The sequence below is a fragment of the Macrotis lagotis genome, chromosome 1 (genome assembly GCF_037893015.1).
Source record: "Macrotis lagotis isolate mMagLag1 chromosome 1, bilby.v1.9.chrom.fasta, whole genome shotgun sequence".
Classification (NCBI taxonomy): domain Eukaryota; kingdom Metazoa; phylum Chordata; class Mammalia; order Peramelemorphia; family Peramelidae; genus Macrotis; species Macrotis lagotis.
The window spans coordinates 270509533-270571938 of record NC_133658.1 but is presented as its reverse complement, the minus strand read 5'-3'; the positions used below and the strand labels follow the sequence as shown (position 1 = coordinate 270571938).

General features: G+C 37.5%; 2 protein-coding genes across 3 annotated transcripts; one reads left to right on the top strand and one right to left on the bottom strand.

Moving 5' to 3' along the window:
- Positions 1–2922: 2922 nt before the first annotated feature.
- Positions 2923–44300, top strand: CABLES2 (Cdk5 and Abl enzyme substrate 2). 2 transcript variants are annotated; one of them, XM_074210418.1, is made up of 10 exons: positions 2923–3563; positions 25528–25599; positions 25780–25872; positions 31630–31707; positions 33582–33690; positions 34442–34607; positions 38049–38152; positions 39867–39973; positions 40131–40335; positions 41212–44300. In XM_074210418.1, exons 1-10 carry the CDS (start codon positions 2923–2925, stop codon positions 41350–41352), a joined length of 1716 nt encoding a protein of 571 aa, XP_074066519.1. In that variant the 3' UTR covers positions 41353–44300. The 2 variants fall into 2 exon arrangements, with proteins under 2 accessions (XP_074066519.1, XP_074066518.1); XM_074210417.1 differs by lacking the exon at positions 25528–25599 and having other exon boundaries at positions 41212–44299.
- Positions 44301–44408: 108 nt separating this feature from the next.
- On the bottom strand, positions 44409–46549 carry RPS21 (ribosomal protein S21). The gene is made up of 6 exons (XM_074210419.1): positions 46456–46549; positions 46214–46280; positions 46024–46087; positions 45359–45430; positions 44608–44663; positions 44409–44513 (listed from the first exon to the last, which is right to left on the bottom strand). The coding sequence occupies exons 2-6, from the start codon at positions 46261–46263 to the stop codon at positions 44504–44506; spliced, it is 252 nt and encodes an 83-aa protein (XP_074066520.1). The 5' UTR covers positions 46264–46280; positions 46456–46549; the 3' UTR covers positions 44409–44503.
- Between the last annotated feature and the right edge of the window lie 15857 nt (positions 46550–62406).

The following is a 62406-nucleotide window of genomic DNA, read 5'->3' as shown; positions in this document are numbered from 1 at the left end:
CAAACTCTTCTATTTGACATTTAAAGCCCATCACAACCTGATTCCAAACTACTTTTGTAGTCTTATTACACATTATTTTGCTTTCTCCATAAAATAATCTGCTGCTAGTGTCCTTCCTTGTCTCAAATTAACGTAACTATTCATAGTGTATTTTGTATATTTCTATACATGTACATGTTGTTTCCTGAATAGATTGTATTTTCCTCAAGGACGAGTTCCTTTTCTCCTTGTGTTCTCAATGACTGGCATATATTATATGAGACATCTAAATGATTCAATGGATAGATTCCAGTGAGTTAGAATCAATAAGAACTGAGTTCAGATTTAACCTCAGACATTTACTAGCTGTGTGACTTAGGCAAGTCATTCAAATCTCTGTCTGCCTCACTTTTTCTCAACTATGAAGGGGATAATAATAGGACTTATCTTCCAGGGTTGTTGTGAGGATAAAATGAGATATTTGTAAAGCTCTTTGAAGATGTTACAGAACTATATAAATGCTAGGTATTACTAATAAATATCTGTAGATGGATTGAAGCTGAGCACATATAATATGTATGCCTATCTATTTATATACACTAGTATGTGCAAATAGTTATGAAGGACTTTGTTTAAATTAACTGGGGGAGGAAATCAAGAAGGAGAAGGGAAAGTAGGGAGCATTTATGCAAAGAAAGGACAATTCTGATCACTCACAAGCCAAGTCAACAGTATTTGACCCTGGGGCAAGGGAGGAGTATATGAGATGGCAAATTGTAATCTTCCTATTATTTTTTACTCTCAATTATCTAGTAACTTGCCTCTGGCCTAAACCCCAATCAGATATGTTCCCATTCTTCCCCCCAAACCATTAGGGTTTCTGAATGGCACATAATTACACATTAGTATGCATTCCAAATACAATTACAATCACAAATGAGTTTTTAATTTCTGACTGAAATTATCTGTCAGTCCCTCTGGTCTCAAATACGGTGAACTCACAGAAGAGAAAGAAAGAGGAGACAGAGACAGACAGAGACAGAGAGAGAGAGAGACAGAAGAAAGAAAGAAAGAAACAAACAAACAAACAAACAAACAAACAAACAAAGAAACAAAGAAACAAAGAAAGAAAATACCTAAGGAGTGAGGGATGATCAAGTAGAAAGAGTGACTGAGACCTGGAACCCCAGCTTTCTTATAGACAGGATACATGAATTGAGGCAAATTACATATCCTAAGGAAGCTTCAGTTTCCTCCTCTATAAAATGAAAGGGCTATAAGGTACCCTCCAGCATTTGTATCCTTTGGTTTCAAAACCCTGGTGAACTGCTAATGAAATGTATTCAAATAGTCACTTTCCCTGTTCCCTCAGGGGAGTCCGAATCCCATTTGTCTCGGTCTGGACAGTCTGAGGTCCGCACCTTGAAGTCTACTGAACCACAAGAGATGGGAGACTTCAGAACAGTAAAGTCAGGACAACTGCAAGAAGATTCCCTTTACTTGCTGGAAATAAAGCATTTCAGAACTTGGAAACTAAATGTTACATAATAATAATTGCTCTGGAACCTAGAGATACTTCTAGGGCCACCGCGAGCCCCTCAGCATAGCTTCCTGGTGAGGACCCTCTATTACTTCCATAAGTAAAATGAGGAGGAATAAGAGTTCAAAGCGACTTATGACAAAAGATAGTAATGGGGCATAACGGACTCATAGTCCAAGAGATGAGTTTTGGTCCAAACTAGATGTATGAAGGAGAAATATAATTCTTCAATTTTACAAATATACACACGTATCTATTTAAAATCATATTCTGTGTGAGCTCCCTTCCTCTTCATGCAACTAGTTTACATATATATATATATATATATATATATATATATCTCAAGATATCAAATATGTGGAGTGAACCATCTCTGTGCTTTCTTGTCCCTTCACATACGCGGTGCACATGCATGTGCGTGCATGCATCTGCACGGCTCCCTCTGGCAGGGGGACTTGTCCGTCCGGGGGTGCTGAGCGGCAGCACTGCCCCCGGGCCCTGGCGCGGCTGCCCGCGGCATTCAGCTCCGAGTACGTGTGCACGCACATGGAGGTGCGGGAGGCGCGCCTCCCGCCTACAAAGCCGCATCCCTGAGCCTCGCCGCCGGTCCTGCCGGCTACGCTCCCGCGTGCGGCCGGGCTGGCGGGCCCCGCCGGGGTGACTGCGGCCGGGTCCTTGACCTTGGAGCGCGTCGCCCTCCTCTACTCTCGGGAGGCAGGGCTCGGAGCCAGGGGCTGTGCCGTTCGGTGATGTCCGGGGAACGGCGCTGTAGTTCCAGGGCTCCCCGTTCTCCCTCCGGGCGGCGGCGGCCTGAAGAGAGCCCGGTCTCAGCAGGGTGCGCGGCGGCTCCTTTGTCTCCCGTCCACAAACGAGGAAGTGCGGGGCCGCTCCAGCTTCGCGAGGGCCGCTGCGGGCGGAGAGAGGAAGCAGGCGGGAGATGAGGCGGCGCGGCGCCCGCCCGCAGCCACAAAGGGCCATCCCACCCGCAGCCGCCCGAGCGACCGAGGGCTCCAGCCCTCCCGCGCGCGCGGAACTCCGGCAACGTCTCCCGTGCCCGCTCCCCTCCCCAGCTCCAATTCAAACGCGCTACGCGGGAGGCGCAGGCCGTCTTGGCGCCGTCCCAACCCGCCCAGCCGGTTGGCCGCCGCTCCACGTCCCCCGGAGGGGGCACCGGCGGGCGGCCCGGCCGCTCCCTCCAGACCCCGTCCCCATTGCCTCTAGGACCCAGAGGAGCGTTCCCTGGAGAAAGGCTTGGCCCGCCCCCCGGGCCAGAGCACCCAATCGAATGCCTCGGAATCTCCTCTCATTTGCATGCCCGCGCGCCGCGGCCAATGGGCGCCGGGCGTGCGCGTTCCCGACCGGGCCACTCCGGCCGGCTGGGGCCGCTGCGGCTCATTTAGAGAATGGCTGCGGCCGCGGCGGGCGGCTCCTCGTCAGCCGCCTCCGCCTCCGCCTCCGCGGCCGCCGCCGGCGGCACCGGCTCGTCCTCCAAGCCGCCGCCGACCCCGCCGACCCCGCGGGAGCACCCGGCGCCCCGCCACCCGCCGCAGCTGAGGAAGCGGGGCGACTCCCGGCGCCGCCAGGCCGCCCTCTTCTTCCTCAACAACATCTCGTTGGACGGCCGGCCCCCGAGCCTCTTCCCCGGCGGCGAGAAGCCCCCGCCTCAGACTCCGGATGAGAGCGCGCCCGGGCCGGCGGCCGCGGCCGGCGAGTCCCCGGCCGGACCCCCGCTGCCTCCCTCCGCCGGCGGGCCTCCCCCGGCCCCGGCCCTGCTCTTGCAGCTGCCCAAGGACAGCCCCCTGCCGCCGGCCCGCGGCGAGGCCGAGCCCCCGGGCGCCCGAGGCGGCGGCTTCCTGCCGCAGCTGCTGCTGCTCGGGGGCCAGCTGGGCTCGCCCGCCCCGCTCGGCGCGCCCCCCGCCGCCGCCGCCGCCGCCGCCGCGGCCGTGTCCGGGCTGGGGGGCAAGGGCGGCCCCTCCACCCCGCAGGGGCTCCTCAGCCCCACCCAGACCGGCGCCGGCTTCACCTTGGAGGTCCAGCGGCAAAGGTGAGAGCGCTGCGGGCAGGTGGAGGAGGGGAGCGGCGCCCCGAGGACCGGGGTGGGCTCCGGGGGATGCTGCGGGAGGTGGCGGCCCCCGAGCCCGGGCTGCCGCTGCCAGGGGCTCCCCCGGCACCTAACTTCCTTACCGCGCTTGTGAGTTCCCTTCCGTCCCAGGAGATACACACGGCAGCGGTACACCACTTTTTTTGCAGCGTTTCCAAGCTTCTGCTTTTTCTTTTTTCCCCTCTTCCCCTCACGTCGCCCCGATGCTGCTGCTTCACCTGCCCGTCTCCACTTTGTGGCAGCATCTCCAGACCCTCGTGTCACGTCAGCAGGGGAGGATGATGAGACCTCTGACTGGAGAAGCTGCGTTTGCACTTAGGGTCCTGTTGCTCGGATTGGTTTGGGGTTCTTGAAAGTAGACCAGCCGTGAGCATTTTTGCTTGAATCGTTTTCATGACCTTGGTGGCTGTTTTGTCTTCAGAAGATAGCCTATATTTGAAGTAGTACTTAACTTGCAAGTTCTTTCCCTAAGCGATAAACATGAATTCAAATCCCACTTAGATGATCAGTTAAGACTCCCCAAAAATGCTTCCTTGCAAGCAAATTAATTTCCATTTTCTTAGAGCCTTCAACTTGTAAATTTTAATCTGTTAGGTTAAATCCCAAATGTATATTAAATAGAAAGTCTTAAGTTTTTTTAAGCAGATAGATCTAAGTATTTACATATTTTGTTTGAAAAATATTATATATGTGTGAGTTTTTTAATTCTAGTGGAAAATTAAGTTGAGCTGGCTCTTCATCCTAAGTGAAATTCTTTAATATTGCAAAAGATGACCTTGGTTATATCTAACATGTAGCTAGCTCTACCCAGTATTACTTACAGAGAACCTTATGAAAGCTGTCACTTAATACTTGGTAATAGTAAAGAAATCTCTATGTCACATCAGTCCAACAATGACTATAGCGCCTACCATGTATGAGTAGAACTGGGGATACAAAGAAAAACAAAGCAAAAAAGTCCCTGTTCTCAAGGAACCCAGGCTAATAGGGACCACATGCAAATAACTAAGTACAAACAAGATATAAATTGCACAGGATAAATTGGAAAAAGTCAGAGGGAAGATACCAAGACTCTTGAGGACTAGGAAAAGCCTTGCAGAAGTGGGTCTTGAGCTTTGAACCTGCGGCCAATAAACTAACTGATCCTTTTTACACTAGCATTTTCTAAATGTTAGTGACTTTCTTTAAAAGGGATAGGGAGAGACAAAGTTCTTTAGCTAATAGATGATTATAAGATGTGGGATTTATGTCACTGAGCTGTCTGATGCCGTTTTTTTTTTAAAACAAAACTAAAAGAAAAATCTTTTTTGATTGTAAAATTTTAAGTTTCTTAACCAGAATAAAATAAAACAAGTTAGTCCAAAGTATAATTCCAGCTCCCTGGTGATTTTCCTGGGCCTATCAAGCAAAGACATCCAGCATAAAAGTGCTTGCTCAATTGATCTTAGTAGATTTCAGTGTTTATGATGTAGTCTAGGAAAGTAATCTCCAGAAAAAGATCTTTTCTAGCTAGATTGACAAGGGTCTTAAGAAAGTTTGAATTTTAATGTTGTTATGTGTTCAGATCACTATCCAATTTCACATATAAAATCACTGATAGCCCTTGTGTGCATTAGCAGAGTGTGAAGCAGCAGGAAATTTCATTGTATCTGTTAATCACCTGTGTTTTTAGGGTCATTTTTGTAGCATGCAAGATTTTTGATCTTCAGAGAAAAATGATGCTTTATGTATAGAAAAATTATGTGGGGACTTAAAATTGTAGTCAATTTGTAATGTATTCTGAAAGGTTATGCATTAGTTAAATCTTTTATTCTGAGAGGGTACTAGAGAAATCCAAAGTCAGGATAATCAGGGCCTAACTTACTTTTTATACATTTGGATTTTTCTTATTATGATTTTCTCAAAGTGAAACATGGCACATATGGATAAATACTGTAAGAGCTTCAAATTTTGACTATCATTCCTCCAAGTTTTCTTTTTAGTTGTTTTCAAAATAGGAAAATAGGGAGTGAATTGAAGCTATTATAAAAAGTAAGCCAGGCATTGGATATAACTTATTATTTGGTGCTTGACTTTTTGGTCTGGAATTGATCATTGTGGTTATGTCATTGAGTAAAAGAATGAATCATCTAAATTCTTATTCTCCTAACAAATTTTTATCTCCTAGATAAAGATTTCATTTATGCCAAAATGCTTTTAAAATAACTAATAAGGTGGATCTTACAGGTTTCTTCATTTTCTTTGAAATAAGGATTTTTTCAAAATTTCTTTTTTGTGTATTTGTCTTTGATACTTTGTCATACTTCTTTGGAAGAACTAAATTTTGAAGAGTATTAAAAATTTTAGAGGGTAAAATCTAGGAGGAATGAATTGCAAATGTGGACAGCCTATTCAAAAGCATAGAAACAGGGGTGTGATGTGAAGAGCTGCAAGAAAGCACATTCAGTTGAATTGTTGAGAATTAAAGGGAGAATAATATATAAAGCTTGAAAGGCAGGTTAGAGTCATACATATTATGAGGGACTTTAAAGCCAAAGGAGTTTGTACATTTTTGATTCTAGAAATAGTCACTGGAACTTGAGAAGTGAAGTGAGGTGGCCAAACTTGAACTGTAGGAAAATGACTTTGGCCCCAATTTAGAAGATGATTGGAAAGGAAGAGACCTGGGGCAGCCGGGTGGTACAGTGGATAGAGCAGTCCTAGAGTCAGGAGGACCTGAGTTCAAATCCAAACTCAGTTCAAATCTGACTTCAGACACTTAGTAATTACCTAGCTATATGACCTTGGGATAGTCATTTAACCCTTGCAAAAATAAAAAGACATGCTACTGGGGGTGGGGTGCAACTAGATGGCTCAGTGGATGGAGGACCTGAATTCAAATCCTGGTCGCTCTTAACCTCATTACCTTAAATAAATAAAAATTTTAAAAAAGAAAGGAAGGGGGAAGCTAGGTGGAACGGTGGATAGAGCACTGATCCTGGAGTCAGGAGAACCTGAGTTCAAATACAGCCTCAGACACTTAATGATTACCTAGCTGTGTGACCTTGGATAAGTCACTTAACCCCACTGCCTTGCAAAAATCATAAAAGGAAGGAAGGAAGAGATTTGAAGCAAAAAGATCATGTAGAAAGCTTTTATAGTACTCCAATCAGGAGGTGATTGAAAACCTGAACTGAAATAGTGGCCATGCTAAAGAGAGAAGGGGATTGATTCAAAAGCTGTCAGGAAAGTAGAGTAGGGGAAACCTGCAACTGATTGGATATTTGGGGTAAGGGAGAATGAGGGGCTGAGAATGACTCCAAAGTTGTGAGTCTGTGTTGATGCCTTTGACAAAAACAGTAAAGTTAAGAAAGGAATATTTGTGGAAGAAAGATAATAAATTGTGTCTTTGACGTGTCAAATTTGAAGTTCATCCTGCTGAAAATGTTCAGTGGGAAATTGGTGATGTAGGATCATGGGATCATTTATCTGGAATTGGAAGGGACCTCAGAGACCTATCTTCTGATTTTTTTTTCAGATGAGAAAACTGAGGCCCAGGAAAGTCAAGTGACTTGCCAAAGGCCATACAAGTTTTACTAAATATTAAAGGTAGGTTTTGAACCCAGGTCTTATGACTCTAGAGCCAGTGCCTTTTCAATTTCTATTAATTCAGGAGAGAGACCAGACTAGATGTTTAGATCTGGAAGTCTTCTGCACAAATGCCAATTAAACTCATAAGAGCAGATGAGGTCACTGAAAGAGTATTAAAAAGAGAAGAGGAAACATCAGCGAGCCCTGAGGTATAAATATACCTTCAGTTAGGGGGCAGAATAAGGAATATTATTCAGCATAGAAGACTGACAGGGAGGGAAAACTAAGAAAAAGTAAAGTCATTAAAAAACCTGAGAACGGAGGGTAGTATGAAATTCTGCATAGAGGTCAGGAAGGATAAGGAATCTAGCAATTAAAAAATCATTGGCAACTTGAGAGCACTCTCATTTGATTGAAGTCAGAAGCTACAAAAGTTGAAAAGTGGAGGAAATGGCAGCAAAGAGAGAGGAAAGCTTTTTCAAAGAGTGTGGTTATAAAAGAGTGAGGGACCTTAATAGTCATCAAGTCCATCCTCCCTCCATTATGTTACAGATGAGGAAACTGAGATCCAAAGAGGTTAAATGACTTCCGCAGTGTCATGCTGCTATTAACTGTCTAAGACAGAATTTGATGCCATATCTTCCAGACTCTTAGGTATAGCACTCTCTCCACTCTACCCACAAGAGGAATAATATAGCATAAGAAGATTGTAGGGTCAGGTATGGGGTTTTAAAGGATGGTAGAAACCTGCATCTGTTTGTAGGGAGCAGGAGAAGAACCAGTAGATAGAGATTAAAGATAAAAAACTGGGTGGGGGGGCTGAGAAGGGATTATTACAAGAATTGCCTTAGCAAGAAGACTCACCTTTTCATCAAAGATTGAAATTAAAAAAAAGGAAAGAATGGGGGAATGATGTCAAGCAATTTTTCAAGATAGGGATAAGAAGGTGACATCTTAAACAAGTCCATTGGCTTTTATCATGGGTAATGGTCTGCTCTCATCAATTAAATTTGCAAAGTTTTGTTAAACAAAAATAAATTATTATTTTTAAAGCATTTTTCTTGCCTTAAGAATCTTCTGTATAAGCAATCAGTGGAAGTATCTCCCAGATCATAGGTTCAAGGAGAAGAAAACCTTAATCCCACTGTCTCATTTTACTCATGAAGAAACCAAGGCCCAGGGAAGTAAAATGACTTGCCTAAAATCAGACAGATAGGAAGTTTCAGAGACAGGCTTGGAACCCAAGTCCTCTGACTCCAGAGACCATTCTATTTTTCTCCCAGATTTTGGGAAAGTCAAATGACTTTAAAATACAGCCTCAGACACTTAATAATAATTATTATTAGAGCATTATTATATATGCCTTGGGGTATGTATAGATACATAGATATAGATATATATAAAACAAAATACTTATTCATTTGGAGTTAATCTAAATATAGATAGCTTTGTAGTATGTAATTATATATGAATGTCTCCTCTTAGTTTCTAGAACTATATTTCTAATAACTAGAAAAAATCACAGAAAACATTATAAAAAAAATTCAAGAGAAGTTCTCAAAATAAAACATCAATTTAATTAGTACCTGGTAAAAATCCTATGTAATGACCAGATAACCTTAATGGAACCAACTCAGGGGAGAATGAGAAGCTTCTTAAAATGGATTGTTGTGTGCTTATTTATTGCTTTCTTCATAACTTAACCCATTTTAGAATCTTGAAGACTTAAAATTTTAGCTAAAGCCATTTCTGCCTAATTATGGGCAAAAGTAAAACTGAAGCTTCTAATTTCAATCCAATTTTAACATAAAACAGTATTATAAAACTGGATTGCAAAAATATTTAAAACTGTTCCCTCTTAGAGGGATAAAGCTATGTTCATGGAACTTTTCTGCATAAATCAAACTTCAGCCATTCACTATTTCTCAATTGCTCCATACTACCTATAGTAAGAGCAGGTGGGTGATATCTTTCTGTTAAAGATTTCAATGTATATGTTGTACAGCTATCTAGAATCAAACTATTAGGCTCAAGAGCTAATCAGATTCCAAATTTTGAGCTCTAAATAAGAATAATAATATTTTTTAAATATATGAGCCTTTCAAAAGATGTCTCTTTAGGGGTGGCTAGGCGGCACAGTGGATAGAGCACCGGCCCTGGAGTCAGGAGTACCTGGGTTCAAATCCGGTCTCAGACAGTTAATAATTACCTAGCTGTGTGGCCTTGGGCAAGCCACTTAACTCCATTTGCCTTGCAAAAACCTTAAAAAAAAAAAGTCTCTTTAGAATTCCAACATGCAAAATCATAGAGTCTTAGAACAGGAAAAGGCTAGAAATCATCTAATCCAACCCCCCCCCCCAACAGAGAAACCTTATATAAAATGAACAAGAAACATGCTCAGAAGATGAGCAATTTATCAAGAACTAATATAATTCTCCTTTTGAAAATACTTGCTCTTCAGAGGTTCCTTTGTATCAAACTTCTTAAAATGTCCACAGTGAAAGAAGCATAAACCTTAGGTTTCTAAATGCCTGTGATGTTGCCAAATGATTTGTGTAGGATTAGTGACTGATTGTAAAAGAATTTTAGAAAAAGCAAGTTTAACATTGATAAAAAAAAAGAATTTTATTATGATAAATTACATAACATTCTAGAAATCTTTTTTCATATACAATCTAAAAATTCAAGTACTAACATTATACATTTTCAATAAAGTTTCATAACTACAGTGACAAAAGAGAAAGAAAAATGTTGCTACTTCTGTCATTAAAATTCTTGGCTGAAAGAAGAGCATTGTATGTTAATTGACACTGTTTCATAGGTGTGCCCTTATTCAGTTCTTCATTTCAAGATCACTTAACAGACAAATTGTGTATATGTGTAAAATCTGTCTATGTTCCCTGTTCTTTTGGTCATGTTTTTTTTCTGGAACTACATGTGTTAGGTTTTTATAGTTATAAAAGTTATATTGTTTCTAATTCTAAATTCTTACAAAGAAATGGATATGCAACTTTCTTAGCCATTTAAATCAATTTTAAATAATAGAGTCAACTCTCTGGATAATAGATCTGCTGCAGCCAGGAGGCACTAAGAATTCGAATAACTCAAAAATGACTCATACAAGTATTTAGCTTAGAAATGTATATTTATATTTTTTTATATATGAATGAGGGACAATATGGCTTAGTGGATAAAGAACCTATCTTGAGCTAGGAAGACCTCAATTCATTTCATATATATATATATATATATATATATACATATATATATATACATATATATATATACTCCGCTTCAAACAACTCTAAAACTTTAAATTGCAGAATATGTGATGATCTTCTTTAGCAAAAGGAGCTTCTTCATGAATACCTAGAAAAAAATTAAGTTTTTTTCAAACTTTGAAGGAAAGAATTGGAAGAATAAAGAGAAAATAGTGAATAATGAAATGTACTCCCTGAAAAGTATAATAGACCATGCAGAATTCAGTTGTCAAATCAGATATCAAAAAAAGAATTCACCAGGAAAATAAGGAAAGATAATTTAAGAATCATTAGACTCTCTAAAAACAACAATTTGTTTTTTTAAAGCCTGGGCTCTAGATTTCAAGAAATCACATGAAAAAAATTATCCATATAACGGGGTAGAGTGAAATTAGAATCTACTGAAAGGAACTCCAAAAGGAAAAGTTCTAGGATTTTCAGAGCAAAATCCCAGAGCTTCAGGGGCGGCTAGGTGGTGCAGTGGATAGAGCACAGGCCCTGGAGTCAGGAGTACCTGAGTTCAAATCTGGCCTCAGACACTTAATAACCTAGCTGTGTGGCCTTGGGCAAGCCGCTTAACCCCATTTGCGTTGCAAAAAATAAATAAATAAAGACGGAGCTTCTATATCAAAGAAAAAAATATGCCAAGCCACCAGAAAGAAGCCAGTCAGGGTCAAGGGATAAGGATCTAGAGTCAGGATTGCACAGATCTGTTTGAAGATTGAAGATTTTAGAATACAACAGACCAAAAGACAAAAGAAGGAGGCTTACAACCAAATTTACCTTATACTGAAGAACTGAATATATGAATGTAGAGAGTGGGGGATCAGGCATAGGGTGGACTGTATGGATAGGTTTTTAATGAAGCGGAAAACTTTAAATTATTTCTGTTGAAAAGACGATCTGAATAAGGACTTTGAAATATAAGTAGAAGAATACAGAGAAATAGAAAAGTAATGAACAATCAGAAGAAGCTTTATGATGACATGGTGCTCACATTCTAATAGGGGAAAAGAAACTAGCGGCCTTCAGAACCTTAATGTTAGCAAAATGTGTTAAAGGAGTTAAGAAAGAAGGCAGAAATCCTGAGAGTAGATTGATTTTGTTCTGAGATTCTGAAGGAGGGAAGGTAAAAGAGATACATTAGTATAGAAATGGAAGGAAGAGGGCGGCTAGGTGGCACAGTAGATAAAGCACCAGCCCTGGAGTCAGGAGTACCTGGGTTCAAATCCGGTCTCAGACACTTAATAATAACCTAGCTGTGTGGCCTTGGGCAAGCTACTTAACCCCATTTGCCTTGCAAAAAACAAAAAAAAAAATGAAAGGAAGGAGATGGGCCGTATTATTTCTAATATTTGGAGTATGTGAGAAGAGCATACATCAGGTGAACTTTCTTGTCTGAAACTGGCAAATCTGAAACACACAGAATGGTAGTAATACTTCATATTCAACAGGGAAACATGAAGAACAAGGAATTAAAAGGGAAGATAATATCAAGGGGAAATAATCAAAATCAAAAGAAACTTCCCAATCTTGAAGGGAATATGAGTATAAGGGATAGAGAGGGAAAGAAAAACAAAGAACTAGAATCAGGCACATTGAGCAATGTTGAATCTATGAATTTGTCAAGCCATTCTGGAAAGCAATTTGGAAATATGCCCAAAAAATTACTAAACTGGGCATACTCTTTGACCCAAAAGTATTAATAGTAGGTCTTTGCCCCCAAAGAAATCAAAGAAAGAGGAAAAGGACCAGAAAACCCTCTTATTTATAGCAGTTCTTTTATGGTGTCAAAGAACCAGAAACTAAAAAGATATCAATTAATTAGGTAATGACTGCACAAATTATAATATATGCATGCAATGAAATACTGTTGTGGTGTAAAGAAAAATAACTTGAGATAGTTTCAGAGAAACCCAGTCTTGAAGAGAAAGTTTTTCAAAGAAAGACTTGTATGAACTAATGAAGAATGAAGTGAGCAGAATCAGAACGAGATACACAATTATAACATTTTAAAGCCAAACAGCTTTGAAAGATGGAAAAATTCTGATCATTGAACACCATCCATGATTCTGATAATGATATAGGCTATCCCCTATCTGTCAGAGGTGATAGATTTAGGGTACAGAAAGAGGTTTTTTTTTAAAGTAATGTTTTAAAATCTAAATGATATCCCAGTGGTTTTTAAGGAGGAAACTAGAAGGAGGATAACAAAAAAAAAAAAGATAAAAGTTGAAAGAGATTTTCCAATTTTTTTCCATATTGAAGAGGATCTGTTTTTTCTGAACTATATCACAATCTTGAATTTGCTTAAAAATGAGGAGAAATAACACTAAAGAAAACAAGATGGAGAAAGCAGCCAGTGTAAGCTAAGTGTACCTGAGGTAACACAGCTATGAGGATCCAGTTGTAAATGTTTGTCAAAGGATTAATTCATGGAATATCAGGAGGAAGGGGAAAATTCCAAAAATGTGGGGAGGAGGGGATATCATTTATTTCCTAAAGAGTCAACCAAGAAAACACCCAGAAATATTAACCTATATGCCTACCTTTGCTATCAGCATAAAAGCTTTGGAACTGATATACATATTTTTGATCTGATTGGGAAGGCTCTTGCAAGTGATACTTCACAATAGACTACATCTTTACTGTCACACAGTTGATTTAAAGATGTAAAGAATTTAAGATCTCATTAACAATTGTATTTTTCGCTGGCGCAGTGGATAAATCACCGGCCCTGGAGTCAGGAGTACCTGGGTTCAAATCTGGTTTCAGACACCTAATAATTACCTAGCTGTGTGGCCTTGGGCAAACCACTTAACCCCATTTGCCTTGCAAAAACCTAAAAAAAAAAAAAATTATTTTTTTCATTTTAAAAATTGATAGTTTCCAGCAGGACACTATGGAGCAAGATGCTACCTTAATTCTCTCTTCCAACAGCTCTCCTAGTCATACATCAGAATTACTTAAGATTGCTTGAAAAATATAAAAACAGAGAATCTGGTTCACTGCCAGGTATGACAGGCAGAAATGTTCACCGGAGGTATTTGCCACTGTCAAAATTTAAGAGTGATTCCCTAGAGATGATGAAATCCTCCAAAAGCTTCAGTTTGTAGATGACATTTGTAGATGACATTGTGTTTATGGCTTCAAGCCCAAAATACTGTTGAATCTCCTTTCTTTGCAAATTTTCCTGATAAGGATCACATTTCCAAGTTATATAAGGAACCAATTAAAGTTTTTAAGAATAATAATAGCTATTCTTCCATTGATAGTCTAAATATATGAATAGGCAATTTTCTAATGAAGAAATCCATTATCAATAAAATATAAAGTATTCCAGATCACTAATAATTATAAGAAATGTGGGGCAGCTAGGTGGCGCAGTGGATAAACCACCGGCCCTGGAGTCAGGAGTATCTGGGTTCAAATCCAGTCTCAGACATTTAATGATTACCTAGCTGTGTGGCCTTGGGCAAGCCACTTAACCCAATTTACCTTGCAAAAACCTAAAAAAAATAAAAATAAATAATTTAAGAAAATCTCTGAACTAAGGAAGAGTAAAGTAAGCAGAACCAAGAGACCAAGCTATCCAACAACTATTATAAAAACAAAATTTTGAAAGACCAGCTTACTGATAATGATGAAACATGCTACCTAGCACCTGACAGAGAGGTGATGGACCCAGAATGCAGAATGAGACTTTAACTTGATCTCTTCAAGAATTTGTTTTGCTTGATTATGCCCTTTTTTATTACAAGGATTTTTGTATTTCGTTATTCTTCCTACCTGAAAAAAGTAAAATTTACTAAATATAATTTTCAATGAAAATGCCTATTGTCTATAATATGACATGATGAGTAATTACCTTTAGAGAGTATCCATTAGTATTTGCCTACATAAATACGCAAAAGATGGAGCAGAATGGGCTAGAATACCCTTGGAAAATTTTAAAGTTCCTTTAATGATTCTGCATTTCTCCCAGGGGAAAAAAAGTATCTTTTTTAATATTAACATATTTAATGTATTTTAATGTAATTTAATATATTTAATAATTATTATTTCCTAAATAATTGAAAATTAGTATCACTCATAGGGTAGTATAGAAGCTCGTGGTAGATGTGAGCAAGAACCAAAGGAAAGGATGTCACCAAAGAAATGTATAAGAATGAAAAAATTTGAGCTGTCATGTAGCAAGAATGAGGAATAACAAATAGATAACCCTTTGTTCCATTGGTATCCCTGAAATGTCAGAAGAAAATAAGAAAAGGACCCAGTCCCTTGGGCAGGCTCCTTGTATCAAACATAGGTGCTCAGGGACAGAAGTAGCCCAGCTTGGGTGGGCAGGGTTATATTGCACTCTTCATAATTGGAGGGAATATCTTATATCCATGAAAGCAGAGTCACCTAAGTAGTTCTGCTTGAAAAAAAAATAAATCCATAAATTTGCATATAAATTGCACAAATTTGCAATAAATTCTCTTCCCATCTTACCTCTGTCCTCTTCCTTGACTCCTGACCCTTTGTTCTTAAAAAGTGGGGAGTATAAACCTCTATCAGCAATAAATATTCCCTGCCCTCCTAAAAAAGTACAAATTCGTATTGATGATACCTGATTAGATCAGACCTCTTTTCCCAGAAGGAGTAGGGGAATCATGTAAAAATCATCTAAAATTACTAATAAGTCCATGGGTATAATTTCTGATGCTAAAAGTATTCTAGCAACTCTTGTATTTATCCTTATCTCATGTACTAATAACACATTCTGTTTCTCTTAGTCTCCCCTAAACTATGCTGGTCTTTGTAATTCTATTTCTTACTTAACTATTTCTCAGTGCATCATTGGACAATATGTTTCTTTGATCTGTCATTGCCAGGAATATTGTGGCTTTGTAATTATAAGCCTTTATTAGGCTGGCTTATTAGCTATTGTCTAAAATTGTCGTTCCTAGATCTCACTGAAGGGTGCTTCTTGAACAAGAGAGTCATATAAAAGGGAGTGGAGGGGTAGTAATTTGTGTCGTTCCGAACTATGACAAATTACTGTAGTTCTGAATCAAAATGGAAAACTTGTCATGCGCTAGAAACTATAAAATATTCATTGAGGATTAAATCCTATTATTTAACAGTTGACTAAAATTACTAGAAGTACATACAGTTTAACATAAGATGCCTCTCCTGTGCCAAGCAAGAACTAGATAATTATATATATAATTACTGTATATGTTGTACAAGAATAAATATACTTGGAGCAGCTAGGTAGTGCAATGGATAGAGCACCAGCTGTGGAGTCAGGAGTACCTGAGTTCAAATCTGGCCTCAGACACTTAATAATTACCTAGCTGTGTGGCCTTGGGCAAGCCACTTAACCCCATTTGCCTTGCAAAAACTAAAAAAACAAAAAAAACAAAAATAAATATACTCCATATATTTGCTTTTGAAATTTGGGGGAGGAAGACTATAACTAGTATCTATACTATATCTAGTACACTATACTGTACTATACTACACTATACTGTCTATAACAGTATCTAATGAGACAATGGTTATGATTTGGGGAAAGGAGTCCTAGACAAGTAGTTGTAAGAGCTCTGACTCTACCACCAATTAGCTTTCTAGGCTTGAGCAAGTTAACCTCATCTCCCCAAGCCTTAATTTCCTATTTGTTGAAGGAAAGGAAAGAGCTCTAAGCAGGGAAGGTTGATAGATCTTTGTCCCTGGATGCCAGTTTTAGAGAGTTTTGACAGCAGTTGTAATTCCTCGAAAAATAGAACCCACCTAATTAACATGGAAAATAAGAAAATAAAATTAATAATAAAATATGCAATTAAGTAATTGATGTTTCTATGTCTCAAAAGAAAATTTATGGTATCCCAGAGCTGCCACTGCAGTTCCCCTTATTCTGGGTATATCTCATGCTTCTTGTCCCAAAACTTTCTGGTAAAAATTCTGGGAAGGAGTTTAAATAATTGATTTGTAAAGGTCATAACATTCTTTTATTCCATAATTCTAGAATACATGAGAATGGTTGGTTTCCTCTTAACTTAAAAAGTCATCAGGGCAGCTAGATGGCGCAGTGGATAGAGCACCAGTCCTGGAGTCAGCAGGATCTGAGTTCAAATTCAGCCTCAGACACATAACAGTTGCTTAGCTGCATGACCTTGGGCTAGTCACTTAATCCGATTGTCCTAAATAAAATTTTTTTAAAAAACTCATCTAAAAATCCATTCTTCACATTATTTATTCTTTGCTTTAAGAAAGATAAATTAGTAGAATGGTCTGAAGAAAATTGAAGCTTAAATGAGGGTTTGATTTTAAGTTATCAATAGGAGTAAGCAGCATGGTGCATTAGAAGGAGCCCAGGTCCTAGAATCTAAGGACTATGATCTTAGGCAAGTCACCTAACTTCTCTAGCCTTCATTTTCTCATCTGTGAAAAAAAGAGGTTTGGATCAAGTGACCATTAAGGTCCCTTCCTGCTCTAAATACATGACCCTGCTAACTTGTGAACTTATTAATAGACTGGATAAAGCTTTGGAAAGAGAAAAACGACTTAATCTCTTTTAGCCAGTTTTCTCTGCAAAATAGGGATAATGATAGCTCCTACCTGACAGCTTTGTGAGGATCAGATGAAATAATGGATGTGTAAAGATGTGATTTAAATCACTTCATCTGATGCTGAGATATTTACCAAATAAGACTGTTTCTCCATTAGTCAAACACCTTTGACTTATGTGCAGAAATTCTTTGAAGGTCATTTGATGAGCTGAAGAAACATTGTACTGGAAGTCTGTCCAGTCAGGTGAGACCCGGTCAGAGGCTTGTACAGAGGCCACCAGAGCACTTGCTGGTTTTCTGTCTTTGTCCTAGAAGCTTCCCCAAATACCTGGCTCATAGCATCTGCATTGGAATCAAGGGCAGGCTGTCTACACACTCAAAGTTGTACAAAGAGCCCAGGGGAAAAAAGTTGCACTAGCCAAAGAGGAGAACCAAGGACTCTACCACAAGGATGAAAGAGCTCAGAGTTTGCCACATAGGTTCTAACTGGAACCCAATATCCTCAGGCACTTTTGTGTACTTGTGGAAAAGTATGAAACAGCCTGAGTTGGGGAAGAAGATGTCTAACTATACCAATGATTCATGCCACTGTAGTAAGATACCCATTTCTATAAGTTAATTAAGTCTGGCCAACTGACAAATCAACTCATAATAGTAACAGATAAGTGCTTTGATAGGGACTAACACTAGATAGTATTAGAAAGAAAACTCAGAACCATAAGGAAAAGACTTAGTCACAGTAGAGGCATTTGACTGACTTTCTCCTTAATGCAAGAGTTGGAAGAGTAGCTACAGAGCACATGCTCTACATACTTAAAGCAATTTGCCAGTCATAAAGTACTCTATAAATGTTAGCAACAATTTTTATTCATGATACTATTCATCATTATTGATTACAATAATTATAAGATTTTCAGAGTTTCTTAAAGAGAATTCATTATTCCCCTTAGGACTAAATATATAGAAATTGTAAATTATAAAATCATCTCTAATGAAAAAACTTTCTCCCAAATACTTGTAAATATCAAAAACTGCTTAAGGGTCACTTTGTTTTGTTTTCTCCCACCTCACTTTCAGAGTAAGATGTGAGAGATAGTTGGAAGTTTTCTTCAGTACCTCCTGAAGCATATAAGAATGTAGCCTTTTGGGCGGCTAGGTGGTTACAGTGGATAGAGCACTGGCCCTGGAGTCAGGAGTACCTGAGTTCAAATCCAGTTTCAGACACTTAATAATTACCTAGCTGTGTGGCCTTGGGCAAGCCACTTAACCCCATTGCCTAGCAAAATAAATAAATAAATAAATAAATGTTTTTAAAATGTAGCCTTTTATGATCAATTGACCTTTCAAAACAAAATTTACTTAGAAACCCCAAAACACACTGTAGTCCTTCCTGCCTTTAATAAATATCAAATGAGTTTAATTTTTTCCATAGAATGTCTATGAAGATATTTATTTCCTAGATAGATAACAAGACAGTGACATATAACTATCAACTTATATTTAGCCAGAAGGATGTGGAGAATAAGTTTGGGAACTGTAACTTAAGTAGTGGGTTCCCCTTTACAATAGTCCCTATCTTGTTTCCATTCTACCAAAAAGACTAGGGCCTATCCAGTAATTGTTTGGTTATAGTTATCCTCTCTGTTGTATCTAAATTGAAAGAACTTGGGATATTTAGACTAGAGAAAAGATTTTAGAGAAAACATGATAGCTGTCTTCAATTTGAAGAATTGTCACTTATAAGAGCTATTAAATTTACTTGTTTCCAAAGAGAAAAGAGTTTAAAATTCCAGAGTCTAAAATTCAGTTTACAGTGACAGATTTTAGCTTGTTATAAGAAAATGCTTCTGATAATCTTCTGTCTAAAAGTAGAATGGACTATTCCTGAATATAAGACTTTCCACCTTACTGGAAGTGATCAAGCAGAAATTGGATGGCCATAAGTCAATGAATTTGTGGAAGATTGTTGTTCAGGTCTAGTGAAGACTAAATTATCTTTATAATCCCTTACTTAAAGCTATAATTAGGTAAAACAAAATATGCCTATGATGCACCTACAGTATAGGGTCACTTTACAGACTCCCAAGAACAAATTTACCTCATATACAGAGAAGGAAAGGACTTGAAATTGCCACATCCTCCCAGTTTCAAAAACTCCATTTTATTTGTCAGCTACTAGACAGAATTCCACGTTGTTTATTATGCTTGCTCCTTAAACATTTACTCCTGGAACTTTTTAAGAACAGTGATGTTAAAGTGTCACTTTCCCTTGAGACATTCAAAATACTTTATAACTTTCTTGCCACTCTAAGCAGCAATTCTCATAACATTCTTCTGAGGTTAGTATTAAATGATATAGTTCCTTTTATATTAATGTTTAAAATGCCTATATGACTAAAGAAGGTTTCCTCCCATCTGAAATCTATTGCTAGATATCATATTACTAAGAGATAAGTTCTTGTATGTCATGGCATCACCTCCCTGATAGCATGATCTTCTTTGAGAATGAAAGACAAGCAACAACAAAAAACACAAGTGGTAGAATTTCTTCTTACCCCTGAGGATCTTTAATATAGTATTCCAAAAGTCTTAGTACAGTTAGACACTATCAAACCTTATGCCCATCATAAAATTATTAAAGTGTCTAACTGCACTAAGATTTTTGAAGTACTCTATTCTGATATGCAATATATTGCTCTTTCTAACTACTGAACTAAAATTACTTGACTGCTAATTTTTTTGTCTCTAATCAGATGGGGCCAGGTTTGACTTCAATCATACTTTCTAGTAAAGAGACTCAGTCTTTTTTTCCTCATTTTAGTTGACTTGGTGATTGATTTTTATCCTTCAACACATTGCAATTTGAGTTTCCAAGTCTGAGCTTTGAGGGATTATTGAATCTATAAATAACTTGAGTTTTCAGTTATATCATGTGTCTATTAACAGAAGGATTAATATAAACTATTTGGACAAGAATATTCTCCACAACTTAAATAATGTAAGTATAGAGTATTTTATAAACCTTAAATATCAGCTTTCATTATTGTTGCTTCCTGTGAGGATGTACATTTTTATCATTCCAGACTTTAGAATGTCATTTCTATGTTGATTTTTAAATCATTACTCCCTATTTTCATCAAAAAAAAATTTGTTAGGTCAGTGACAAAATTTCTTATTTGAAAAAGGTCATGTAATTTGATCTGTACCTAAACAGTAATCCCTTCTGCAGCATTCCTGACAAGTAATTATCCAGACTCTAATAATTAAAGACCTGCAGGAAGGGAGGACCCTACTGTCTACAAAAGTATAGTCTAATTTTTTAGGAAATGTTTCTATATATCACATCTAACTCTCCCTCCATATTTAAATCTCCCTTCATTACAACTTTTATTCCTTTTATTCATTTTTTTCTATTCAACAGTCATAACTTTATTTTGTTTTTGTGAAGCAATGGGGTTAAGAGATTTGTCTGAGGTCACATAGCTAGAAGGTATTGAGTGTCTGAGGCCAGATATGAACTCAGATCCTCCTGATGCCAGGGCCAGTGCTCCATCTTCTGCATCACCTAGCTTGCCCCTTCTATTCAAGAGTCTTAATGAGAACAGGGCAGGCAGTAAGATTTAGAAGGGGTTGATAGCATTCCTTGACGGCTAATAACAAAAATAATTAGTTAATATAGGAAGTTAATGAAGCTTTTCCTTTCAAGCCTGTGGATACTTGCCAAAGTAGCAGCCTCCCTGTGTTCTGCCGAGGCCTTGTATCCCAGGGTTTCTCCTCCACTCTCTTTTTTGCCCCCAACTGGATTTTTTACAATTGACTTAGAACACACTTTGTGAAACTACTTTCTCATTACAAGTGGGCAGAACTAGAAAAGTATCTAGTCCTTCTTCCATAAGACAGATCTTTTTTTTTTTCATCATTATTTTAACTTAAAGGTTTTAATTTACTTTAAAGTGGTTTCTGGTCTATTTTCTTATTCTTCTGACAGATTCTAGTTCCAGATGCTCCTTAAACCAAAGATTCACTCCTCATTATTGAATCCTGTTTTCCTCCTGAAATTACTGCATGTTTTCTTCTGTCTCTCCTTTCTCTTAAAAAAACTGTATTTTCTACTTCTGATCCTATCCAGACTGTGCTCTCACATTCTGTGTGGCGTCATGAGACTGATCTTTAATACCAGACAGTTAATTCTCCTCTTTTTTCAGAATTAACCTTTCTGTTTTCTTCATCTGATCCTCATAAACACAATCATCACCATCCTGGCCACATTTCTCTAGATTTGCCCCATGGTGCCCAGAATTGGACACCATAATTCTACTTAGGCAGCTGTGAGTATAGTGGTTTAGAATACCTGGAGCTAGAATCAAGAAAACACAAGTTTCAAATCCTTCCTCAGACAATTACTAGCTATTTGACCCTGAACAAGTCATTTAACTTCTGTCTGCCTCAGTTTCCTCATCTGTAAAATGGAGGTAATAATGTTATCTCCCTCCCAGGGTTATTATAAAGGAAAATGTTTTTGGAAAACACTTGGCAAACTTTACAGTGCTATATAAATGGAAACATTTATTTTTATTATCATCAATATCATATCCCAGGCATAGTCTGACCAGAGCACAGTTCATAAGTATTATCACCTTATCATTTCTTCCTTCATTCTGCCCATTATGTTTTCTCTTAAGTTTTTGATCTGTCTTCCCCATTGTCTTATCTTTTTATCTCTCGTATTGCAAAGTGATAGGCTGGAGTTAGGAAGATCTACATTCAAATGCAATCTCCCATTTCTACCCATGGGACCCTATGGAAATCACTTAATTTTGTTTGCCTCATTTTCTTCACTTGTAAAATGAAAATGATAATAGCACCCTCTTCTTAGGGTTAGGAGAATAAAATAAAATAATTTTGTAAAGTGCTTTGCAAACCTTAAAGTGATTTGTCAATGCCAACTATTAATATTATTGCCAACATAGCTCCCTTGTTGAAAGATTATTTTATTTATATAAAGTCTATACATTCAATATATATTTATGAATTCTGTTTAAGTCCTTTTTTCCCTCTTCATAGCTGCAATTTAAAGCATAATAAATGACATAAAACACACATTACTTAAGTCCAGATTCTGACACATTCATCTTTTGTTGTCAAACCTAAATCTAGTTGAGTCCCTTGCACAGTAGGGTCATAAGAATATTATGCTGCAGCATAAAATCTTAACTCCTAACTTATAAACAGTGAACTCTGCCTAAGCTAACAAGAGTGTACCAGTGTCTTGAGGAAAAACAATCAATCACTTAAGCAGAAATTGAAATATAGATAATTTTGGTCAGGCAAAATTACTAGAAAATTTCCCAAATCTGAGAGAATGCAGTAGCAGCAAATCTAATAATTATTATGTATTGACTTCTTATACATCAAATTGCTGTACCATAAGGAATAGCATTATCAGTTGCATAGTCTGGTTTTCAGTGAACCAGTTTTTTCATTAATGTCATTTTTTAAAACAGTTCACTTATGAAAGCATGGTTCAGTCATATAGTTTTATTGAAGCCATGATATATGGTATAGATAAATCTCCAAATTTTCTGGATCACACACACCTATGAGTAAAAATAAATAAATAATATATTTATTTATTGCATACATGTACTATTATGCCATATTGAATATATTGAATACATCTAGGAACAAAACAAAAAAACCTTAAAATATGAGATAAAAGTAAAGTAAATTTAAATGATAAAAAAAATTTTCTCACTAAATATTCAATTTTTAGCGAGCAAGGTTATTAAACTTATTTAATTTTTTTTAATTCTTTAACATTTTGCAATATAGCAAAGTTCATGTACTAAAAGTTCAGTTTATTTCAGTTTATTCAGTTGATTTTTATGACTATCATAGCTGAAATAGATACCTCACAAACATACAAAGTCAGTCACATGTAGAGAAGTAAATCATTGGCTGTGCTTACTGTAAATCATGATACTTATTTTTTAATCCTATCTTTTTAATCCTATCTTTAATCTTCAGGTATTTGTTGACATTCACTTGGTAAATTTCCAACTTCCCTGATGTCAAGCAAAAGTCCATGACATTTTCATCTGTGATATTTTTAACCAGGTTAAAAAATTGTTGTTTTTTTTTTTAAGTATGCAGATAAGAGACTTTCAGAAGTGGCACAGTTTTGACAACAAAAACTTAGTTTTAGAGGGCAGGTAGGTGGTACAGCGGTTAGAGCACCAGCCCTGAAGTCAAGAGGACCTGAGTTCAAATCTAACCTCACGTAATAATTACCTAGCTGTTTGGCCTTGGGCAAATCACTTAACCCCATTGCCTTACCAAAAAAAAAAAAAGTCTACAAAACAAAACCAAAAGAAAACTTAGTTTTTAAGTGTGTTACTAGTCAGATGTTAAGCATTAACTGTAGGGAATATAATCTATTTTTCTTGGTAATTTTTCAATTTGAGTGTGCTTTCTATTAGATATGATTAGACTGTCATTGCTTTACCTTGTAATATGACTGAAAGAGGTCCTCCTAGGAGTAAAAATGTTAGCTCTACCATTTTCTTTTTTTTTTTTAAGGGTGTTTTGCAAGTCAAACGGGGTTAAGTGGCTTGCCCAAGGCCACACAGCTAGCTAATTATTAAGTGTCTGAGTCCGGATTTGAACCCAGGTACTCCTGACTCCAGGACCGGTGCTTTATCCACTGCGCCACCTAGCTGTCCCCTTTACCATTTTCTTATTGTTCATTTGTATGCATTATTAGCATTCTCGGTCCAGTTTGTGTACAAGAATCTTTTTTAGGTAACATGTCCCTTTTCTGAGGGTTAATTTAATTAAAACTGAATGATATCCCTAAATCCACTTAATCAGGCACACTAAAATATAATGCATAGACACAGAAAAGTGAACTAATAGATCAGATACACTCTTATCTCTTCTGTGCCTGGTGAATTCCCACTCTTCCTTAAAGATGCCTCAAATACTATACTCTATGTAAAACTTATTGTCTAACTCATTTTTTTTAGATAATAAGAAATAGAAGATAGAATATTTTATTCCCACACTCAATGGCACATGTGTATGCTGGTAGGTTACTGACATAATGAGATATGTAATGTATTTAGTAAGATTTAAAAGTACTTACCCCATTTTTAGCATAGGATATTTGTTTTTGTGTAATATGAGTTTTCTTATTTTCCCAGCATCCCTGCTGGTATTCCTTAATTTTGGTGTTGTTGTTATTTATATGTTCCACAGAAATTGCTAGAAACAGTTTCTATAGAAAAGGAAATGGGATTTTTTTTATTTCTATCTTTTCTTACAGAATTGCTCACCAGTTATTCTACCCTTTAGCATCCTATGAATATTTTTACACCATTTCCTTAACTTGGTGTGTCCTTCCCTCATTATTGCCTCCATTTCCAGCCATTGAACTTAAACCAGTACTTCAAAAACCTAGCTGAAATGCCTCTTTTTCCATTAAGCCTTTCTTGACATGTCTGTGAAGTTAGAAATTATCTTTTGGACCTCTTCTAGGCAGAATAATTTCTATATTTATGTATGTGTGTGTATATATATATACATACATATATATATATATATACACACACATCCCATATGCCATTGTATGATCCAAAACAAATAAATTCAAAATATATTTATTTCTGTACAATAATTCCTTAAAATAGAAAAAATAATGTTTACAAAAATAAGACTTATAGGATTTTCCTGTTAAATAATTTTCTCCCAGAAATTTGCACAAAATAACTAACTTACAGTATAATAAGTAAATATTAAATATTTTAAGAAAGATGAGTTTTCTCCATACTGATTTATTTCTCACATGGTTATTAACATCCAGAAACATTAGTCCTCAAAATCAGAAGAGCAGCTTTTTCAGATTTCTTTAATGCATTTCTTTGAAAAGATCTGCTTTTCTAGATGCATCAGTTATTTCATGGTCTGCAAGAGCTGGCATAATAGATTTCATTGAAGAAATAAATTTGTGATTTGAAAAGGAAGTGAGATAGCCCTTTGACAAGAGCAAATGGTAACAAATGGACCAAGACAATGCTTCCATTGTACTGTGAAATGTAAAAAGACCTTGAGAAAGCACAGTAATACCAAGGGGAGTATGGAAAGTAGGGGAGGAGGATAAAAAGTGTGATGTTAGGAAAAAACGTAGATAAGGTACCCAAAAATGAAAGAACGTAGATGGGTTGCTTGCCACTAATGGAGGGAGGGACTTACCCATAATGGTGCCCCTTTAAGCATAAGGTCTTCTAGTTAAAATGGATCATAAAAATTTTCTTGATTCAGTTCACTCTTTTAAGCAGAATTATGCTACTAATAAGTTTCTTTTTTCCTGAAATTTTAAATAATGATTGTTGAGAGGGTTTATTTTTTTGTTTTTACTTTTTTGATCAATTTTTAAGGGATCCTTCACAGACTTTTAATTTCTATTCACTACAACTTCCAATTAATATTGTTCACTCTTCATGTTGGTGTACATTTTTGCAGAAGGCGTTTTATCTCCCAGCGCTGTTCTCTAGAATTTTTAGAAGACATAGTGGAATATGCCACTGTACAAAGGTACTCTTTCAAAGCAGCATTAATCTTGTTGCATGCATTCCTTTTCCCCCCTGCTACCCTTGTCCGAGAAAAGTGACGGAGGTCCTGCATGCTGGTGCTGCCATCTGATCATACAAGCCCTAATGAAGAGTCTAGGAGGTGGGGAGTAATTTATTTATTTTTTTTCCTTTTCAATTACAGAACCAAACACATATCTGGATCACCAAGACATAAAGGCTTGAAGAAGACTCATTTTATTAAGAATATGAGACAGTATGACACAAAAAATAGCAGGTAACCTTTAGCTGTTTTTATTATTTTAACATAGGACCATAATATTCTCTATATGGTCTGTGTTTCTTTTATTATTATATATACACAGATGGAATACCTGTCTGCTCATAATCACAAAACTAATAAAACAGGTTAATATATGGAGATTTTCAAAATACTGAATGTGTGGTTTGGGGCAGGAGGCTTCATTTATAATAGTAGAATCTTATAATTTTAGAAATTACTCAAATTGACTTGTAACTCATATCTTCAAGTGACATTCCTAAAATACCATCCAGATTTAAGAAGCACATCCTATTACTTGTAGGATCTAAATATAAGAATCTGTTTGAAATTTAAAGACTTTCATAGCCTGGCTTTAACCTCCTTTTTAATTATTGTTGTTCACTTGTTTCAAGTGGTGTCTAATTTCTGATCTCATTTGGGGTTTTCTTGGCAAAGATTCTGGAGTGGTTTGCTGTTTCCTTCTCCAGTTCATTTTCCAGATGGAAACTGTAGCAAATGCTTAAGTGACTTGCCCAGAGTCCCACAACTAGTAAGTATCTGAGATAGATTTGAACTCAGGTCTTCCTGACTCCAACGTTTTATCTATTGGAAAACCTAACTGTCCTCTTAGCCTCCTTATTTCACACTACTTCTATTCATGCATTTTGTGGTCCAGCCAAACTTTTCTTCTTACTGTCCTGACACACAACCATCTATCTGTTATCTCTGTGTCTGAATGAATGAATCAATCGGTTGCTTAATCAATAAACATTAATTAAGTTACAGATACTGTGTGTTAGGCCCTTGGGATACAGACACCAATAACATACCATCTCTTCCCTCAAGGATCTCATTCCATCAGAATGAGCAGCACACATACATCTAGGTAGCATAGTGAAATGTGTTGGACTTAAAATCAGAAGGATCTGAGTTCAGACACTTAATAGCTGTTCAGATATGGGCAAGTTATTTAACTTTTCTGCACCTCAGTTTCCACATCTGTAATTGGGAGGTCACACCCATCAGAGTGGCAAAGATAACCAAAAAAGGGCAATGAGAAATGAGAGGGGCTGTGAGAAAACAAGAATTATACCTGACAAGTTGCTAAAGAGTATATTTTTCCCTTTGAAGCTATTGCAGCACTAATCTTATACCCAAAAGAGATCAAAGCAAGAGGAAAAGGTCCAATATATACAAATAGATTTAAAATATCTCTCTTTGTGGTGGGAAAAAATCAAGTAAATTAAAAGGATGTCCAACAGTTAAGAAACTGTAGAATAAGTTGTATCATATTAATGTGATAGGTTAATATTATGCTGTTATTGGAAATAGATGATTACAAAAAGTATTGGAAAGACCTCCATAAAATGATGCAGAATGAAATGAGCAAACAAAACATTTATACTAAAATATTAATTTTTATAAAAATGAATAATTTTAGCACATTTATAAACTAATGAATAAAATTAGGAGATTCAAGAAAACAATTTATACAACAATGTGAAAAGAAATAACTTTGAAAGCTATAAACTGAGCAATGTAATAATAATCATTTATGATTTCAGAAGACAGATGATGAAATATGCTTTTAATTACAACAAAGTGATGGATTGTTGCTTAACTATAGATATGTGTTATAAGAAATTTGCTTTTTTTTTCTTTTTTGGTGGAGTATGGGCATGGGAGAGGGGAAAAAAGATTTCTGTCCTTTTAAAAAAAAGTAAGAGAAATGGAGGCAGGAAGGTGGGTTCTAGCAAGCAACTATGTGGCAGAGTAACAGTTCTGAAAGTCAGGAAGACTCATCTTCCTGAGAGTAAATCTGGCCTCATGCACTTAATAGCTATGAGACCCTAGCAAGTCACTTAACTCTCTCTCTGCCTCAGCTTCCTCATAGGAAAGAGCAAACCACTCCAATATCTTTGCCAAGAAAACCCCAAATGGGAATACAAAGAGTTGGACATGACTAAAAAATGACTGAAGAGGAGGGTACTACTGATGTGAAATATTACATGAACTTTCAATAAGTTTACTGTATTAGTAATTTTATTTAACTGTTATACTTCATTATAAGACATTTCTCATGAAATAATCTATAAATGTAATAATAAAAACAAAACATCAAGAAAACAGATAAAGATGGGCAATAATTAACACCCACCTCACTGAGTTATGAGAATCAAATGAAAAAACATATAAAATGCTTTGTAAACTTAAAGAATATATAAACACTAGCTGTTGTTGTCCTGAATTGGTACAAAATATATACAAAATAATTCCAAAGGAAAGACCTTATTTGCCTAAGGCAGCAGGAAAGGAAGGCTTCATGTGAAATGAATAAGTTCTGTGCAGACAGAACAGATATAATTTGACTGCATCTTTTAAAAATACATCTATTCAGAAATACTCATTCTTTGCTGGGTCAACTTTTTTTCCCCTTTCCTCCCCATATTATTACTAATATTTTGCATACATACATGCACACACACACACACACACACACACACACACACACAGAAGTGCTCATTTTAAAACATTTACATGTCATTCCCTAGAATTTTTGGTGATAATTTAGAAAATTTGATAACAATATTTTAGTAAACATTTAAAAGAGAAGTTAAAATAAAAATAGAGTATATATATATATATATATATATATATATATATGTTAGTACTTGAAACAGATTTTTTTAGAATGTAAAACTTGCAGAACTCTGAGAAGAAGAGATTATTCATGTCAAATATTTCATATTCAGTGTGTTAGTTTTTTGTTTATTTTAATATTTGTTACAAAAGGCAGTGGGTGAGATTTTTTCAAAATTGATATAAAAATAAAAGACATCAGTAGAACTTCAAAAAAGAAATGCTGGCTTAGTTTTAATTAGAAATTAGAATTTATGATAAAGAAAAGATGAAATTAATTTTACTAGTTTCCCAGATAAATTAATTCTGACTCTTTTCACTTATTCTGAATTATTTGTGATATGGTTCATATTCACATATTATGTACCAAGTTGGATTTTTAAAAATAATTTTTTTCAGTTTTCACACATCCCACTCTCTGCCACATGCCTTAAGAAAAGGGAAGAGCCCAGGTATCATATATACATAATCAAACAAAACAAATTGACCTCATCCGAAAACACATTTCTCATTCTGCGTGTTAATCCATCTGTTTTATTAATGGGACCACTGAGTCAAAGAGCAGTAATTTTGGAGGGGGCATAATTCCAAACTGTTTAGAATGGTTTGGGCCAGTTCACAGTTCCAACAGCCCCTCCAATATGTCATTTTCTTTTTTTGTCTATTTTGCCAGTCCAATTGGTTAGAAGTGGAATTCAGAATCGCTTTAATTTGTGTTTCTTTAATAATTAATGATTTGGAACAATTTTTTTCATATCACTATAGATAACCTAGGAACTTGAAAACTTCATAATCTTTAGAACATTTATCAATTGAAGACTGGATTATTCTTATAATTTTATTTTCCACCAAGATGAATGAAGTGCTGATTCACATTTGCTTAATCCTTCAAGATCCGAGATTCAGAGCTAGAAAAGATCTTAAGAATCATAGTCTTGGGGGATTTTTTTGATAAGGCAGTGGGGTTAAGTGACTTGCCCAAGGCCACACAGCTAGGTAATTAAGTGTCTGTGGCCGGATTTGAACTCAGGTCCTACTGACTCCAGGGCTGGTGCTCTATCCACTGTGCCACCTAGATGCCCCTAAGAATCATAGAAGCTTAACCTCTTAATTTAACGATGAGGAAACTAAAGCCCGGGGTTGATGACCCCAGTATGACTGGTCAGTAGTCAGTGACATAGCTGGCTTTGAACTTAATTCCAAATTCAGTCCTCCTACTACATTGCCAGTTTGCTTTATGTGACCAAGGAACTGTTCTTGTGAGGCTGAAAGTATAAAGTGGATCTCACTACTTTAGGCCTCCAGAGGAAAAAGTTTTTTGGGTTTTTTTAAAGTGATATTTTGGGGCAATTAGGTGGTACAGTGGATAGAGCACCGGTCCTGGAGTCAGGTGTACCTGAATTCAAATGCGACCTCAGACACTTAATAATTACCTAGCCGTGTGGCCTTTGGGCAAGCCACTTAATCCCATTGACTTGCAAAAACTAAAAAAAAAAAAAAAGTAATATTTTTATTCAGAAATCTTTTGTTAACCAGTTACTGTCTATCATGTACCTTCTTCAGTTTCACTAATAGTGAGGATAGGAAGGGAGGGAGGGAGGGGGTATTAAAAACCTGGGTCACAGGAAGAAAATTTTAGCCTTAGGATCTTGTGACTCTTGCCATTAAGGATTTTACTCCATTAATTAGATTATTAGCCTATCTAGTCTTGCTTTTTGTTTTGGACAAGAACTAACTTTTCATGAACAAAAATCAAAATAAGCAGGAAAACATTTTTAAACCTTTCTCTGGAGATTTACTTACAAAAAGTAGAGACAGTCTCAGCACTCATGGAGCTTACATTCTAAGGGCAGAGGCAACACAAAAAGGGAAGTGAGATTCTAGAGGAATAGCAGGGTTAATTTGATCTTGGTTCCAGAATGGGGAGGGGGAAAAGAAAGAATAATTTTGAGGAAGAAGACTATAGATCATGGAGATGACCAGAGTTGGAGAGTAAATTTAGCATGACTCGAGTTTTTCCTCAAATTAGGAGTCACCAATGGAAACAGTTACCATCTGGAGAGCAAGATTCCAGGGCAAAATTGTCTCCAGGAAAGGAAGGTTGCTGGCAAAGCTATGGAGATGGTCAAAGTCAAGAATAACCTTATCTAGCTATCTTTTCAATATGAACATGGAGACTTTTCCCAGAATCCACTTGCTACTTAGCCATACATGTTGCAGCATGTGTAATTCAGTCATCCGAGATCAGTCCAGTGGATTAGATACTGACATAATTATCACCATTATAATGTAATTTGTTGTGGGTAGAGAAAGGGAGACACTTAGCACTGGTTGTTCAATTCCCCACCAATGATCTTAAGCCTTCAATAAACAAAAGAAATTCACTACTTGAAGAAAAACCTCTAAGTTTTCAACAGGTTCCCAACTTCAGACCTTATGCTTGAGGTAGTTCACAGTATTACCACTGATAATAACTTTTTCGGTTCACTGACTTGAGTTTCTCATTGAGGGAAGACTGAGAAAGTTTTCCATCTTCTGAATTTCTTAAGAATTAAATATATGCTTGATTCTTTAGATAAAAGGAAATATTTAAGCCAATGCCTAAGCACATAGTATGTAATTGAGAGGAAGTATGGTATAGTAGAAAAAATACTGATATAGTAGAAAGAGCAGCCTAGTTTAAAAGGCTTCTGATACTTATTAACTATGTGATCTTGGGCATATGTGATTTCTCTTAACTTCAATAGTTATTATGAGGACCAAAGAGATAATGTATTGTTTTTTTACAAACATCAAAGTATTTTATATATGTGTGTATGTGTGTGTATATAAAATCAGTAGTTTTATTAATATATTTGTTGAGATGATTTGAAACAAACAAGTAAATTGAATTATGTACAATATTTATGAGTATGGGGGCGGCTAGGTGGTGCAGTAGATAAAGCACCAGCCCTGGAGTCAGGAGTACCTGGGTTCAAATCTGGTCTCAGACACTTAATAATTACCTAGCTGTGTGGCCTTGGACAAGCCACTTAACCCCGTTTGCCTTGCAAAAACCTAAAAAAATATATATTTATGAGTATGTTTAGCTTGTTTCTAATATTATCATTTGTTTTCCCCATCGCATTTCAGGATAGTTCTGATTTGTGCTAAAAGGTCCTTGTGTGCAGCATTTTCTATTTTGCCTTATGGAGAAAGCCTTCGGATCAAGTAAGTAGTGATCTTAATTGTATAAATCCAACAAGTTTCCCCACAAACATAGTATGTAATTTATAATTTGCTTAACTTTACTTCAGAATATTGGGGAAGCTAGGTAGTATGGTGGATAGAACAAAGGGCCTGGAGTCAGAAAGACTCTTGAGTTCAAATCTGGTTTCAGACATTCACAAGCTGTGTGACCCTAGGCAAGTCACTTAACACCATTTGCCAGTTTTTTCATCTTTAAAATGAGCTCGAAAAGGAAATGGCAAAACCACTGCTATACCTTTGCCATGAAAACCCCAAATGGGGCATGAAGAGTCAACCACAATTGAACAAAAATGTGTACTGTGTACTCTTCCATATCATTTAAGTGAGACAGCAAAGTGGTGCCATGGATAGAGCACTGGCCTTGGAGTCTGGAGGACAGAAGTTCAAATCAGCCTCAGACACCTGATTCTTACTGTGTGACCTTGGGCCAGTCACATAATCCTGATTGCCTCTCCTCCAGGGCATCTCCAGTTGTCCTGTTTCATATCTGGCCATTGAACCCCAGATGACTCTGGAAGAGAAAGTGAAGCTTGTAACTTAGCTCCCCACTCAAATCCAAATCATGTGCTTGACATGGCCTTACCTCCCTGATGTCATGGTCTTCTTCGAGAATGAAAGACAAAACATCATCACCATTTAAGTTTCTGTTTTTTCTTTTTTTGGTGTTTGCAAGGCAAACGGGGTTAAGTGGCTTGCCCAAAGCCACACAGCTAGGTAATTATTAAGTGTCTGAGACCGGATTTGAACCCAGGTACTCCTGATTCCAGGGCTGGTGCTCTATCCATTACGCCACCTAGCTGCCCCTACCATTTAAGTTTGAGAATAAGACTGCATTGTACAAGGTGCTGAATGTGAAATTTAAAAACTATCTAGGACAATACAACCCAGTGGAAGTGTATTTCTTAAGAATAGAAAAACAAAGCTCACCTCTCAAACTCACACTTGTTATTATTAATAAAAATTGAACCCCAAAAAGCATTCAGAATTCAGTGAAAGTTCAATCTGATTCAACTTCCTATGAATTAAAATTATTCATGTTTTGCTGGCATTTTGAGTTAATTTTGTGTTGCTTTTTTTTTAACTTTATTTTGGGAATCTTTCATTCATATATATATATATCTTTTATTGTTCCTTCATTTTATGTGGAATACAATTGTGCTCTTTCACATCCTGTTCACTTGATTGTCTTGTACATAATTTATGGAAGGAAACACATGTTTAACAGTAGAAATAGTATTGTGTGCAAATATACTATAAAAATAGCCAATAATAGAAAACCAGTCTTGCCCTAGTGTGGGAAAGCACCAGTTACAGCGGCAGTTTCTAAAGCTTATTGGCTGTGTATTGCTACAACTTGATTTTACCTACAAATTTGCCTATGAAATGTGTACGTTCCTTCAAACAAAGGTAGGTAAAGGTGCTCACTAGATGTTCATTGGTCAGCACATTTTATTTTGAATTATAGAAAATAGTATTTTATAACAGATTGATAGCCATCATGAAAAAAATCAATATTAAATGTTAGGGAATTAACTAAGTATTTGATACTATTTAATCTTTTAAATAGTTTTAACCCAGTTTTATTCTTATAAATATTCAGATTCTACTTCTTTGTATTTTCAATAGTTTATTGATATATAACTGATTTTTTATGGAGAAAGATTAAACAATCTAAACATCTTCATCAGTAATGTTGTTTAAAAAAATGTCACTCCTTTCTCCTCTTCCCTTCTCTCCCAAACCCCCTCCCCTACCTCAATAGTTCATTTACTATAGAAGGAAGGAACTTCGTCTTTTTAGAATATACCATCTTTGATCTAAAAATACTTTTACAGTGACATAAAGATAGAAAGCCAAAAACAGAGGCATCCATCTGGTGGGGTTTCAGTGTCTTCTGAGATGGTCTTTGTGTTGGAAGGAGTTGAACTTGGTGCTGATGGAAAGGTAAGAGAATAGTCTTCAGATTTTCACATTAACTAAAGCTAATTAATATCTAAGTATTTTTAAAGTCAGAATTTTTAAGAATGCTGAAGGAGCTAAACATGTAAACTTGTATTTAAAAAATATATTTTTGAGTATATAAATTTAAATTAATTGAAAGGTAAATAGAAAAAGCTTATGGAAAATAGATTTTATATATTATGTTACCATTTATACTTCTGATTTTATTTTTCTAAATTAGCTGAAATTTAAGCTAGCTACTTTAACATAAATGAAAATGGCATATTAGCATATTGTCTCTTATTTGAAAAAATGTGTCTTAAATCTCTTATATTACACAGCACTAATCCTTTTCAGTTTGATTATATTATATGATGCCTTCAAGGAGGATAGTTGAAGGCATGAATGTTGAAAAGATAGTTCAGTGGGCAAGATAGAATATTGCAGATTATCAAAATAGTGGTATCCTATATAAACACATACTCTTAGGATGAAGGAATGAACTTTATTCATATGCTGATTTTAGGATCAATCTAGCCTACTAATGGGAGTAAAAGGAAATAAATTTAGAGTTGAAAAGAGTCTATGAACATGATTCTTTCTCATTCTGAATAAGCAGTTGGGAAGGGGTTCGTTTTTGTATTCAATATTTAGTAAAGCCTCCAGAATCTTGGCTTGGGGGAGCTGTTTGTTTTTGGTCTAATTCAGCCAAAGGAAGAAAAGTAATATTGAACAATGTGGACTTGTTTTTCAGGTAGTATCTTATGCAAAATTTTTGTATCCTACAAATGCCCTTGTCACACATAAGAGTGAAACTCACACTGCAGCATCTCAGCCTCGATCCAGTGTTCCTCGGACTTTGCCCGGGTCAAGATACAAATCTGCACCAACTAAATCTGTGCCATCGGGTGCAGAATTAGGTGAGAAGTTTTATATCATAAGATTTTCTTTAATCTTAATCTTTAATTCTTTTCTTAATCTTTAATTTTCTTAATTAATGTACAAGGACTCACTTAAGAACTTATGTGTCCAGAACTGAGATAACAAAAACAAAAGCAATATCTGCTCTCAGAGCATTTACATTCTATCAGGAGAAATACGTATACACTCAAATTGATATATAGGAAATAATTTCTGACAGGGAGGAAATAACAGTTGGAAGGAATAAGGAAAAGTCTCATAGTGGCACTTCAGTTGAGCTTTGAAAGAATCAAGAGTTCTAAGGGAGAAGTGAGCAGCCTGGGCAAAGGTACCAAGGAGGGAAACAGGATCATGTTTGAGGGATAGCAAGAAAAGCCCATTTAGCCAAATTCTTGAATGGAAAAAGGAAGGCACTGTGTAATAAACATGGAAAGGAAGGCTGTGACTCCATTGTGAAGGACTTTAAATGGAAAACAGAAGAGCTTGTGTTTGATCCTAGAAGCTACAAGAGTACCCCTAGAGCTTTTTGAGCATGACACGGTCATCAGATCTATACTTTCAGAATATCATTTTAGCACATGGATTGAAGAGGAAAAAGACTGAAAAAAGTAAAGGGAATCTAATAGAGTATATTTTCTACTTAGATTTAGCAGGCCAGCAATAATGACCCAACTAGTAGCTAAAATTAAGCCAATTTAAAACTAGTGTTAATATGCAGGGACACAGACTCAGAAAGAATACTGGAAGAAATGGAGAAAGCAGATTCATAAAGGCTTAAGAGAAACTAAAGTTGGCCAAGAATAAATTTTTTTAAATCAAATGTGGGATAATTATCTTAGAATTTTTAGTAAACTTGCAGGTACACAACAACACATTTATTGTTTTTAGTATTTGAATTTAGGACTAAATTTACCTCAGAGTATTTCATTCCATCTTAAATCTCACAAAAGGACAACCCACTTTAAAAATTACCCATTTGTTGAGAGTGCTGCTTCACCAAGTAGCTTCAGTGACATAATGCATTTTATAGTTGTATAGTTTTGTTAACACTCATTTTTGACAAAATTTAACTTCTATCAACAAAAAGAAAAATAGAATAAGCAAAAACAAAACTGAAAGCTAATAAAAAATATTCAAAAAGGAAATGTGAATGTTTTATGTGTATGTTCATATACTGATTCTCCAATTTGCATTAATTATCATCTTAAGTGCAGCATTTATTGTAACAAATGTTTGAGAATTTCATTAGTAGAAACTATGGCTGCCATTTTTACTTTACAGGGAAAAAATGTGCAAATTCAATTTTAGGTAGAAAAACAATTTCCATCCCAAACTAACACACATATGCATTTATGTCCACCTGCTGGAAACACACATCCCATTTCAGAGGGATGAAGTTCTAGTTGACAATGAAAGAGCCCAAACAACTATGTTCAATAAAAGCTTGATAGAGGATAAATTGGAAATAAAACTCCACAGAGAAAAGCACTGGAATTAAGAGAGATCAGGAAAAGATTTCTACAAAGCATTAAATTTTAACTGGGACTTTTTGGAAGCTTTGAAACAATAGTAAAGAAGGGGAGCATATTTGGTGCATGGAGAACAGCCAGTGAAAATGCAAGGGTTCAGGAGATGGAATGTTTTATTTAAGAAACAACAGCTTCAAGAAAGCCAGTGCTACTAGGTCAAAGAGTAGGGAAGGAGTGGAGAATTGGGAAAATGTAAAAAATTGCCAGAGCATTTTGTATTTGATCCTGGAGAAGATAGAGAGCCACTGGAGTATGAGTGTAGAGGGATGATGGCAGGAGCAAACTTCACTTTAGAAAGATCCCTTATGCCATAAAGACCAACTAGCAGGCTGTTAGGGTAGTCTCAGGTCTGAGGTCATGAGGATCTGAGCCAGAGGAGAGACAGTGTCAGAGGAGAAAAAGGGATAAATGGGCAATATGGTACAAAGAGATGACAGGCCTTAGCAACACATAGAATAACTAAGAGAAAGTAAAGGAAGGAATTCTGACACCTAGAGTGAAAGCTTAAGGTGAATGGAAGGATGACAGTATCCTCAACATTAGAAGAATTTGAGGGTAGAGATAATGACTTTTTTATACATGTTAAGGTCAGCAGAGAATTTAAAGCTGGATAGATTTAAGAATTATCAGCACAGAAATGGTCATTGAATCCATGAGAGGAGATGAAATCACCAAATCAAATAGTATAAAGGGAGAAGAGAAGAGAGCCCATAAGAGAGCCCTGCAGACACCCATTTGCAAGCAAGTGTTTCTTGGAAGAAGATTTGGCAAAGAAGACTGAGGAGTGGTCAGATAAACAGTATGCAAAGCAGGAGAGAATGATGTCATGAAAACCTAGAGAGAATGTGGTATTAAGGAAAAGCAAGTGATTGACAATGGAAAAGACTGTAGAGAGGTCAGGAAACATGAAGATTGAGAAAAGGCTATGAGATTTGACAATTAAGATGATTAATATTAATGTAGATATTATTAATAGATGTAAAGAAAGCAGTTTTGGTTAAATAATGAGATCAGAAGCTAGACTGTATAAAGTTAAGAAAAGTATAAGAGGAAAGGTAGTGGAGGCCCCAATTGTAAATGGCATCAAGAAGTTTAATCATAGAAGGAAGAAGAGATATGGGACAATAACTGATGGGGATAGATGGAACAAGGGAGGATTTTTGAGGGAGAGACATTAGCAAATTTGTAGGCAGTAGGGAAGCAGCCAGTAGACAGGAAGAGAGTGAAGATAAGTGAAAGAATAGGTATGACAGAGGAGGCAATCTGTTGACAAGATGGAACAGAGTATCACTTGTACAGGTTAGCCTTGGCAGAGACAAGGCTTTAAAGGAAGGGATGATAGTAAAACATATCTGAGTGATGTGAGATGAGAAGGAAATAAGATGAAATTCTCAAGTGAATGGCCTCAGTAGATACACTTTTGCTTTTCCTGTCCTCAGTAGAAGTAGGAACCAGTAAATCTGATATCCTTTCCTGTTCCTTATAAACAACTTTTCTTTTATCATCATATTAATATTGTTATTATTATCATTAGTATGACTTATATAGCAACTTAAGGTTTACAAATCCTTTCACATTATCTTATGTGATCTTAAAAACAACCTGTGAGGTAGCATATTTTGTAAATGAGAAACTGAACAGACAGAAGTTGAGATTTATCCAAGGTCACCCAGATGCTAAGTATCTAAAGCAGTATTTCAACTTAGGTCTTCCTTATTTCAAGTCTAGTACTCTATCCACTTGTATGTACTATCTTGTTAGAGATGTGTAAAGGGCAACAAAACACTGAAACTGAAGTCAGTGATTTGGGGGCCAAAAAATAAAATAAAATAAACATTTGCTGGGTGCTTTTTATCTGAGAACAATTTCTGACTAAAATCATATACCTCATGCTATTGTTTGTCTTTCTAGGGAGTGAGACAGGTGATTCAATAGAATATAATCCTAATCTCCTTGATGATCCTCAATGGCCCTGTGGGAAACACAAGCGTGTTCTTATCTTTGCATCATATATGGTAAGAAAACAACAAAGCATACAAAAATTGAATAGGAATACTTTTTCTTTGTCTAACATTTACTAAAGAATTGATTCAGTGGCAGATTGTGTAATCAATCAAGATGCTAGGATGTTCATTTTATTTTTTTAAAAAGTTGCTTAATTTAATTTTGACTGAAAACAACATACAACACTACAGAATGAGATTAGTAAAAAACTTTTGAGCATCTGTGTTTAGGAATATTAGTGGGACATAGATTATGTTACAAAAGACATTTGACAGCAGTGGATTCTAATAGGTCTATATATGAAGAAAAGAATACATTACTCTTTAAAATTGGAAGCAATATTAAGGTTAAATGGTTCATTCTTCTAGGATTAGATCTCTATTACTATTGAGGCCACCACCACCTTCCCAATCATTTAAGTTTCCACATAGGTGTCATCCTTGACTCCTTACTCATCCCTTATATCCACTCATTTGCCAGGGCCTGTCAATTTTACCATGGTAATGTCTCTCATTCTAGACCCTCTTCTCTTCTGACACTGTTATCACCCAGGCCTTCTGTAACCTTATACCTGGATTATTGAAATAACCTGCTGGTCCATCTCCCAGTCTCAAGTGTCTCTCCTCACCCTAGTCCATTCTTCACTCTATTGTCAAATTGATCTTCCTAAATGCAAGTCTGACCTTGTTACACTTCTAACCTCCCCCGCCTATTTGAACAGATATATAATCCTGTTTGATATTCAAAGCCCTTCATAATTTGGCCCCCTCCTACTTTTCCAGGCTTTCCTTTCTTACCTTCACTGTTCTCCACATACACCCTAATGAATAGTCCAGTAATACTGGGCCTCTTTGCTATTCCTTGAACATGACCTCTCCCCACTCCTTGCATTTTCACTGGCCTGTAACCATGATTAAAATTCTTTCCTTCATCCCTGGCTTTCTGGCTTAAATTCCACCTTCTACAAGGCTTTCTCAATCCTCCTTAATGCTTCTGCTTTCTCTGATCTTCATTCATCTTTTTATATCTTGTTTGTACATAGTTGTTTACATATTGTCTCTGTCAGTAGGCTCCTTGAGAACAGGGACTTCTTGTTGTTTTGTTTTTTCCTTTCTTTGAATCCTTAGTGTTCAGAACAGTTTCTGGTACCTTGTAAGCATTCAATAAATGCTTATTGACTAATGGCCACAGATGTTTAAGTTGTATTCATTTTGGATAAATGATTCCTATTTAAAACCTCAGATTAATAGCTTAGCAACTAGAAAAATGCTAAGAAGCTTGTTTCAGAGAAAACAAGATTGATTTTAAGTAACAAAAATTAGTGGAATCCTTGTGCCTTTTCAGCAGTCTGGAAACAGCTAGTCAACCTTTTTTTATTCAATTATGTAACCCCTAAGCAACACAAAACTCGTACATAATTCTATATTCTGTACCCTGCTTCAGTACTTTATTATAAGGTTTTATTCATTTTGTTAAATCTCCCAAAACTGTTTTCTATAAAGAATTTTAAGGTATTGAAAATGGTCCAGATTTATTTGCATAAACCTGGCTGTTAACAAGTATTGGCATTGAAAACAACTCACCAGTGAAATATTTCATTTTGACACTGAAGGCTGAATCTATAATCGTTTTAGCAGGAGGTACCAAAATGGGGTTTGAGGGTAAACTGGTTTTGAAGTAGTGTAATGCTCAAATATGAAAGTGCCTAACACTTTTCTATTTCAGACCACCGTGATAGAATATGTGAAGCCTTCAGACCTTAAAAAGGACATGAATGAAACTTTTAAAGAGAAGTTTCCTCACATCAAGCTTACGTTGAGTAAAATTAGAAGGTAAGAAAAGCATGAGTAAAGCTGGGCAAGCAGTCATCTGAATTTGTGGGAAGGTAATTATCTCCCACTTGTTTCTAAAACTGCTTAGTCTGTAAGACTATTAGGATCCAGGTTGCCTTATGACTAAGAACATGATTTGGTTTTTGTTTACTCACAGCCTAAAACGGGAAATGAGGAATCTCTCTGAAGAATGCAACCTCGAACCAGTTACCGTGTCAATGGCTTATGTTTACTTTGAGAAGCTTGTCTTACAAGGCAAGCTAAACAAACAGAACCGAAAACTGTGTGCTGGTGCTTGTGTGCTCCTTGCAGCAAAGATCAGCAGCGACCTCAGGAAAAATGAAGTCAAGCAACTTATTGATGTAAGTATAAAAGAATTCTGCTTTTTTCATAGAATAGTGTGAAGTATACCAAGACTGTTGACAGTTCCAGCTTTCACTCCTTGTAGTCAGATCATATTGAATGCTTTTTTTTTTTAGGGTTTTTGCAAGGCAAACAGGGTTAAGTGGCTTGCCCAAGGCCACACAGCTAGGTAATTATTAAGTGTCTGAAACCGGATTTGAACCCAGGTACTCCTGATTCCAGGGCCGGTGCTTTATCCACTATACCACCTAGCCGCCCCTATATTGAATGCCTTCTACAAACTTCCTAAACTTCACCTATACCTTCTTGTAACATATTGAGTAGGGTGTAATTTCTAATCTGCACTGCTACAGAAAGATGAGAGGCCATTCAAGATTCACATATAAGGATATAGAATTGTAGGATTCAGAACTAAGGATCAAATATAAACAAAAACTGATTCTATTTTTCCCCATGAAGGAAACTAGACCATGGTCTCACTTAAGCTAACAGATCTTTTTCCTCTTCAACATAAATTAAGGAAGGTGATGATTTGTGCATTGACTAATTGTTCTTCCCAGAATTTGGAAATGTTTGTTATTAATAGAAATATAAAAATACCTTTACATTTAGACATAAAGGCTGAGCTCAATGTATGCTGTGGAAACAATGTAAAGACTAACAGACTGCCTTCTGTGGGGGGTGGGGAAAGGGAATTAAGAATAGGAGAAAAATTTTAAAACTCAGTGAATAAAATCTCTTAGATTTAGACATAAAGGCAATTTTAAAATTTTTGTTTTTGCTTCATACTGAAAAAAAGTGAGTTATAATTGAGCAGTGATAGGGAAAAAATGGATATAACACTCTACCTTATAAATTTTCCTTCTTCAATACAGAAGTTAGAAGAACGATTCCGATTCAATCGAAGAGATCTAATTGGATTTGAATTTACAGTGCTTGTGGCTCTGGAACTAGCCCTTTACCTTCCTGAAAACCAAGTTTTACCTCATTATAGACGGCTCACCCAGCAGTCCTAGCCAAAGCTGTGTTCTCCCAGTTGGCAAGATTTACAGAATGCTTTGCTGCTAGATACTTCCACTTCTCACTGATCTTTTCTGTGCCCTTATTAACATCAAAACTTTCAGTTAGTTAAGATGTGCATTCTTATAGTGGCACAGTTGATTATTTGATGAGTGAAAGGAAAACAGGTTTGTTGGCACAGAAAGGATTATTTCCTTTAGACACTAAAGCACAAGCAATTCGCAATGTAGTTGTCACTGTGGCTGTTCATTCTTGCCTTCAGAAGATGTTATGCTATTGTTCCTTTGAAAGATATTTAACTTTTTTTACTTGTTCATTATTACTTCCATTCCAACATGTCATTCTTCAAATGGTATTTGAAATTTTTCCTGCTTTTTTTTTTATATGAACAAAATGCACACTTTTTTTTTTTAATGTGCCTGAAACTGGTCTGGTACCAGAATCTTTTTTGTTGCATAAGTTATAAATTCTGAGATTATATAGTGTTTTATCCTTACCTGCATTTGCCTTGCATTCAGAAAAGAATTCCATGACTGTGTTAGCATTAACAATGGGATCTGGATTTCTAGAGCTAGAACAACTGGTTCATACATGATGAAATAACTATTTAATCATTAATACACAGATAAAGGGATAGTTGAGATTTTATGTTAAATTTTAGGAAATATCTCATGCAGTCATACCTGATGAAAGCAATTGCAGTCAAGCAATTCTTATGAGCTGCTGCAGAAGTGTATTGACTGGAAGGGTGATTTTACTCTGTCGATTCAAGATGGACTTGGCCACTGTTTGAAGTACCCAAAGCAAAATACCTTTTTGACTACTCTGCATGCAGTTCTCCCAAGTGTCAAGTTAGTTTTTGCAACCAAATTAAGCCAATGAAACAAAATCTAAATTTTTTTATTATATTTTTTTACTCAAATTCTGTTCTTCCAAACATCGTGCCACTGTGATGTTTCTCTTGAAACTGGCATGTTGCATATCCAAAAAGGCATTGGTAAGATTTGAGTACAATGCTTATACTGTCAAAAGTGGGTAGGAAAATGTCACCTAACTCAAGCACTAAACAAATGTTTGGATAAAATTTGCAACACTTGGGTCCTAGAGTAATTACTCGATGATTCTTGGATTTTGTTTCTTCTAAGCAATACTGTGAGAACATTGGTGTTCATTTTGGTTTTTGCAAGAGAACAAAATTATTTTTTGATTAAGAAATTTACTTAAGACCAACTTGAATACCATACCTTGCTCTGGAAGAGAAAGAGGGATAGTTACTCTTAAAAGTACTGTAAACTTTCCTGTCTTGGCTACATTAAATATTGTGCACATGGTATCTGGTTGTGTACATGATTTTGTTAAAGATTTTAATTGCTGCAATTTTCAAATAGTTGATGTGTCTTAATACAGTATATACACCAGTGATGTAAACTGGTCATTCACTTTATGAATTTGTATGTAAAATATGATCAGTATTCAGGTCAGTCTTTATCAGATGTATTTGAAAAACTAACTCGCATGACAAACATGTAGCTGAGTACCATAGTTGAAAAGCATGCTGACATAAACAAGACCTGAAATATTTCATTGTGGCAAAAACTTAATATGTTGACTGTACTGTCTGGAAATCAAATCCAGTCAGGGCCAGAATATCAGCCAATCTTCTTAGTCCTAACAATTTAGGACTCTCATATGCTGTTTGCTTCTGGAAATATTACCCACACATTGTGGTAAATTAACCCAGGTCCCATCAAACCTGTCTCTGAACTCCAGGACTTGCACTCCCTACCTAGTTTTCTCAAACATGTCATTCCAGAATAGTCCATTTACCTAATTTTTTTTTAACCATCAGATTTCTATTTTCTATTAAGGTTGTTTAACCACATATTTACAGGTAATGGAACTAGTTGGACAGTTGCTAGGGGAGGCAAGGGGAGGCAAGGGTTGGGGAACCATTGGCATGCAATATATCATCTTGTCCATCAAAATTGTCCTTTGCCTGATATACTACCCAATATAAAATAGTTTGGGAATTATTTACAGAATGTAGTATATTATGGAAGCTACCAAAAGTTGAACTACGTATGCTATGCTCAAATATCTTTATAGGCCCGTGTTTCAGTTTTGAAATGAGCCAATAACAATTCTATTTCTAGAAGCACCTTAAAACTTTCCCCATGAGGTTGTCCCTTTATCCACTTTACTAAGGTGTGAGAGTCTGAACTTAGGTTACCATCTCAGTTTAGCTGGCCTCAGTAACTGAAATCATATACACCTACTGTGCATGGGGTCTTCTTAAAAATCAGTCATGCCATTGAAAACTTTTCTCAAAGGGGTATTTAGAAAATATATGTACAAGCACTGTAAGGGTCTGATTCCCAAATATTTGCTTTATGGTTTACAATGAATACTTTAGGTACTTTCCTCTAAACATTCTGTATAGCCAAAAGTGAAACTGTTGGCAAATACAGTAATTTAAGTTTAATTGTAAATGTGTGTGTATGTGTTATGTACATATATATATGTAGTTTTAAATTTTAGCTGCCAGATTGGTTTTATAACCTATTTGGTTCAAAAGCGTTGTTATGATAAATGTATCCTTTTTAGTAATATAAAAGCTGCCACTATGTGGTAGTACAGAATTACTGCAACAAAGCCAATATTTAAACCAAAATTAAACCCTAAACCTTTTTATGGGAAAAAAATGTTGGATTATTTGAGTTGTCTGTGCTTAAGTATTTGGGTTTGTGGCCATAAACATGTAGTGCTGCTCTTTCAGCACAACTGCACTAGGTTAATGTAAATTTGTGTAAACTATTTAGTTTCAAATGTCATTGTATGAGTCACTTGTAATTGGTGTTTTCAATAGTAAGATGATGAATTTGTGAAATTGAGATGCTGTGAAATAAAACTTGCTTTTGATACATATGTTATAAGTGTCTGCTTAAAGAATTAAAATGTCTTGTTTTCTCATTTTTTTGACTCTCACAAAGGAAAATATAAAGTGAAGTGATAATTGAGATGTCTAATAAGAAAAAAGTTCTTAATGCTAGTCCCTTTAGTGTTGAATTCAGCAAACTATTAACAAAAATGAATCAATACACATGCTGTTTTTCTGATTTATTAAAACATTCCACAAGATTTCTTCAATTAGAAGTTCCTACAGGGAACAAGAAGAAAAATTATTGAAAACAATGAAACCCTAGCAGGGGGGGAATTGAGAGTATATATCCAAATATGACATATCTACTTACTTTGAAACAATACCATCATTTTTTGCCAGGCGGAGAATAGAGTCATCAGATTCTCCCTTAAATAAAAGATTAAATTAGCTATTTAGGACTTTAAAATCTAAGTCGAATAACTGTAAAGATTATCTTTTCCCAGAAATCTAGTGAGATTATGAAAATATTCAACCTTATAACAAAGTGGGGGACAGCACACTGCTGAGTGCTTTTTACATGTGAAAAGAGGCAGTATGTATCTTTGACTTTTTTAGGGAGAAAAGAATATATTTGGCATGCGCCTTTTGGCTAGAGCTGCAAGGCTCTGTGGTTTTTCAGGTTAAATAGAACAAGATTTAATTTAATGTTATTCAGTCTAAACCATACCTAAAGTGGGAATTTTCTGTAGTCTCCATCATTGTAATCTGCTTAGGTAGCTCCTTAGAAGCTCATTCTCATTTTGACTAATAACTATTAAGCAAATTTCTCTTTTCATCAAGCTAAAATGTGTTTTTATAATTTGTTCTTTGTTTAACCCCTCTTACACATATTAATCCCTTCAAGTAGTTTAAAACAGCTATCTTGTCTACCTAACTCAAGACTGGTAGCTAATGAGCTCTTACCCCTATTTTTTGGCATAATGTAAATAGACAAAATGCCCATAGACCCCACTGGTCATATTCATGTTACAATTCTCAAACCTTACTTACTTTACATTTTCTCATGTTCTTGCTAATGCTGTTCTCAAATCTGTCACCTATGTAACAGAAAAACTACTCACCATTCTACGAATTGCTCCACAAATTGCATATGTTTTAAACTGGCCATTGAATCTGCCGGTGACCTTGTCAACCTAAAAGATAAAAATCATGATTTACTTTTCAATTAGAACAAATTTCTATTTTAATAACTTATGGGGGGGTTCACTTAATATCTGGAAATAGTATACCCAACCATTGCAGGATCCTGACTTAGTATTAGGATATTATTGCCGGGACAAAGCAATAATATTCAACATCATACTACACCTCAGCTGAAATATCCCTTCAGAGCTTTATTCAATTTCTTATGGAGGCTTAACCTCCCTATCATTTAAACTTTTGCTAAATGGTGGGAGGTGCCATCACCAATATTCCTGGGGTTTTTAGGCTACAGCCCATCTCCATACACTCGTCCCCAAAACGACAAATAATTTCCAAATTTTCTGCCTCATCAACCGCCCTCTGCAATCTAGTTCTCAACATGTGTCAGGAGATTCAAGACCTCAAACTTCAGGCCCGACATCGAAGGGCTGAGGAGCCAGCAGACTCGGGTTCTGGCATCACGACCCCTCCTTGGGAGTCTCCAGTCGCCCCTGGGCGCTGCTTCCTCCGGGGGACCTGGTCAGCGGCGCCGCGGCTGCGCCTCCGGCCGGCCCCGCCCCGCCCCGCCGCGCCGCGTGCTCACCTCGGCCACGTTCATCTGGATGGACGCGTGGTCCTTGGCCCCGATGATCCTGTTGCTGGCAGAGCTGCGGGGAGAAGGCGGCGGTCAGGGGCCCTCGGGGCGGGGGTCCGGGGGGGGAGGGGGAGGGGAAGGGGGGGCCGCGCTCCCTCAGGGCGGGGACGGGGCCCGGGCGCGGCCCTCCCTGGCTCACCATTTCCGCGGCACGTAAAGGTCCACGAACTCGCCGGCGTCGTTCTGCATGTCGGGAGCCGAGGGGCCTGAGGGGGCGAAGATCGCAGTGAGCAGAGGGCGGCCTCCCGGCCGGCCGGCTCCGGGGCCCGGGGGCTCGGGGGCTCGGGGGCCCGGGCCGGCGGCTGAATCCCACCCCGGGCCCTGGGGCCGGCCCGGGACTCAGAGGGGACGGCGGGGGAGGGGCGGGCAGAGAAACCTCACCGAGTGCAGGCGCGGCGGCGGCGGAAGAGGGAAAGGAGGCGGCCGGGAGCCCGCGGCGGATAAGAGGGGCCGGAGGCGGGGCCGCGGGAAGCACTTCCGGGGCGCGGCGCGGCGGGGCACCGAGTCTGCGCGCGGAGCCCGCGCGGCTCCCCTCGCCCCGCCCACCTTCGCTTCCCCCAGGCGGCCCTGGAGCCCTGCGTCCTCTGTTTCCCGCGCCCCGCTGCCCGTCTCTTGCTTTTCCCGCTGAATTGCTCCCCGTGTCCTCTAGACGGCTTCTGCCGGCGACCCTGCTGGCCCCCCGCTTTGTACCCGTCTGGCGCAGGTCCCGAGGCCGTGCTCCCCCATTCTGCCCATGGGTGGAGCGTCCCCCAGCGCCCTCCGACCCGCACCCGCGGCCGCCCCCCGTGCGCGAACGGCATTCACACTGCCCGAAACCGAGGTCATGCCTTGGCTGTGCGTTACCGCGGCTGTCCCCGCTGAATTCCTCGCAGTGGCCCCCACATGGCAAAGCCCCTTGGTGTACGCGCTCACCAGCTGCCGTGAGCTGCCCACGGCGCGTGTGGTGCCCCGGAGGAGCGGGCTGCAGCTAGGGCGAGACCCGGGCTCCAATCCTCACGCTGCACTTGGCACCGGGGCCACACCGGACTCGTCGGTTTACTTCTCGGTCTCCAACAACTGCAAACTGAAAGTTGGAAAGCCTTCATAGAGATTAGCGAATCCAACCTCTTCGTTTTACAATTATGAAAACAGCCAAGATTATTTATTACTTGACTAAAATTAATAAATTAGGTAATTATTAAATACACGTGTGGCACAATTGTTACTGAGGATATGAACACACACACACACACACCAAAAAAACAAAGGCTCTTTGCTCTTGAAGGAAGGTGAGAAGAAAGGCATGATTGCATTTATATGTATTTACACATAGGTATGTATATATGATTGTTATTTTTTTTTTTTAGGTTTTTGCTAGTCAATGGGGTTAAGCGGCTTGCCCAAGGCCACAGGGCTAGGTAATTATTAAGTGTCAGAGGCCAGATTTGAACCCAGGTACTCCTGACTCCAGGGCCGGTGTTCTATCCGCTGCACCACTTAGCCGCCCTTATTCTTCCCTTTTGAGGAGGAACGATGATATCAGGAGGTGATGGCTTGTTTGTGAATTAGATTTAAGGGAGGAAAAGCTACACAAAGTTGTCGGCCTCACTCCTGTCTTCCAGAGTCATCAAAGTCAGGACAAAAGTCAGGACAACTTGGTGTTAACCCAGCATGCAGTGGTTGACTTTGGCATCTTTGATGTCTGACCAAACCCTAACCACTCTGCAGTCCCACTTCAACCGCCTTCATGGATATTGGACAAATTGTTCTCATAAGGCCATTTTGGAAGTCATCATATACTTTCCCTCAATTCACTGACAGGTTTGAGCTTGTTGGTTACCCTCAACCTGGTTTAACCCAGCTACCAAGATGGCTTTACACCCTTGTGTGGCTGCTGAGTACGTTACCATTTCTTGGAGCCAAAAGTAAAGAGTTGAGTGAAAGATGACCACCAAAAGTGGATAAACTGGGCAAGTCTTCATACCAGAGGTGTTAGTCTTCCCTGAACACATCATGCACTTCATATAAGAAAATATAAATAGGAGATAGTAAAGAGGGAGAGCTATGATGAAGGGTGAAAGGCTTCCTGAAGAAGGTCTTATTTGAGCTGTCTTGAAGGAATTGAGGGATTCCATGAAGTAAAGAGGAAGAAAAAGACAAAAAGTGGAAGGGGTGGAATGGGCAATCAAAGGCATAGACATGGAAGATGGAATTTATGTTAGAGGAACATCAAGGTCAATTTAGACCATAGAGTGGGGGAAGAAGAAATAAATCTTAGTTTCCTTATCTGTATAATAAAGGATTTGGATTATGAATGTCTTTTAAAAAAAGAAAAAATGAAACTCACAAAGATAACAGAACTAGGGTTTTCTTAATTAAAAAAAAATTCAAATCAACATTTATTAAGAGTCAAATATGCTTAGGGGCAGCTAGGTGATGCAGTAGATCGAGCAGTAGCCCTGAAGTCAGGAGGACCAGAGTTCAAATTCAATCTCAGACACTTAATAATTACCTAGCTGTGTGACCTTGGGCAAACCACTTAATCCCAATGCCTTGCAAACCTTCCATGCCACCCCCCAAAAGAATCAAATATATTCAGTGCTCTTTATTAGATGTTGAGAATACAAGTCAGAAGAAAAGCATTTTAATTACTTGTTTACTTTTTAGTGCTATAGATAAGTTCACTTACCTTGGCAGAATACTTTTTTTTAAAGGTGTTTTTTTTTTGAAAAGCAATGGGGTTAAGTGGCTTATCCAAGGCCACACAGCTAGGTAATTATTAAGTGTCTGAGGTTGGATTTGAACTCAGGTCTCCTGACTTCAAGGCCAGTACTCCATCCACTGCGCCACCCGGCAGAATACTTTCAAATATCTATGTACACATAGATGAAGAGGCTTATCCATATATTGCCAGAACTAGCTCAGTATTTGGGAGGCTCCAAAGGAAACATGTGGAAGAGAAAAGGTGTTAGAATGCCTACCAAACTGGAAGTCTACAGAGCTGTTGTGCTGATTTCATTGTTAGATACTTGTAAAATCTGAATAATAAATACTTCTGCACCATGCTAGGGAACTGTATCTTTTCCATTTGAATTGTTTTAGGAAGATTCTGAAGATCACCTAGCAAGATAAGGTACTGAACTCTGAGGTTCTTTCTTGAGCTAAATTGGCCAAGCATTCAGACACTACTACAGACAGTTCAATTCCATTATCACATTGTCTGAATGTCAAAAATACATTTGTGTAGAAGACTATTTTACAGAGAATTCACACTCATATGGAGGTCAGAAGAAGGAATACAACACTCTCAATGTCTATCCAAAGATCTTTGGAATTGATTGTGAGCCATGGGAATCACTGGCACAGCATGGCATATCCACATCAAAGAAGGCACCATAGTCAATGACAAAGCAGAATTGCAATAGTTCAAAAGAAATACGAGACATAAATTTAGAGATGTGTCCACCCCAAATATACCCAGACTCTTCCTCTTTACCACCTTTCAGGAAATTGCCTAAAGAACTATATGGAGACATAGGTAATTCACCACCAGTTTAAATTAAAACAAAAATAAAGACAAACATGTACAGAAGATGTAGGCAAGCCAGCTAAAGAAGGTTGACTAGAATTTGGCATAGTCTTTTAAGAATTGTCAAGTACAGGGCACCTAGGTAGCACAATGTCAAGAACATTGGCCCTGGAGTCAGGAGGACCTGAGTTCAAACCTAACCCCAGACATTTAATAATGATCTAGCTGTGTAGACTTGGGCAAGTCACTTAACCCCACTGCCTTGAAAAAAAAATGTGTCAAGTAGCAAAAATCAAAATATGGTGAAACTGGCAAAAAGAATTATTTGGGTTTTTTTAAAGTCCTATTAGGGAAAAGAAGATCAAAATGGAAGGCAGTGTGGTGGAATGAAAAGAGCACTTCATTTAAAATGAAATCTGCTTTAAAATCCCAGCTCTGCTATTTAATATCTTTACGGCCTCAAGCAAATCTTTTAATGACTACCTCATCTCTGAAATGAGGGCTTTTGACTAGATAACCTCTGAAAGCCTTCCAACTCTTAAGCATGGTCCTAGGAAATAAGCCTACTGCTCCAGGACAAAGATACCCAATTACAAAGAAAGATTATATAAATATAATAAGAATATTAAATCTAATAAATATTAATGTAACATGGAGATAACTATAAAATCCTCTGACTTTTAAAGTTCTTCCTGAAAAAAAAAGTTCTTCCTGTTTGGTGACTTCCTACCATTCTAGTCTTCTCACACCTTCCTCTCCTCCACACATGTCAATGATGATTGCTTCCGTACAGTTCATTGCAGGAGCTACTCCATCATGTGATTCTCATGTCTGGAATGCTCTCCCCTCCTCATTTTCATTCCCTTCTGGCTTCTCTGCTACCTTCAAGTTTTAGATTAAATCCCACCTTCCATAAACTTTTCTGTCCTAATCTGGAACCCAGTTTCAGTGGATATGAAAGGTAAGGGTGAGGGAGAGGAGAGTCTCAGCATGACTCAGATACTGCACACCTGCTTGTTGGGAGGATGGTAGTGTCCTCAGCAGAAACTGGGAAGTTAGGCGGAGAGGATTATTTAGTGAGGAGAGATAAAGGTTTTGGACACATTGAATTTGAAATGCCATCCAGCTGGAGATGTACAATAGGCAGTTAAGTGAGGAAAAAGTGGAATTCTAGAGAGTCTGATGCTGTATATAATGTAGGATTCATATGCATAAAGATGTTCATTAAATTCATGGAAATTTTTGACAGCACTGAAAAATAGAGAGGGGAAAAACCTAAGACAGAGCCATAGGGTATGCTCACACACTGGTGGTGAGATGTGGCTAATAATCTAGTAGTGAATTAGCAACCAGACAGGTACATCTGATCCTTTGAAAGGATTAAATGAAATAAACCATACCATTTTATAATTCTTAAAGCATTATAGACATGGAAGCTATTGTTGTTATTTTTCATTATAATTTAGAGTGTTGATTTTGAAGTTAGGAACACTCATCTTACTGAGTTCAAATCTGACCTCTTAAATTTACTAACTGTATGACCCTGGCCAAGTCACTTAACCCTTTTTACTTCAGTTTCCTCATCTACAAAATGAACTGGAGAAGGAAATGACAAATCACTCCAGCATCTTTGCTATGAAAATGGGGTCATAAAGAATTAGACAGAACTGAACAATAACAACTATCTCAGGGTTGCTAAGAGAATCAAATAAGATAATACTTGTTAAGAGTTTTTAAAACTTTAAAACTAATATATATGTACATTTTATATATATATATATATATATATATATATATATATATATATATACTAGCTATTATCATGATTATTTCCTTATCACCTTGATCCCATTACAAGATAGAGGCCTTTGATAGGAGCATCTGAAGGAACCTCTCCCCCCCCATATCAGTCTAGTAAGTCTACTCAAACTTTGATGAGAGGACACCAAACATCAATTCTCAGTGATCAGTTGCCTTTAAAATAATTCATTATCTAGAATTCCAGAGAATAGATTTTTTTTTGAAGATATATCCCTCTTTGTATTCTCTAACAATAGCATGATGACAATGATGATAATGTTTGTCTTTTGTTCTCTAAGAAGACCATGACACTAGGGAGGTAATGCTATGACAAACACATGAATTGGATTTGAGGGAGGGGGTGCTGTGCTAAGTAACCAGTCTCACTTTCTCCTCCAGAGCCATCTGGGTCCAGTGTCCAGATATAAAAAGATGGCCCAGGTTGCAAGTCAATCAGGGTTAAGTTTCCCAGGGTCACAGAGCTAGTAAGTGTCAATCATCTGAGGCTGAATTTGAACTCTGGCTCTGACTAAAGGGTCAGTCCTCTATCCACTGCACCACTTGTCTGCCCTGTGGGCAATCACATACAAACAAATCTTAATAAATTTGCATTTATTTATTTATTTATAAAGTATATATATATATACCACTCTACATAATTACTAATGTATTATGTAGGAGGAGATATTTGGTTCTCACCACCACCACCACCACAGAGAAAACAAAGGATAAATGGCAGATGAGTTAACAGGGTGTTAAAAATCAGATCCCTTTATAAGGAGTGAATGCCTTTAATTAATGGAATTGTAGGGAGAAATCTCATTGAAAAAGCAAAATTTGGGCATGCCATTCTAGAGCTTTAAAAAAGCTAAACCCTGGAGAAAGTCAGAGTTCGGGGGTACAATCCAGGAACCAGAAGCAGTGGAGGAACCTGAATCCTGAAAGAAAATTACTCTTGGGAGAAAAAAAAGTTTTCTCCTCCCCTCCCCACCCCTCCCCTTCTTTTTTGCCTCCCCCACTACCCTCTTTTCCATTTACCAGGCCACTTTGAAGTAGAATTATTGGAAGGATATATGGCATCTACCAAGGATAAAAAAACTCCCAACAGATATAGCAACAGAAAGGAAGGGTCTAGGGGAAGGAAGCAATTTTCAGGAATTGAACCTCTGGCAGCAAAGAAGGGAGTCTCAATGTGGATTCAAAAGAGTTAACCCTAGCAAACAAGAGGAGAGAGAGAGAGAGAGAGAGAGAGAGAGAGAGAGAGAAAGACCTTCTAGGACCTGAAGAACTATGAATTGACAGTTGCCTTAGTCACATGCGTTCCTATATGTGCACTTTACTACCAATGTTCTGCCAATCTCTTTCCACAAAAGCTGTGTGCTTTGTTGGAAGAGTGCTCTCCTGTTTTATGCGGGTAATGTTTTGCAGCTACTTTCCCCCACCCTGACTAAATGCTTTTACCAAGAGCTAATTGTATCTCCTGGCTGATGGTTTATGGGAATGAGATTAGTGGGGAAGGGTTTATTTTAAAATTTTATACTTAGATATTTATAATATTTTTTAAAATTTTGAGTTCTAAATTTGCTCTCCTCTTCCAGTTCCTCCCCAACATATTGGGAAGCAATTATACATGTGAACATATGCAAAATATGTTTACATATTAGCCATGTTGCCAAAAAAGGCAAAAAATTAAAGTGAAAAATGCATACATCAATTTGCACTCAAGAGTTCATCAGTTCTCTCTGGAGGTAAATGGCATTTTTCATCATGAGTCCTTCCATACTCTCTTGGATCATTGGATCTCTTGGATTGTGTTGATCAGTGTAGCTAAGTCTTCCACAGTTATTACAATATTGTTGTGACTGTATACAATGATCTCCCTGTTTTGCTCTCTGGTCAGAGATTGAAAGGTATATATATATATATATATATATATATATATATATATATATATATACACCAAACCCACTCTAGTGTTTTTTCCCACTAGGGATCTGAACTGTCAATATAAATGCCAAATTTTTTGGGGGGTGGAGTTAAGAAGGGATGTTAATGTACATTAAAATACCTATGAAAAAATAGAAATTAAAATTAAAAAGGATAAGATAAAGATGAAGTAAAAAGTATTTTTTCTTTATTTCATTTATTTCAATTTATTCGTTCATTAAAGCTAGCTAAAATATTGTTAGCTATTATATTTTTAGTGAGAATAGTGTGACTGAATATGCTTCATTATTTTTTTAAACTCCTTGTAGATCCTGGGGGATAGGAAAGACTTTTAAATAATAATTGCTTGTTAGAAATTAATTATTCATTTAATTTAACCAATGTAGCTAGCCAACTAGATAAATTTCTTTTTTCAAGGCATTTTTATTGAAAGATACACAATACAAAAATTGAACAATAGGTCATAACACCCAATGGACATACTAGCCTATCAGCAGGAGCCATGTTTCTTTGCAAAGCTATTCACCATACATAAAGCAAAAACAGCAAGTAAAGGTAAATTGTCATTGATTTCAACTTAACATTCTTTCTCTAAGTAGTTCTATTGAACAGAGGATTTCAAATGTTAACTTCCTATTCATGTTTAAATGTTTTAGCGGGTTATGTGTGAGCATGAGGAACTAAAAAGAGACAAATTTGCCCATATCATGAAATGTAAGAAGGGGAAAATATAGCTAGAAAGATAGAATAGAGTCGACTTGCCAAGGGTATTAAATAGCACACAATACTTTATCCTGTAATCAATAAGGCACCAATGAGGTTTACTGAGTAGGAGAAATGACATGAACATACTTTCACTTTAGGAAAATTCCTTTGGTAGTTTCAGGGAAGGAATATTGAAGAGAGGAAAGACTTAAGGCAAACATACCAGTTAGGAAGCCATTGCAAGTCTAACAGAGAAATGTTGAAGGCCTTAAATAGGTTGGTGGTTTTGTGCAAGAGTGAGGAATTGAGAATAACACTAATTCAAAAGTGTTACCCACAACATATTCATTCTCACTGATACATCAGGTCCTCAGAATATGGTTACATCCCAGGGATGATTCTCTAATGCCACTGGCTTTAGCTCCACTGTTTTACTTCCCCCACCCCCTGATCATCAGTTGGGAATCAATTTAGTCAGTAGTTTTTTTAGAAATGGATATATTTACAAATGTGGTACATTAAGACATTTGGTATGAAACATCCCCACTTCAATTCTGTGACAAAGTGAAAGAGAAAATTAGTTCAAGTTTAAGAGAACACGTGGTAAAGATGTAAAATCCTGGTAGCTGGAAGTCCTTTTCTCCTATTTGTAGGGTACCCAAAAGTTTCCTCTTGATTGTATTGTAAATCTGCATCTTTGGCTCACAATGTATACACTGTTATCAATGATTTGGAGATGTTACTAGGACGTAGATGGAATGATGAGAAGTCTGAAATTTTCTAGATTCTATGAGGTTTGAAAAGTCATTCTCTGACTCAAATGGGAAAAAAATTGGGAAAAGGCAGGGAAGGAGACCTAGCCCAGACTGAAGCTAAGATCTCTTCCCTTTCACTGCCCCCTGACCCAGGTGATTTTTCTTCCAATGGGCTGAGCTAATTTCTATAATGAATTCCTTCTTAATTCACTTGAAAATTTATGGATAATCCCTTTGGCATGGTCAAGTTTATTTGGCCCATCCAAATAATTGTGCAACATCAGTCATTCCACTTTGAAGTTTTAGCATTTCATTTAAGGCTTGAAAGTAATTGATCAACTAATAAATATTCCTTCCCCAGAATTAGGAAATCACATCTAAAATGAAATGCAGTGATTTCAACCCCATCCTTATATCAACTTGAATAACTAGAAATTTGTTGTAACTTTCAACAAAAATATAGATATTTAGAAAACAGATAGAATTGGAGAGAAAAGTTAGTATAAAGAGACCTGCAAAGCAGCTCACAATGCATGCAGGCCTACTTCTTTCAACTCCTATGCTACTCAAAATGAAAGGGGTGAGTTTGCTGCTCGCTGTTAGTTGTTCATTTTTTGCTGCCCTAAAACTCACTCTCCAGAGTGGATTGAGGATGTCAAGGATTTTCCCAATAGGACCTGTGTAGCTTCTGGGAGAAGAAGGAATATCTGAATCACAGTTAAATTATAACTACCTCCAAGGGATCAACAAAATTTTTTTTTAGGTTTTTTTTTTGTAAGGCAAACAGGGTTAAGTGGCTTGCCCAAGGCCACACAGCTAGGTAATTATTAACTGTCTGAGATCGGATTTGAACCCAGGTACTCTTGACTCTGGGGCCGGTGCTTTTTCTCCACTGCGCCACCTATGGGATCAACAGCTAACACAGAAAAGAAGACTGGGAACTCAGTAGAAGGGGATGGAGTGGAAGAGTAGAAGGTGTTAATAGATAAAATGGTTGTATTGGAGACAAGTCACATAATTAGATATTACTGAAGAGAAAGAGGAATATAACTCTTCTCACCCTCTGACTGCTTGATCACAAATCTCATAGGATCGTGGCTCCAAAGAAAACCAACAGACCAGCTCTCTTTTTTATTTCTTGTTCACTTTTCTCTGTTTTGAAGACATAACCATTTTGCTACAGAGTAAACCTGGTTCTAGAGGGAAAGAAGCCTATGCCTGTGCACAGTCTTTGCCCTTTCCACCTCCAAAACTGGAAATATCTGGTGGGGGTTTTTTTTTGTGGAAATTTTGGACTAAATTGATTCCCAAATTTTGTGGCAGATGAATCTAGAAGCTGAATGTGCTTTCAAGTGGCCTGCAGACAGACCCTAAAAACAGACTTTCTCAACCTAAGGTACTGACAAATTTCCAATAGAAGCACATGGCAATAGTAACATTTAATATTCATGTGGTCTGAGGGGTTAGGATAATGTTAATGAATTCCAAAATCTTGGGTAGAAGATGGGAGATTTTGAATTCTATAACCAATTTAATATTAGAATCTAGTCTTTGAGCAGAGAAGATAAATTTCTTTGTATCAACCTTCAGGATTATCTTATGGGCAGATCCAACATCAAGAGAAAGACAAAAATTTTCTAGGGTGGAGTGTTCTTGTGATTGATTGTCCATGTAGTTCCTGAACAGTATCCTTCTCAAGCAGATAGACCAGTGAATTATTCAGACAGTGTAGATCCTATGGGAAGGCACTTAACAGCCCCAAAGTATGCTCCTCTTGTGTGTGTTGGGGGAGTGGGGTAGAATCCGAAACAAAGGATTTCATCCTAAGGGAAGGCAAGGGTTCTATCAGAATATCAAAAGGTCATCCTAAATGCAACTTCAAGTTCAGGAAGTAGATGATTTACTTGGGTGCTGTATGTGTTCCTATATCTGTTTCTGGGTCCATTTTGCATGTTCCAAATTTTCTGTGGGGTAAAATAAAAACTGATCTACTTACATGTATTACTGCCTTGAGGGCCTGCATGAGAATTGGGACTCTGATGCCTGCATTTAAGAAAACCTAGACACAGTCTAGTATAAGCTATATTTGGAGATTTTTCCTGGAGTAGGTCCAGGTAGGGACAATGAGCCAAGAGAAAGAGAGAGAGAGAGAGAGAGAGAGAGAGACAGAGACAGAGACAGAGAGAGACAGAGAGAGACAGAGAGACAGAGAGAGACAGAGAGAGAGAGAGAGAGAGAGAGAGAGAGAGAAGGAAGGAAAATTACTTTCTTGGGGTCAGTCACTAGAATGAACTAAAAGGATATGACACTACTGGAACTGAATCCCCAAACTGAACTTAGTCTGCATGTGGTCAGAGTCTAGGGCGGGAGACTAGGCCACAGGTAATAAAATAACCATCATTTCCAAAGCTGCTGTCCCATCCTTCAGATTCAATTTATTTGAAAACCACAAAGTCATATGTTAATGCAAGGAAAGAATAAACAAAGAAGGAGGCAGAGGGGGGAAATGGAGCAGTATTTAGACAAAAGGGTAAAAAAGTCTTTTTTTTAAAATAAAAAAAAGTTAAGACTCCCTACAAACTTAAGAAGAGGCCAGAGTGTGGCAGTGCTTAGTAATTTTTTCTGAGATTACTACAAAGAGGTATTTTAAACATAGTTTTGCCAAGCACTTATGATAGGCAAAATCCCCCCTATGTGCCCAGGGACAAGAATAGTTTCCTTCTCAAACCAAGAAAGGGAATGAGCTGAACTAAGGTGAAATAAGATAACACTGCCCTTACATGGTTATAGAGAGCCAACTCAAGAGACTCTCTGTGGGGGGAATCTTGCCAGGAGCAATGCATCCAAAGCTATTTCAGTAACCAAAGCCTAGGAGACTGAACTGGCACCTTGCATCCATTTTCCATGCCCTGCTGGTCATGTGTCAGCCACTTGAGGGCAGGGACTATGTCTTACCTATATTTGTATACCTCTTGGCTTTGACCATGCTACTTTTTTTCACAGTAGGCACTCCATATATCCATATAAAAGAATTTCTTCATGTTATCCTCTACTCTGGGGCTATTGGCTAAAATCTGCTTTCCATCACATTCGGTTGTGGAAAGATTTGTTGGAGATGTCCTAGAAAAAGCTTTGCCGCTTCCAAGTTGTGCTAATCAGCCAAGGATAAACAACGGAAAACAAATCAAGCCTTGCTTTCCGCCAGGAAGTAAACTATTGTTCAAGAACCGACAGAAGTTTCAATTGCCCAAGTTTCTAATCTGAACTGAAAGCGTTCAGCATTATAAAAAGAAGCAGAGCTCAAATAACACCTAATGCAGTGAAGTTGGATTTCTTGACTCTTTTTGTTAATAAGGCCCTCTTATGAGATCCCACATGGGTAACTTGAAAGTAATATTCATTCATTTAGCTGAGCAATGTTTGTGTCCACCCTGAACCAAGAATTTTCTGGAGTTATTGTAGTGAGGTAGCAAAACACAAGGATGTCCTGCTCTCTCTGTGTTCCATAAGACTAATCTCTTAGAAATTTAGCTCTGAGAAAAGTGTTCATTTTTGCTCAGATTCTGATATTTGTTGGATATTGATGAGTAGTATGACAGTAGAATAAAGATTAAAAAATCAAAGACATTTATTGGAAAGAGACTTTTCATTAATTAGGAGTCCATACACATGAGGAGAAAACAGGCCTATTTTGTGCTCCATGCTCAGCCCAGCTTGGGAAAGAAGGATCAGGTTACTGTATTTGCTCATTAAAAGTCTGTTTTTATGGGGCCGCTAGGTGGCACAGTGGATAGGGCACCGGCCTTGGAGTCAGGAGTACCTGGGTTCAAATTCGACCTCAGACACTTAATAATCACCTAGCCGTGTGGCCTTGGGTAAGCCACTTAACCCCATTGCCTCGCAAAATCTAAAAAAAAAAAGTCTGCTTTTAAAAAGGCTAAAATTCTCTAGAGAATGGTGGAGCTACATGACTAGAAGCCAGATTGAAAATGAATAGACATGTCCACACTTCAAGGTAGAGGCCAGAAGGCCATGATCTTTTCATCCCCAACTCTATTTTCCATGTTGTTCTAAATAAAGTATAAAATAGATCTGTGCTGGGACGCCTACTATGGGCAATTCTCTGGAGAACCAAGAGGCAATGAGAATCTGAGACTATCCCCATCAGCAATTGTCCTTGCCTGGAAAAAGAGCCTTCTGATATTGGCCTTGATGAGAAGAGAATCTTTTCCCTTACTTTCGGTTGTGTTTCTCCCAGCATCCTCTGACCTCCTTGCTTCCTCCATCAACTCTAAATCAACTACTTCATGTGCTCCCTTCCCACCAACTGGGGGAGGGGAGGGGTAGGGAGGTGGGAAGGATTGGGTAGAATGTCTTTGAAAGGAAGACATGCTATATATACTCTTCTCTCTTTCCTTCTTTAATTAAAAAAGGAAGGCATTGAAATCCTCATAGACCAAGCTGAATTTTCTCCTTTAATCTCTCCCAGTTATATCTCCCTTAGAGAAAAGAAGGATTTAACTCCCTGACTTGTATTCACATCCTACACATCAAACACTTCTAAGTACTGGATCAAATTAATTTCATTCTGTGGGTCAGTTTATCATTTTGAAAAATGGCAGCAGTAAACATTTTCAAAAGAACATATAACCTCTGACTTTCAGAGGTTCTCAATGAGGCAGTATGGTGCTGTAGAAAAAGTATTGAATTTGTGGTTAAAGGAACTGGGGTTCAATTCCTAACTGCTACTAAATACCTGTATGAGCTTGAACAAGTCATTTTACCTTGGGGCCTCAGTTTCTTTATCTGTAAAAATGAAAAAGTTGGAGTGAAAAATCTTAGAGTTCCCTTCCAAGTCTAAATCTATTATTTAGGATACAGGACAAGGATTACAGAGATAAATGCTTAATAAGAAAAGTGGCTCAGCAATTTTTTGTAAGTTCACTGAATGAATGCCATAGTTTACACAATTTGTTTATAAACACAAATTCACTGTGTTTAAACATATCTATGTTTTGTTTGGGGGAAATATATATTATGTGTTTCAGTCATATATACTTAGAAACATCTGGATCTGGTATTCAAAGAGGCAAATTCTGTGATTTCATGAAACTTCTTCTGAATTTTCATACTCTGAAAACTCTAAAATTTCTTCTGTATAGGTATTCCCTTCTTCAAAACAATCTATAGTCCCTCCAGGTTTCTTCATTCTGTTTAATTGTTGCTCCTCTTTCTTCCTATAATTCTTCCCTAGAAGAGAGACTTGAGGTAAGGGAAGGCTTCTTCTTCTTCTTCCCATAGGAGATAATAATAATAATAATAATAATAATAATAATAATAATAATAATAATATCTAGCATTAAATAGCACTTTAAGGTTTACAAAGTGCTTAACTTGATACCTTGCTTGGTCCTCACAATAATTCATTGAGATATGTATTACTATACTCATTTTACAGATAAAGAAACTAAAACTGAGAAAGGAAAAATAACTTGCCCAGGGTCATAAAGCACAGCACCCTATCAACTATACCACCCATGGTCTGTCTGTCCATTTTCTCAAATCTTCAGTATATCTTCTTTTTCAACTTTATATATTCTCAATTATATCACTGTGGACTGCTACTTGATAGACATTGTCCCTGGTAACTTGCTAGAACATACACTCGACATGTATATTTAGACTACAACCACTCTTTTATATTTTGTTGTTGTTGAGTCATTTTCAGTAATGTCCAATTCTTTGTGACTCCAATTTGGACCTCTCTTGGCAAATATACTGGAGGTTTGTCATTTCCTTTGCCAGCTCATTTTGCAGATGAGGAAGCAGAGACAAATGGTTAAAAGACTTGGATTGAGTCACATAGCTAGTAAATGTCTGAGGCTAATTTGAATTCAGGTCTTCCTGGCTGCTGGCCAGGTATTCTTTCCATTGTACCATCTAGTAGCCTGCTCTTTTCAATAGGTCAAATTAAATAATTCATCCACTACAGACTTGGAACCACTATATGCTGGTAACACTGGTGGTGGTATCAGGGGGCACTTCTAGGAACACTATAAACAGAGGTGTGCCCCAACTTTAAAAAAAAACCTGACAACCCAAATCTTAACACATAAAACATAAAAATTAGGGAGTAATTATTCATTTTACAAAAGGATTCAAAGTTGTTTTCCTTTAAAGAGGAAATCCCCCCCCTTGCATTTAAAATAGAATATATGTATACAAATTCTATGTACAAAAAACTTTTCAGATACATAATCATGGAGCAAATCAAGATCCACATTAGCTAACTTTTTCCCAGATATTCAAACTGATATAAAACTAGAATTTTTTTTTTATTTACATAAAACTAGAAATACATTTACATGAGAGTCAAACCAAGAAACAACTTTTGGGAGAAAGATGATGTGAAAGAGTATACATTAGGAAAACAAACCTATGTTTAGAATATTATATTACACATTTTGAGAAAAACAAAGTGAATTGTTTACCAGTCTGTATAGTGACTGGCCCTTGGGAGAACAGACCTGGACTTTCTTCTCCTTGCATTCTTCTAATTGGCCACCATGTGGTTCCAGAGAACCATCGTCACTGGGTTGACTGGCTCAGGGCCTACTTCCTCCTCAACAGCCAAACCAGCTGCCTCCTGCCTGGCAAGCTCCTTGGCAGGACATCCTGGAGCTAGCAAGCAGCACCAGACACCATCTCTTGGAACATTACTCCAAGCTTCCATTAGTCCAAAAGTGGTATTCAGAAAATGTCAATCTCAAGTGGGTAGGGCATCAAGCTGAATGGGTCATTGGGTCAGCAGTTCAGTCCTTAGACTTCAGTCAAAATCTGTCAGGGCAGCTATGCCTCTTCTGTGGGCAAATCATCCCTTGCCATGCAGTGGCCAGGGGACCTTCACCACAAGTACCACTTTTCCATACTTCCTTGGCCATTGGCCATATTATTCCCCACACATGGCCTCTAGCGCTCTCTCTCTCTCTCTCTCTCTCTCGAAGATTTCTGGCTAGAGATTGTCAATAATGTGATTATCATTAGTCCCAAAAATCCTTTTCAAATGCCTAATTGTGGAGGTGACCCTGGCTTCTCAAAGGCTATTCCAGTGGAGCATGAGGTCTGACAGGGCCTATCATACTAGAAAGGTTTCAAATATAGGTTCAGTGACAGATCAAGGACTGGCCTATCTAAATTGAGAGTGCTTCATCATCAGAAGGCTGCCCATCAGGCCATGGAATTTTTAAGTCACTAAAACTTGTAAGGACTATCCAACTACTAAGGCACAAAGGGGATAGGGTCTACATACATTGAGGGAATACCCACACCAATAAAATCACTGACCTTCAAAGTTAAATTTTCATTTGATGGGAGATACTTTCCCCTTTTTAAGGGCCTAGATTTTTCCCTCCAGACTTGGAAATCCAGGAATATTTAATAGGATAATGCTATGTCTGGGAAAGGCTAAAACATGGATTACAAAACTTAGGAAAGCTAACTTCAATTCAAGACTCCTCCAGAAGGGAGCAGACACTGTCTATTCTCCATGTTGGTTCAGCAAGAGTACAATCCTTACAATTTTGTCAGCTTTTCACAGTAGACTTCCTGCTTTGAGTT

Bases quoted from the DNA above. Each gene is read 5' to 3' on its own strand.
- RPS21 (XM_074210419.1), bottom strand. From the start codon at position 46,263: ATGCAGAACGACGCCGGCGAGTTCGTGGACCTTTACGTGCCGCGGAAA. The intron at 46,088-46,213 runs GTGAGCCAGGGA...TTCTCCCCGCAG, and splicing joins CTTTACGTGCCGCGGAAATG to CTCTGCCAGCAACAGGATCA. The intron at 45,431-46,023 runs GTGAGCACGCGG...TTTATCTTTTAG, and splicing joins TCCAGATGAACGTGGCCGAG to GTTGACAAGGTCACCGGCAG.
- CABLES2 (XM_074210418.1), top strand. From the start codon at position 2,923: ATGGCTGCGGCCGCGGCGGGCGGCTCCTCGTCAGCCGCCTCCGCCTCC. The intron at 3,564-25,527 runs GTGAGAGCGCTG...ACATTTTTGCAG, and splicing joins TTGGAGGTCCAGCGGCAAAG to AAGGCGTTTTATCTCCCAGC. The intron at 39,974-40,130 runs GTAAGAAAAGCA...GTTTACTCACAG, and splicing joins ACGTTGAGTAAAATTAGAAG to CCTAAAACGGGAAATGAGGA.